Source organism: Odocoileus virginianus, chromosome 15 (assembly GCF_023699985.2).
Source record: "Odocoileus virginianus isolate 20LAN1187 ecotype Illinois chromosome 15, Ovbor_1.2, whole genome shotgun sequence".
Taxonomy (NCBI): Eukaryota; Metazoa; Chordata; class Mammalia; order Artiodactyla; family Cervidae; genus Odocoileus; species Odocoileus virginianus.
In genome coordinates, this window is record NC_069688.1 from 58,367,907 (window position 1) to 58,439,995 (window position 72,089).

A 72,089-nucleotide genomic window follows, 5' to 3' on the forward strand; every position below is an offset into this window, starting at 1 on the left:
TTGTTAGTCCAGGTGTTTCTTGACTTCCTACTTTTGCATTCCAGTCCCCTCTAATGAAAAGGACATCTTTTTTGAGTGTTAGTTCTAGAAGGTCTTGTAGGTCTTCATAGTACCATTCAACTTCAGCCTCTTCAGCATTACTGGTCAGGGCATAGACTTGAATTACTGTGATGTTAAATGGTTTGCCTTGGAAATGAACAGAGATCATTCTGTCGTTTTTGAGATTGCATCCACATACTGCATTTTGGATTCTTTTGTTGACTATGATGGCTACTCCATTTCTTCTATGGAATTCTTGCCCACAGTAGTAGATATAATGGTCATCTGAGTTAAATTCACTCATTCCAGTCCATTTTAGTTTGCTGATTCCTAAAATGTCAATGTTCACTCTTGCCATCTCATTTGACCACTTGCAATTTGCCTTCATTCATGGACTTATGAATCAGTATTGCAGATTCCTATGCAATATTGCTCTTTACAGCATCGGACCTTACTTCCATCACCAGTCACATCCACAACTGGGTGTTGTTTTTGCTTTGGCCCTGTCTCTTCACTCTTCCTGGAGTTAGTTCTCCACTGATCTAACAGTGGAGAACAGCGGAGAACACTGATGTCCGCCATAATAAAGTGTCTAATCAAAGGAGTATTACAAGGGATGATGAAGCATCAGGAAACCATTACCAGAGTCAGTAAAAAGCTAGAAACTTAACGGCCACTCAACAAGAACTTTGGGCATGGAAGAATTCAGTTACTAACAAAACATAGTGAAGCTGGGTTGGGCAGAGATAAATACCTTGACCACCTCTCACTCTACTATCTTCCAGTCTCCTGGTGCCTCTCATTGGTCAAACCTAACTGGAAACCCAGAGCAAATGAAGATTGAGTGATGGCAAACTCCAGAAGTCAACCTCCCGAGATGCACATCAAGGCAGGAAAGAGTAGAGAATGAATCCAGATGGAGGATCAGTGAAAAATAACCAGCAGACAAGCACAGTACCTACTATCTCCTTCATTTACTTAAACAGTATTTTACATGCCAGGAACTATTCACCAGATACAGGGGATCATAAGACAGGAAAAGATGCTCATTTTCATGGTATTTTCATTCTCTTTGGGAAGGCAGATGGTAACACAATATCCACCCAAGACTATTTCAAATGGTAGATGCAATGAAGGAAAGGAGTATTATAACTCTAACATATATGAGGCAATGGCAGAAGACCTTAAAGGGAATAAGAAGAAAGGAATAACAAGAAAGCTTTTTAAGAGGAAGGGGAAGAGTACTGAAACAAGAGATCAGCCGAGAAAGACTGTAAGCTTCTGAAGTTGAAACCAGTTTGGTTTATTCAAGAGATAGGAGGCCATTGTGACTGAAGGAAGAGTCATAGGAGAGGAAGTAGGAATGTAGGCAAAGGCTAGATCATAATGGTCTTTGTAGGCCAGGCAAGGAGTTGGGTGTTTTTGCTAAAGCAACAGAAAGGTTTTAGGCAGAGGGTGGGAAGTTAGGGTGTTTGCAGGTTAAGACATATCTAATTTCCATTTGTAAAATATAACTTTCATAATTTCACAATTTTCACAGTTTTTTGAAAAATAAATTTTAGTGGGACAAGAATGGAAATGTCCCATTATAGTTTACACTGCCCTGACCAGAGTTCCCATCTTCAGAAGTGGTATTTCCAAAGTGGTGGCACTGTCTGGATCACGATGGGCACTTGATACAAGACCGGCTCAACCACAGGCTTGTTGGCAGCCTATGACATGGCTTAGAGCTATGAGCTCTTGCAACTGAATTGTGCTCCTCTGAAATGCAGATTATAGGATAAGAAGAGGGTTAATTAGCACTCAGTACTGTGAGAACTGATCAAAGAGGCAGAGAAAAACAGATACAATGGGAAGAAAACAACTTTTCTTTAGAGGTGCCTCAGTTCCTAATAGCTGCTCATATATGTATATAAATACTCCTGCTTCCAACCCTTTTAATTAAAGTGGCTTTTTGATCTCTCTTTCTTGCATGCAAAATAATTTAATGAGTATAGTAGTGTCCCCAAGGTGTTACTCTTCTTCTCATTCACTAAGAAGTGACAAAGATTTACTCTGAGACAAACAACAAAACCCCTCAAATTTCAGTTACTTAAAACAACCAAAGTTGCCTTCTCACTCACTTTAAATAGCCCATCACAAGGTAGATGCAACACTATTCTGCATTATCCTTCCAAGACCAAGATTAGTAGAGCAAATACTCTGGAGCATTGTTGATTGCCATGGCAAAGAGGAAAAGAGTTCTGGAAGGTCTTGCATAAACAATTAAATGCTGTGTTCATAATTCAAGGCCAGAATGAGTCATGTATCTCATCCCAACCGCAAGGAGGCTGGGAAATGCAATTTTACCATGAACCTGAAAGACAACAGAAGATATTTGGCACATCCACCACCATTCACTCATCCAAACCATGGCTTAACTGCTGCCTATATACCAATGTCAAAATTTCTAGGAGAGATGCCCCATTTTCTCTTTATCCACATTGTCAACCAACTACCAATATGCCACAACTGGATGATATCATAGACATTTCCAGTTTCACCTTTCTCACAAACTTTCTGTACATTTTCTCTTGGTCATTGGCTCCATTATCTATCCACTACCTCAAATAGAAAACCCAGGTATCAGCTTTGACTCTTTCTCTCTCCTAACACCCAATCGGTGGCCAAGCCTATAGCTTCTAATTTATCCCCATCCTACTATCTCCATGACCATTACCTTACTTTAGTCCTTAATGGATTCTTGCCCAAACAATTCTGTTAGCCTCCTGTCTGGCTTTCTTATCCTCCCCTGTAAACTGTAACTTATTCATTCAGAAAAACTTATAAAGAGTGCTTACTGTTTCTTTCCTTATTAAGATTAAATAAGTAGTGGGCCCACGTTAAAGAAATTCAGTCTAGAGGGAAACAGTGATGCAAACAAAAAATATCAACATAATGGACAAATACGATAATAACTAAGTAGAAAGAAGAGTGAGAATGGGAACGAAACAACAAACTGGGTGTGACTGGGTGATGGGAAGTTAGTGTTGGAAGTTTCTAGAGAAGAAGTAAAACTTTAGCTAAACAAGGGATCTGCTCCTCCACGTGAACTACAGGAATTAAAAAAGGTGAAGCAGCTTGTGCCTGATACCTTTGAAAAACTTAGATCTGACTCTAGCCAAACCCACATGGCTTGAGAGGAATGACATGAAAGAGAAAGCAGGTATCTAATCAGTAGGATCTCAAAGTGTCCTGGTGGCTATTTGGCTGGTAATTGGGTGGAAGATCATCCACTGAGACAAGAAACTCAAAAGAAAGAGAAAATCTATGGGGAACAACACTTCTAAACTATGAGATACCTTCTCATGGCTGAATACTGATTCCAAGCATAGTGCCAAGTATCTTCATTATTTTATTTAACCCTCACAACAGTTTTATGAGGTAAAATTGTACTATCATCTTCATTCTGCAGTTTGTAAAAACAAATACTGCGATTCAAGGGTTAATGACGTGACCAGTTACTAAGTCCTTTTTGCACCAGAGCTATGCTGAGTTTGAGGTACCTACAGAAATTCCATCTGGGTGTGTCCACAGGCTGGAGTACAAGGGAGGGACAGGAAGAGATAGACTTGGGGGTTATCAGCGTATAACCCCCAAGTGGGATCAAATCTATGAGCTCAGATGAGAGGGCTCGGCGAGCTCTTAAATAGGGAGAAGGAAAGAGCACCTGAGGAACACTAACCTTAGAGTCTAGGCAAAAAGAAGAAAGGAAAGCAGCATGAGGAGGAGTCATCCGGTACGGTTAATCCTTAAGAATGTTCTTCGGTGTATCTTTTCGAGAAGTCTATAGCCCAGGTGTCTGGCGGTTAATAAAAGACTTCTGGGGTCAGAAGTGGCATTCTGTCGAGGTTGGGCTTTTATACCTAATTCCTTAAGTACCTAACGACGACCTGAAACCCGCACGGAGATTTCACTACCTAGGGAGGTAAAAATGAGCAAATCCTCCTTAAAGCAGATGAAGAACTCTTTTTCCTCCAATATCACAATAGCTGTGTATATAAACGATCAGAGGTTACTGCAGAAACAGCCAACAGGTATTGGGCAAGAATCCAAGCGGCTGGCTGACTGGGACCGGGCCCAAGGGAGAGAGCGCGCCCTGACAGGCAGGCACGCATGCGCCTCCTAGGAAGGCCGGGAAGGGCACTGAAGGGTTCCTCGCGCGTCACCCAACTCTCCACCTCACTGAAGCCCCTCTCCTTCTCTGGCGCCCCCATAGTCTCTACTGTTTCTCTCCTCCCAGCGGCCCCCTCAGCGACTCAGCCCTCCGGACGCCGCCGCTACCCAGCCTCCTCATTACCCTGGCGGGGGCGGAGTGCTGTCCGTCACGGGGGCGGGGCCAACTATAGCTCGCGTCAGGTCCCGCCCCCGCGCGCTGACGCCCCGCCCCGCGCTCCCGACGCCCCGCCCCCTCGGCCCCGGGAGAGGAGGGCTCCGCCTGTGTGGCGTCGGGAGTTTTGTCCCGCTTCACGGCGTCATCCTTCCGTCAACGAGTCCTCAGGCTTTTTCCCCTGAGGCCCTCTCCTGCCCCTCGAGAGAACGCGGCGAGTCAGGCCACGCGCGCGGGGCGCCATGAAGGCCCGCGGCTTGACGAGCGTGGCCGCTGCGGCGGCGGAAGCGCAGGCCGGTTGAGGAGGGCCAGGCGCTGGGCCGAGGCATGTGGAGCGCCGGCGGCAGCCTGCTCCAGTCTCTGCCCCGGCTTCTGCAGTACACCGCCGCCCTCCCGGGCCACGCCGAGCCGCCGCCGCCGGCCGGCTGGGCCCTGCCGCGGGCGGCAGGCGGGGACGGCACGGCTGAGCGCCTGCCCCCGCGCGGGGGCGGGGCGAGCGCCGCGGCGGCGGCAGCGGCGCCGGGAGTCCTGCTCAGCGCCTGTCTGGAGCGCCACGCTCCGCTCGACGCCTCAGATCTGCCGGGGCCGGGCGGGGCGTTAGCGGGCGGCCCGGGGGGCGGCGCCGTGGTGGTCGACGTGGCCGAGGTGAGAAGCTGGCGCTGCTGCTGCCTCGGCAGCACCTGTTGGTGCCGGAGCCTGGTGCTGGTCTGCGTGCTGGCGGCCGTGTGCTTCGCTTCCCTGGCCCTGGTCCGCCGCTACCTGCAGCACCTCCTGCTCTGGGCCGAGAGCCTCGACTCGCTGCTGGGGGTCCTGCTCTTCGTCGTGGGCTTCATCGTGGTCTCGTTCCCCTGCGGCTGGGGCTACATCGTGCTCAACGTGGCGGCCGGCTACCTGTACGGCTTCGTGCTGGGCATGGGGCTGATGGTGGTGGGCGTCCTCATTGGCACCTTCATCGCCCACGTGGTCTGCAAACGGCTGCTCACCGCCTGGGTGGCCGCCAGGATCCAGAGCAGCGAGAAGCTCAGCGCAGTCATCCGCGTCGTGGAGGGGGGCAGCGGCCTCAAAGTGGTGGCGCTGGCCAGGCTCACCCCCATACCTTTCGGGCTGCAGAACGCAGTGTTCTCGGTAAGTGGCGTGCCGCCGGGCCGTTCTCTCTCCCGAGATTTTGGTGTTTTTTTTGTTTTTTTTTTTTTTTTTTTGAGCGATCTTGGGGCGGCCCTGGGAGGGCGCTCCGTCCTGTGAAATGCGGGCAGAGGAGTGACATTAACAGCAGAAGTGGAAATTACTTTCTGACGTACCCTGAGAAATTTCAAACAGATAAAGCCAATCTGTGTCGGGCCCCCTCAGTAGGAGATTTGGTAGAGAAAGAACTACTCCTTTTTTGGCATATGAGTTTGGTTAAAAATGAGCCCTCTTAACTATGAGAAGATAGGAGTAGAATCTATTTTAAACATTTGTCATCTTATTCTGTAGCAGCTGTCGCACCAGTCAGGGAGTAAATAAAGGCTGGCTTTCCCTCTAACCTGCCAAAATGCATCCAGTATTTTAGCTCAAGTTTTTAACAGTGTGGAGCTAAAGGAAGAGTTTGGGTAAATAGAGGAGAAAGTAGACTCTATTTTGGAGTTTCCTAAAATTTTTAATAGGATTTTTTTTTCATCAAGTAATTTGCTTTTTTAATACAGTGTAATAAGGGGGGAAGCCTCCTTTTTACCTTTCTTTGGAGGAACTTCATTTTAAAATAACTTGGTAGTGGGTAAAACAAAATTGGACAGGTAATCTTTTTCCCAATTGAGAATATACTTTTTTTTATACACCTTGTACACTCTTTTTTTGGTCTTGTATTCGTATGCTTTGCTTACTCAGTTAAGGTGTTTCTAACTAACGTACATCGCTTTGTAAATGATTGAGTAATGGAAACACTGCTAGTAAATGATTGAAAAATGGAACTCTGCTACTGAGGACCATCCCATGGGGAAAAAAGGGATCCAGTATTTACAGACTTAGTGTCTTCAGCGCATGCTGTATGCTAAGTCACTTCTGTCGTGTCAGTGGACTGTAACCTACCAGGTTCCTCTGTCCATGGGATTCTCCAGGCAAAAATGCTAGAGTGGGTCGCCATTCCCTTCTCCAGGGTATCTTCCTGACCCAGGGATCGAACCTGTGTCTCTTATGTCTCCTGCATTGGCGGGCAGGTTCTTTACCACTGGCTGTGTGCCCTTGCTTTCCTCTTTTTTAAGGTGAAGGGGTTAAACTACTTACTGTGTTCTTCAAATTCAGTGATTCTGAAGTTCAAAGAATTTTCATATAGATGCCCAGAAACTCAACCCTTCCACTAGACCTAAAAAAAACCTGTGTGAAGAAAGAGTTTTAGCACTCAAATCCACAGGAATCTATATATATTAGTGAACCTGACAAATTTGTTTCAGAAATTGTTATCTCTAGAAACTTTCTCATTTTGTTTTATGTTAAGAATATTTCTAACCAACCTACCCTTTTCTTTTTAAATGCCTTTTGCAAATCTCATGTTGATTCTAGCCAACTGCAGCAATGACTAGAGTGAGGCTTGTGGCGACGTGGAAATAGATAAGGAGTTTTCTCCTTATCAACAGAAAGTTTGATGTTTACAGGTGGTTTAGTATGTTCTGTTCCTTAAATTCTTACCTTTTCACAGCTTCCTATAAGCTTGAATTTTGACCCAGCCTTGGCTCAAATATCCTTAAACTTTGAAAGAGGGTTGGAACTAAGGAACCTGAATTTCTCTTAGTTTGCATCCTCTCCAGTATAGCTTATTTCCTTGTGCATTTTCTTGTCTACCAACTGTGTGCCTACTGTCCTGGACTGCTTCCACATATTATTTCTAATCTTTAAACTAGCTCTATGGAAAGTGATTATACATATATTATAGATTATTATCTAATAGTCCAGAACACAGGGCTGATGATCTGAAATTCTGCTGTCATAGAATTCGCCATAGCATCTGAATCTGTTGACCCTTGGTCAAGTTGCTTATCCTCTTTATGGTTCACTTTCTTAATATGCAAAATGGGAAAGTAATGTTACCTACTTCATAGGATTATTGAGACGATTGCATAAATAAATACTACTAAGCCTAGAATAACAACACTCTGGCTTTTGACATCATTCAGTTCAGTTCAGTTCAGTCGCTCAGTCGTGTCCAACTCTTTACGACCCCATAAATCGCAGCACGCCAGGCTTCCGTATCCATCACCAACTCCCGGAGTCCACCCAAACTCATGTCCATTGAGTTGGTGATGCCATCCAACCATCTCATCCTCTGTCATCCCCTTCTCCTGCCCTCAGTCTTTCCCAGCATCAGGGTCTTTTCAAATGAGTCAGCTCTTCGCATCAGGTGGCCAAAGTATTGGAGTTTCAGCTTCAACATCAGTCCTTCCAATGAACACCCAGGACTGATCTCCTTTAGGATGAACTGGTGGAATCTCCTTGAAGTCCAAGGGACTCTCAAGAGTCTTCTCCAACACCACAGTTCAAAAGCATCAATTTTTCGGTGCTCAGCTTTCTTTATAGTCCCACTATCAACATCCATACATGACTACTGGAAAAACCATAGCCTTGACTAGACAGACCTTTGTTGACAAAGTAATGTCTCTGCTTTTTAATATGCTGTCTAGGTTGGTCATAACTTTCCTTCGAAGGAGTAAGTGTCTTTTAATTTCATGGATCATTACTGTTGTTGTTATCCAGGATCACCTAGGTACTAAATAATGGTTTGCAGATAGAGTCTTAACCCTTGACTCCATTTCTTCACTTTATATTTTGTCCTGGGTATATAATGTGGGCTCATTATAATTTGTTAATTAAATAAGTTTTTAAAAATAATCAAATATATTAAACATGTAATTTATACTTTGTACTTGGAAATAATTTAAGGTAATTAATTGAAAACGAACTTGACAAGAGGCAGCTCTCAGTTTGGCCTTGTAGGGTCAAGAGGAAGGAAGGAAAAAGAAAACTGACATCTTGAAATAGGTATTATTAGCATAGTTTAACTGAGGAAGACATGGAGGCATCCAGAAGCTTGTTCATGATCACCCAGCTACCAAGTGGTGGTGGTGGTGGTGGTTCAGTAGCTAAGTCATGTCCGACTCTTTGTGACTCCATGGACTGCAGCGCACCAGGCTCCTCTGTCCTTCTCTGTCTCCTGGAGTTTGCTCACATTCCTGTCCCTTGAGTCAGTGATGCTCTCTAACCATATCATCTTCTCCCATCCCGTTCTCCTTTTGCCTTCGATCTTTCCCAGCATCAAGGTCTTTTCCAGTGAGTTGGCTTTTCACATCAGGTGGCCAAAGTATGGAAGTTTCAGCTTCAGCATGAGTCCTGCCAGTGGATGTTCAAGGTTGATTTCCCTTAAGACTGACAGTTTGATCTCCTTGCAGTCCAGAGGACTCTCAGCAGTCTTCTCCAACACCACAATCCAGATTCCTATGTAATGCTGTTCTTTACAGCATTGGTCTTTACTTTCACCACCAGACACACCCACAGCTGAGCATCGTTTCCACTTCAACGCTTTATTCTTTCTGGAGTTAGGAGTAATTGCCCTCGTCTCTTCCCAGTAGCTTACTGGACCCCTTCCATGGCAACCCACTCCGCTACTCTTGCCTGGAAGGTCCCATGGGTGGATGGGGCTGGCAGGCTGCAGTGGATGGGGTCGCAAAGAGCTGCGCACAGCTGACTGACTTCACTTTCTTTCTTCGCTTTCCGGCCTCGGGCACCTATCTTCCGTTACCCTATCTTTTTGCGTTTTCATACTGTTTAAGGGGTTCCTGCAGCGAAAATACTGGAGTGGTTTGCTGTTTCCTCCTTCGGTGGGCCACGTTTTGTCAGAGCTCTTCACTCCAACCCGTCCAGCTTGGGCGGCCCTGCACAGCACGGCTCACGGCTTCGTTGAGTTACACAGGCCCCTTTGCCTTGACAAGAGTGTGATCCGTGAAGGCTCTCGAAGGACCGAGTGGTGGAGCTGAGTTATAAACCCCAGATGATCTGAAAAAGTTCATGGTACTGTGCCAAACTCTCACTCTTGGCCTTAAGCAGTGTGGCTTGTGGAGCCATTGGATATAGTCTATTACATCTTGTTCATTTCTCTTAACTATCTACATAATAGCTCCTGCAACTGAAACTGTTTACTGAATTCACCCAGGGTTGTGAGTGAAAAGAAAGCTTAGTTAATGCTGATTTTTGTTTTAGCTTGGCTTTCCCTCCTGCCTTCTAGAACTTCTTTCTGATTTTATCCTCTCTGCCCTCATACCCTTCTGGCTACCCAAAGCTGCCCCCTTTCCAGGCATATTTCTTTTTCTTCTTCCCTACCTATTTTTTAAAATTATCTTTCCTCCTCTCCATTCCTGTTAAAACTCATCTTCAGTGTCCATGATTGATTGAGCTTTAATCAATGCTCATGATTTGGGCCTACTTCAAAGAGGAAAGGTAGTGGTCATGAGAGGCACAGGCTTTGGAAATAGTTGTTGATTAGTCTATGCTGAGTTATGAGGCTCAAATAAGCTAATGCAGTGAAGACAGTGAGCATTTGCCTGGCACATACTCGCTTCTCAAAAATTAATAGCAATTATTATTATGGTGGAGCTAGTTTTTATATTTTAGAGGCAGGAGCTGATTGTACAAGATGAATATATAGAAGGAAAAAGGCTCTCCCTTGCTTGCTATCTGTTCTTAACTTTCTTTCTTTCCTTCTCCCATGTGTGCTTAAAAAGGGATGAACAAATTGACACTTCACTTTTGCAGTGGAAACTAAGTACATAACACTTTATAGTATGAATACTTAGATCATAAGAAATACAATTTCCCAGGTACATTTTAGAATTATTTCTACTTTTAAAAATGTACTCATTTTCCCTGTGGGAAATAAAGGCCCCACCTACCAACGTTTTTGATGTAGTCTTGCGTCTGTAGGTATTATTGTACATTAAAACAGATTTCTAGATCTGTTGTCTCTGTGTGTTTCTAAGTACTGTTCTTATCTGGACACATATCTAGAATGACTGTTTCTTATTGCTTCACTCAGGATAGGCTAAATTGTGCTACAACAACAACCCCCAAACCTCATTGGGTTGAACAGCAAAGATTTGTAGAAACTGCAGCTTGTATTATTATTTATAGTGAAGGGAGATATAATTTGTATTTTGAATTCCACTTTTATGATTTGGGGGACTATAATATATGCTCCTAGCACTTATATATCCTTTTAAAAATGTTTTACTTAAATAAGTAGACTCTATATTGCATATATGCCATATTTTTCCTCATGATTTCTCATAAATATATGTTCCTTAGGTATTAGAAAAAAAAAGCAGAGGTGTGTTTCCTCACTTGACGCAGACACAGGTTCAGCTCTGTCAGGGAAGGAGTCGGGAGTCTGCTTTATGTTCTTTTTACTTCGGGATCCAGGTTTACAGAGCCACCATCTTTCACTTGGTTCATGTGACATAGTCAATTCTACTGATTGTTAATGCTTTCACCTGTAAGTAGTCTCACTTTTTACTAGCCTGAACAAGTGACATGGCCACAGCTGACTTCACAGGGGCAAAGTGTGTGCCAGGAAGGAGCGAGAACTTGAGTGTTCGGCAGTAGTCTTGGACTCTGGCCCTTGACTTCTGGATCCGGCCTCCCAGACCCTTCAGTCCAGTCCACTGCCACTACCCTGGCAGCGTTTCAGCCTCCTATCTAGTCTCCTTGCCTCACAGGAAAGGATTTTCAGTTTTTTCTCCCTCCAAAATGATCTTTCTAGAATGCACATCTAATCTTGGTACTCCCTGTAAGGGAAACCCTCAAGTGGGTTTTCTTTTCCCCTCAGGGCATTTTCCCAACCCTCAGCTCACCTCTAGCCTCTCTCTTACCATTCCACAATTAGTAAGTACCCCTTAATATGTTAACATATTTCATCCTCAACATTCTAAGAGGTAAACATGATCATTTCTGACTTAAACATAGCAGATCTTGTTTGTAGCCTCAAAACTCCAGGATTTCCTTTTTGTTGATAAAGTTGAAAATTGTAAGCATTCATAAAAATAACTGTATTTAGAAAGCATTAACGCATTCTTGTAAGGTCTCTTGTAAGATACTCCCATGGAGATATCTGGACTTCAATGGTTTAAAGCTACCACCTGTGAAATAACAACTTTAATCCAAATATGATGGTTTGGTGGTGGTTTAGTTGCTAAGTCTTGTCCGACTCTTGCAACCCCATGAACTGTAGCCTGCCAGGCTCCTCTATCCATGGGATTCTTGAGGCAGGAATACTGGAGTGGGTTGCCATTTCCTTCTCCAGGTAATCTTCCTGACCCAGGAATTGAACCTGGGTCTCTTGTATTGCAGGCAGATTCTTCACTGACTAAGCTTGGAGAGAAGCCTCTGTTAATCCAAATGTATCACATAATAATTGGTTCTTATGAGTAACAGTATTCATATTGGTGCTTGCAGCTTCCAAAGGGGTTTGATGTTGTTACAGCTGTTCCACAGGAGAGCCTAAAAATTATTCTCTCTTTTCACTTTGGTCATAGAAAAACTTAATTCCACATGAGAAATGTTTTCATGGTTGAATCTTTGAAACCTCAAATAAAAGCATAAAACATAGCATGTAAGATCTCTTGATCATATGTTGTATACCACTTTACAGTATGGAGAGAAAATTTACATGTATACTATCCCTTAATCATCACAACAGTCCTTTGAGGAGTTATCAGTGACTTATAGGCAGTTACATAGAGGACAAAATATCACACACTTGAAGTCAGACTTAGTTCTAACATTTACTCTGACATCTTGAGCTATTCTTTGAGCCATGCTTTCTGTTGTGAAATGTGTTTATCATTACCTACCACATAGCTGTGATAAAATGTATAGCTTGCTCATTACTTACTATTTCCTTCTCTCCATCCTCTGCATTCCAAAATAGGACATAATGAAACTTGGAGACTATTTTTTTTCTTTTTAATGTAACCATTTTTTTATGTTGTACTTAGTAACTGCTGGGCACTGTTCTTCTAACATGTACACATTACTTACTTAATGTTCATTTGAACCCTAATTCTCATATTAAGCTAAGGCAATTGAGGCAGAGTGGTGAAATAACTAGCCTAGGAACATACAGTTGGTAAATGGTAGAGCCATGAACTTACCCGAGGTTCTGCTGTTGATCTGAGAAGATCAGCGGAGAACTTCCCGGTTTCCCAGAGACCTCCTGGTTCTAATTGCAGAGCAGTAGCCCTGGGACCACCCATGTGTCAGGCACCAGGCCAGGTTCTCCACAGTTGAATCAGGCATCATGCTAGGGAGATGACTGGAAAAAAATATCAAAAGGATAATGTTTTTTTTGTGTGTGGGAATTACATGAAATTCAAATTTCAGCATCTGTAAATAATGTTATTGGAATACAGCCATGCTTATTTGTGGATGTACCATTTGTAGCTCTTTTTAAGCTAAAACATCAAGGTTGAGTAGTTGTGACAAAAACCCTATGGCCTGCAAAGCCTAAAATGTTTCCTAGCCTGGGACTTTACTGGTTTGCATTAGAGCTATAACAGTCACTGTAGTAAAATAAGCACCAAGTCCAAGCCCCTGAAACTGTAGTAAGAGGCCCATAAGCTCCCGTATATATATCTTTTTACCTTTGTATTTAACAAGAGCCTTTAAAATATATATATATAGGTATTGTGGGTAAAATGAAAAAATAAATAAAAGGGGGAAAAAGATGAATAAATTTAAAAGTGGAAGGCCTGACCCATCAGCCTGACTCACTTCTCAGTAGAACCATTTTAAAGAATTTTATGTTACCAAACTGTTAGTTACTTTGGCTATTTTTATTAACCCTGAGTAGGTTAGAAGCAGCAACAGAGGGTGTTTTTGCTTGTTTAGGGGGAGGGGCAGGGAGCTGTTAAACTGCTGTACTGACTAAAATAATAATGGCAAAATAAGATTAAAGACAAAATTGAAGCAAATATAACTAAACTGTATTGTATTTTCCTAGAATTTGCCTTGAGTAATAAAGAAAAAGATAAATTGCTTCTAATAATTTAATTCACAATTGAACTGAAATTTACTGCAGTTAAATAAAAATATTTTATTGGCTAGTGACTATGAGACCAGAAAAATGGTAAAATCTTGGTCTCATGGACTGTTTGGGGACGTTTAGTTCTGTCACAGCTCCTGTGTGACCTTGGTGAAGTCATTTAATGATCTGGCCTCCAATTATCATTATTTGTAAAATTAGAGAGGTTAGGCAGGGTTCAGAGTTTACTCTTAAAAAGACAAATGTTCTGAGTAACTAGCATTACTTTGTATGTAACATTTGGTGATGGTATGGTTTATAAAAACTTTTTTCATCTTTTTAAATTCTTATTCTGTGTTATAGATATTCATTCATATACCAGTTATGAGTCATAATACACACTGTGCCAGCTTAACTTATGATTAGTTCTTCTTTCTATTAAAGTATACTGATTCATTGCCATTGGTCCGGTTCAGATGGAATAGATGGCAGAGCACAGCCTGTTTTGAAGGCGCTTGGAGTCTCTAAGTCTGAAGGTTGAGATACAGTGACCACTTTGAGCAATGCTGTGCCACCTCATCCGTAGACCTCTCAGAACCGCTGAGTGTCGCTGGCTGTTCCTTCCTTAAAACTGTTCCCTCTGTGCCTCTTCAGTCATCGCACCAGCTTCTGTGGTTTTCATGTGTCATACATGGGGTTAGAGTTTACAAACCTGTGTATCTAGCCTATTGTATCATAGTAACAAATAGAGCATGTCTTATTACCCCTACCTAGATTAAAATGTCTTTAGAGGCAGAGAGTCTTATTAAAACTTATTTTACAAGTGTTTTTTCTGCCTATGAATAAGTATTCATTATAAAAAGTTTGAGAAGTATATTAAGTACAAGGAGGAAAACATTCAACATCTTAGTGTTTTCTAGTCTTTTCATTTATTAGTGCATGTGCTTTCTTTATATAACATTGTGAGTGACTGTTGTGAATGATTTCTGAGACTTTTTACTGCATGTAATGAACATTTTGGCCATTAAGTATAGTACAGAATGACTTTCATGACCACACAGTCATTTTGTTCTTTGCATGTTGATGAATCTGAACCTCATTCTGATGGCAGTAGGAAAAAGTTTAAGTGGGATTGGATTTGCCATTTTTTTTAAAGATTTCTGCAAAATTTCACATAGGTTGTGAGTGGTGGGTAGATCTAACGTATCAGGACTAGAGAGGAGGAGACTGAATGGGAATAGGAACAGATGACGGGGAGATTTCTTATAGACGTAGAAGGTAGACTCTGTACAAAAGAGTAGATGATTGGATGTGGGGATAAGAGAAGAGTGCTGTTTGTCTAGATAGGGCAACTGAGATTGGAAACAAGAAAAGAAGTATTTTGAGGAGGGAAGATAATGGTAGTTAACTGTTTTTCCTTAAGGCAGTTTTTAAAATTTCATGTTTCTGGAAGTGAAAGCTGGTTGCCATTTGTTAACTTTCTCCCTCCTTTTTGTTTCTGAAATACTGATAGTATTTTGAGGATATATATTATAAAATATAATTTATCAATAATAAGTAGATGAAAAGGTCGAACTGTAGTCACTTAAACTTCTTTTGACCATTCCTTAAAAATTATTATGGGGATTCGTGATTTTTTCTGTATAATATTTCTAGATATATGTTTTAATTGAAATTTATACTATAACTTTGTCAGTAAACAACATTGCTTTTATATAAACTAGGAAACACACCTCTACAGAAAGGTGTGATTTGCCGAAACTAATGTCGTTTCACAAAATTATGGATAATATTTGAGGTCATCCATACATAGATCACCTTTATATTCTTCCTTTGATCTATGTCAAGATATTCTGTGTAGAAATGATAAAGTTTCTTAGTTTGTTAAGGCCTGTAAAGCCGTTGTGCAAACAGCTGTAAGTGGAGAAGGTAGAGGGACTGTGGGCAGTGCTGCCAGAGGAGCGGCGCTTTGTACCGTGTCTGCGGCTCAGCGCGCATTCACGTGACCGTCTGTCCACGGAGTTCTCTTGCTATCAGCTTCAAAAATGTGTGTTCGGTGAAGAACCAGTTCTTACTCTTTAAGGGTTTTTTGTTTTTTTTTTTTTCTTCCCTTCAGATGGGCACTTTGTTTTCAGGACGTATCTGGTATATGGTAATATTCTAAAGTAACCCTTACCCACCCAGGCAAGTGAATTACATCTCCAAGTAAATCGCAGTACTTTCATGGTGCTTCTGGAGTTCTGAAAGCATGGGAGGATGGCAGTCACGTAGCATTCACCATCCTGAAGCCCACACTGAGGTATTTCTGATCATAGAACCTAACCAGCAGGATAACACTGACATCCTAGATTGAGATTCCTGAGTCTTTGGAGTAGGAACACAGTCTTGAGTCAAGATCCCAGGGTATTATAGGCAAGAGTTCCTAGTAGGATTATTCTGGATTCACATTTAATGTCTTTTGGGGAAGTAGGATAAGGAGACATATTTTTTTAAAGTCAGTGGGTAGGACTTCCCTGCTGGACCAGTGGTTAAGAATCTGCCTGCCAGTGCAGGGGACGCAGGTTCGCTCCCTGGTCCTGGAAGACCCCACATGCTGTGGGGCAGCTGAGCCCATGTGCCACCCCTGCCGAGCCTGTGCTCAGAGCCCGTGGGCAGCGACTGCGGCAGCCCCCACACTCGAGAGCCCCCACCTCACGACAAAGACTGCTCCCACTCACCACAGCTAGAGAGAGCCAGTGCACGGCCGCGAAGATCCAGTGCCGACAGAAAATAATAAATGATTTTACAAAGCGTCCATGGGTAAAGGCTTTCTAGGGAAAGAAGTTTGAATGGATCTCTTTGTGAGATCAAGTATTGTACATTAACTATGTTTGTCCAAGATTGGATGCAGATTCTGAGTAGGATCTTGGCTTATAGGAAGTGCCATATTAGAATAATTTAGAATCTGTTTATCTTTAATACACTTAGTTGAAAAACTGTGTGTGCCTGTGTACATTTTATTTTGATATATTGGCTAAATTATTTGACATGCTAGCAAAACAGTTTTACTGTGATTAGCTGAAATTAGTTTCTTTGCTTTATTTAGCTACACAGCTTTTCAAAAAGGAACTATGTATAAATCATAACACTTCCTTTTTCTGTAGGATGAGATTTGGTAATGAAAGATTTGGTAAACTTTCATGTATGCTTTGGACAAAGGTCTCGCTAAGAGTCAATTGGCAGAGTTGTTTCAGATTTATGATACCTGTTCTTAAAATAGCCATTTAGATATTATTGCTGTCATCCATAAATATCAAATATATATTCTCTTTAGGGAAACTTTAATTACATTTAAAGATTATGAACTGAAGCTTTACATTCTGACATTTTAAGTACTTACTTAGAAAATAAATAACTTGCATAGCATATAATATTACTATGACTGTAATATTTTTTGACATTCATTTTTGTCATATTTACTTATTTTATACATTTGACATGTTTAATTCTAAAGAAAGTTTTTCCGTTACTCTAAGTGCTCCAGACTGATAGAGGAACCTTCCTAAAACTTAGCCCCGTTCATGTCATTCTTTGGTTAGATTCCTCAGAGCTTTTCTGCCGAGTACAAACTCATCCCCTTTCGCCCAGAGCCCTCACACGTATCCTCTCAGACACTTGCCCTGTCTTTAGTTTGCAGGAGTCCCTTGCACTTTAAACAGTCCAGACTGCACTGCTGACGTTACTGATACACCCTGCATGTTCTCATTGCCCCTACCTGTGCGCCACGGGGACCTCGCTCATTCCCTCCTTGGGACCGCTTCCCTTCTCCTGCCCACCGTCTTCCCCGTGAAGCCCTGGGCTTGTGGAGCTCCTTTCAAATCCCTCTCGTCCCACAGTGCTGCCCTTTGGCCCCCATGCCTACAGAGATTTTAATCCCTGTTAACTCTTGAATACTTTTCGTGCAGTTCTTCTCAAGGCTCCCCTTCTGCATGTGTGTGCTTGTCAGCGCGTGAATTCTTCAAGGTAAAAGTTGTGTCATTATGTCTATCTCTGGCAGACACCTTCCAAAGCATCTTGCAGTCACTGGGACAGTCATTGTTTAGGGGAATCTTGACAACCAGTTACAGTGCAGTATTCTTTCTAAATCAGCAGTGGTGCATCTCCTATTAATCACTTGAGAGTAGAGATGAATGTAGCTTTACATAATTTTAGGTTAGACTGTAGTGTAGAATAACCTATAACTCATTAAAACACCAGATTTTAATATTAATAAAAATAAAATTCAATAAAGTAGCCACTAGCTTATATAACAGCAATACCCAGATAAGGATATGGAAGTTATTCTCAAAATTAATGGCTGTAGTAACAACTATGGGCTTCTCAGTTGGTGCTAATGATAAAGAACCTACCTGCCAATGCAGGAGACATAAGAGATGCAGGTTCGATCCCTGGGTCAGGAAGATCCCCTGGAGGAGGGCATGGCAACCCATTCCAGTATTCTTTCCTGCCTGGAGAATCTCATGGACAGAGGAGCCTGGCAGGCTACAGTCCATATGGTCACAAAGAGTCAGACACGACTGAAGCAACTGAGTACACACACACAATATCTGTAACATAAAATGTTTAGAAATAAACTAATAAAATAAAACCACCAAATGTTAGTAATAAATATGGAAGATTTTAAAGTAATTATAAAAACATTTCTTGATTAAAAATACTGAATATTCTGGAGGTTGCATGTCTATCCAGATTAATTTATAAATTTATCTTAATCTTAGTGTAATATTTACTAGTTTTTTGAATGACAGAGTGATCCTAAAAAGTATTTGCAAAAATGAATAGGTAAGAATGGTTATGGAAGTTTAAAAAGAAGAGTAGGAATTTGAAGGTTAGAAATTCCTTATGAGATATTAAACTGATAGTCTTTACAATAATTTGGTTTCACCACAAGATTTAAGATATCAGTAGACATGTTGATATATGGCAGAACCATCACAATATTGTAATTATCCTCTAATTTAAAAGAAGCATATATATAAAAGATTATCAGTGGACAGTATTAGAGCCCCAAATAGGCTCCTTTATATACAGTAACTTCATTTATAATAAACATCACAAGTTGCTGAAGAAGTTACTGATTATTCAATAAATGATACTAGGAAAATTGGCTACTGGGGAAAGGGAGGAGTAGGGATATATCATCAACCTTTAATTCTAATAAATTGCAGAAGGAATTGGTGTTAAATATTAAAGAGGAAAATATAATGAGAAAAGAAATATAGGCAGAAGTTTAATAATGGTCTTCAGAAAAGACTTTCTAAAGCTAAAAGCAATGGAAGATCAGAGGAAACGATTAATAATATTTGGTTATGTATAAATTTAGAAACACTTGTATGTCTAAACAAAAAATAAGAGATAGTTCAGAGGAAAATATTTGCTACATATTATGGACAAAAGTTGGTGACACTAGTGGTAAAGAACCTGCCTGCCTATGCAGGAGACGTAAGAGATGCGGGTTTGATCTGTGGATCAGGAAGATCCCCTGGAGAAGAAAATGGCAGCCCACTCCACTATTCTTACCTGGAGAATCCCATGGACAGAGGATCCTGGCAGGCTGCAGTCCATAAGGGTTGCAAAGAGTCTAACATGAGAGAAGTGACTTAGCACACAGCATGGACAAAGGTTGCCCTTACTATACAAAGAATAAATATCATGAATAAATAAGAAAAACACAACATTTCAATAAAAATTAACAAATGTGAACAAATAAAGCCATGAAAGAAATGTAAATAGGAAAGTGTATATTTAAAACTAATGTAAATTAAAATTACAGTAAGTAAGTGTTAGTCGCTCAGTCGTGCCTGACTCTTTGTGACCCTGTGGACCGTAGCCCACCAGGCTCCTCTGTCCATGAGATTTTCCAGGCAAGGATACTGGAGGAGGTTGCCATTTCTTTCTCCAGGGGATCTTCCCAACCCAGGGACTGAACCCGAGTCTCCTGCACTGCAGGCAGATTCTTTACCTAGTGAGCTACAAGGGAAACCAGATTAAACAATAATTGAACATAATTTTTACCCCTCTCAAACTAATGCATGTATGCGTGCTCAGTCATGTCTGACTCTTTGGAGGGTTGAAATTTAAAACTTAAAATTGACAAGAGTATGATGAAATGGACACACATACATTACTCACTGATAAGGATGTAAATCAGTGTGAACTTTTTGGGAAAGCAGTTTTTACTGTTTGATCTAGTTATTCCATTCCTAATATATCCTAAAATAATAAGAGTTGCATATTCTACTGTTTCTTGCTGTGTAACGATGACTCCAAAATTGAATAGCTTAATAAACATATAGTATCTCACAGCTTCTGTCAGTTGAGAATTCCTGTACAGAAAAGCTGTGCTGTGCTTAGTCCAGCTGTTCGCGACCCCATGGACTGTAGGCCGCCAGGCTCCTCCGTCCATGGGATTCTCCAGGCAGGAATACTGGAGTGGGTTGCCATGCCCTCCTCCAGAAGATCTTCCCAACCCAGGGATGGAACCCAGGTCTCCTGCATTGCAGGCAGATTCTTTGCTAACTGAGCCACCAGGGGAACCCACAGAGTGGCCTCTAATTCAGGTTGCCTCACAGTACTCAAGGTGTTGACCAGAGCGGCAGCCACCTGATGACACAGCTGAGGAGGAATCTGCTTCCAGGCTCTCAGGCATTACTCGCTTTTGGCTGAAGACAACAGCTCCTTGCTAGAGCAGGGACCTCTCCAGAGAGCTGCTTACAGCAGGGTAACTTACCTTCCTGACGGAGAGATGGAAGTCTTGTTGTTTTTGTAACCTAATCTTGGAACTATCATCTCATCCCTTATGCTATAGTCTATTTGCCAGAAGAAAGCGCTAGGTCTGGCCCACACTCTAGGGGAGAGGATCACACAAGGGCATGAATACCATGAGATGGATTTACTGGAAATATTTTAGATACTGTCTCCCATACAGGTTAATACACAAAGGTTTTCATACAGGTTTTAAAAAATTTGTAATAGCTAAAAAATACATAGTCACATGTACACAAAGAAACAATTAAGGAAGCTACTTAAATGTTCCTCAGCAAAAGAATGGTTAAATTGTGCTATGTAGTATAAATGTATAATAATTTGTACCTTTTTGAGTGCTGATCACATGCTACACATTTGTTAAGATTTACACATATCTCTGTAAAATATTATATGTAAGGTAGTGGTTATTATCCTCATTTTACAGATGAAAAAACTGATATTCAAAGACTTTGTACTTAAATGTCATTTTACAGTTTTTCAGGAGTTACCTGGCTTCAAAACCCAGTGAGCACATTGCTATTTAGGTATGCTTATGAAGAATACTTGACTTCCCTGAGGGCTCAGACGGTGAAGCATCTGTCTACAATGCGGGAGACCTGGGTTCGATCCCTGGTTGGGAAGATTCCCTGGAGAGGGAAATGGCAACCCACTCCAGTACTCTTGCCTAGGAAATCCCATGGACAGAGGAGCCTGGTGCAAGCTGCTGTCCATGGGGTCGCAAAGAGTCTGACACAACTGAGCGACTTCACTCACTCACTCGTGAAGAATATTTAGGGGCTTTCCTGGTAACTCAGCTTGTAAAGCATCTGCCTGCAGTGCAGGAGACCCAAGTTTGATTCCTGGGTCAGTAACATCCCCTGGAGAAGGGTTAGGGTACCCACTCCAGTGTTCTTGGGCTTTCCTGGTGGCTCAGATGGTAAAGAGTCTGCCTGCAGTGCGGGAGACCTGCATTCGATCCCTGGGTTGGGGAGATCCCCTGGAGGAGGGCATGGCAACCCACTCCGGTATTCTGGCCTGGAGAAATCCTTGTGGACAAAGGAGCCTGGTGGGCTAGAGTCCATGGGGTCACAAAGAGTCTGAAATGACTGAGCGACTAAGCACAAAAACAAGCATGAGGAATATTTAATGACATGAGGAAGACTTTAAAAACTGTTTTTTACAAAGTGATATGTGTGTGTCTGCACCTTTTATTTATGTGTAAGAAAAAAACAATAGTCACAAATGTCAGCTTTCATCGACAGAGCAATAGAATACTAAAATTTTTCTTTAAACTTTTATTTCATTGTAGATCTTTTCATTCTGTATATATTCCATGTATAATCATGTTTAAAAATCAGAATGCTTTGAAAAGTAGTTCAGCTCTCTCCCGAGGTAAAACTGCTAGCAAGACTTGTATACACCGTTCTATGTGAAACTGAAATTTTACTTGGTAATGAATAATTGCATTTAATGTCCTCTAGATTACTGATCTTTCCTTACCCAACTATCTGGTGGCGTCTTCAGTTGGACTGCTTCCTACCCAGCTCCTGAATTCTTACCTGGGCACCACCCTGAGGACCATGGAGGATGTCATTGCAGAGCAGAGCGTTAGTGGATATTTTGTTTTTTGTTTACAGGTGAGTTTAAGGACAAGGCTTGTCTTTTTTGTTGTTGTTTCTTGATTTAAATCTAAGAAATTTCACTGAAAATAATTTGATTTTTGCCTTTTTCACATCTTGTTCTTTCAATACTACTTCATATTTTGACAATATTTACATTTTTAATCTTGTGAATATATGGAAATACATATAACTGAATTGACACTTATTGAAAATTTTCTAAGCACAAAACAGGGAATGACAGAAATAGGGTTCTTTTTGCAGTGATTATTTTTAAAATCATGACTAAATCAAATATTCTGAATTTATATGAACTATTGTTAATACAAATAAGAAAAGGAATACATCAAGGCTGTATATTGTCACCCTGCTTATTTAACTTATATGCAGAGTACATCATTAGAAACACTGGGCTGGGAGAAGCACAAGCTGGAATGAAGATTGCCAGGAGATATATCAATAAACTCAGATATGCAGACGACACCTCCTTTATGGCAGAAAGTGAAGAGGAACTAAAAAGACTCTTGATAAAAGTGAAGGAGGAGAGTGAAAAAGTTGGCTTAAAGCTCAACATTCAGAAAACTAAGATCATGGCATCTGGTCCCACCACTTCATGGGAAATCGATGGGGAAACAGTGGCTGACTTTATTTTTTGGGCTCCAAAATCACTGCAGATGGTGGCTGCAGCCATGAAATTAAAAGACACTTACTCCTTGGAAGGAAAGTTATGGCCAACCTAGACAGCATATTAAAAAGCAGAGACATTACTTTGCCAAAAAGGTCCGTCTAGTCAAGGCTATGGTTTTTTCAGTGGTCATGTATGGATGTGAGAGTTGGACTGTGAAGAAAGCTGAGTGCCGAAGAATTGATGCTTTTGAACTGTGGTATTGGAGAAGCTCTTGAGAGTCCCTTGGACTGCAAGGAGATCCAACCAGTCCATCCTGAAGGAGATCAGTCCTGGGTGTTCATTGGAAGGACTGATATTGAAGCTGAAACTCCAATCCTTTGGCCACCTCATGTGAAGGGTTGACTCATTGGAAAGACCCTGATGCTGGGAGGGATTGGGGGCAGGAGACGAAGGGAACGACAGAGGATGAGATGGCTGGATGGCATCACTGACTCGATGGGCTTGAGTTTGAGTAGACTCTGGGAGTTGGTGATGGACAGGGAGGCCTAGTGTGCGTCGGTTCATGGGGTCGCAGAGTCGGACACGACTGAGCGGCTGAACTGACTGACTGACTGTTAATACTGTGTTTCTAAAGGTAATTTTAATGAGATTTGATGAAGTTGGGTTTTTAATCTTAGTTACTTTATATCTTTAAATTTTGAAGATACTGAACTTTTCTATTGAAATTTTTTAGATTATTATACTGGCAATGTAAATTTCTTTCTAGTACAATTTGCTATGAACAGATTTTTTTAGAAACTACTTCTTTATATAAAGTAAAAATATTATTCTATTGAGAGTTTAAATATTTGTAAGTAGATTAGTACTACTATGCAAATTATAATATAGTTTGAGGTACATATAATTTCATATAAGAGATTGATAAAAGAGGAAAGTCCTGCTAGGTAGGCAGATTTATTCAGTGCCTTAAATTACATGCTGGAAGAGTTAAAACTTCATTTGCTTGTAATACATTTCATTCCTAGGATTTACCAAAACATAAAATTACAATTTTTGATCATTTAGTAAGATGGTGATGATGATGATAGCTAATATTTATTGAATGCTTTATATGCCACATGTTTAAGCTCATTTAATGCCTACCAAAAGCTTAGTAGGTATATACTTTTATTATCTATTATCACAAGCCAATTTTGTATTCAGTAATGTTACATTGGTAGATTGAAATTGGTCATGACAGAGGGTATTTACAATTATGGAAATTGCAAGTGTTCTAAATGAAGCCTGCCATCTCTGATCCCTAAGATCAGAGGTGTGTGTTTACCAGCACACCATTAGATAGTAATTTGTTCAGGGGGTAGAATCAGGATTTGAACAAAGGCAGTTGGTTCTAGAGACCAACCTCATACGTCTACTGAGCAGATAATACCAGGTAGATAGCAGACATAGTGATCTCCTGAACTGTGAGTTTTAACTTATACTGTTTTTGAATATATGGTATCACATTACGAATTTACTGTTAATGCTATTATTCTCAAGTTTTTGAGGCACTATATTGTTTCAAAAATACTATGATAAAGTTAGAGTTAATTTTCTTTGTGCTTATGCAGTACAAATTTAGTAAACAAAATGAGCCCAGGAATATTTAATTAAACTATAAATAAGCTTATCAGAGAAGACTTGCTTTAACATAAATTTTGTAATATTTATGATATTCAGGAAATCAGTTTTTATTTTCCTTTACTGTTTTTTTCTTCACAGCTACATTTTCTAAAAGATGACCTGCTCTAGGTTTAGAGTGTTTGTTACAGTTGGTTTATTTTTATTAATGTAGCATGCTAATTGCATATTAAACTTTCTATGTGTTACGTCAGTCAGTCAGTTCAGTTGCTCAGTCGTGTCTGACTCTTTGCTACTCCATGGACTGCAGCACGCCGGGCCTCCCTGTCCATCACCAACTCCTGGAGCTTGCTCAAACTCACATCCATTGAATCCAACCATCTCATCCTCTGTCATCCTCTTCTCCTCCTGCCTTCAATCTTTCGCAGCATCAGGGTCTTTTCCAATGAGTCAGTCCTTCACATCAGGTGGTCCAAGTATTGGAGTTTCAGCTGCAGCATCAGTCCTTCCAATGAATATTCAGGACTGATTTCCTTTAGGATTGACTGGATCTCCTTGCAGTCCAAGGGACTCTCAAGAGTCTTCTCCAACACCACAGTTCAAAAGCATCAATTCTTCGGTGCTTAGCTTTCTTTATAGTCCAACTATCAACATCCATACATGACTACTGGAAAAGCTGTAGCTTTGACTAGATGGACTTTTGTCGGCAAAGTAATGTCTCTGCTTTTTAATATGCTGTCTAGGCTGGTCAGAGCTTTTCTTCCAAGGAGCAAGCATCTTTTCATTTTATGGCTGCAATCACCATCTGCAGTGCTTTTGGAGCCCAAAAAAATAGTCTGCCACTGTTTCCACTGTTTCCCCATCTATTTGCCATGAAGTGACCGGACCGGATGCCATGATCTTAGTTTTTTTAATGTTGAGTTTTAAGCCAACATTTTCACTCTCCTCTTTGACTTTTATCAAGAGACTTTTTAGTTCTTCTTCGCTTTGTGCCACAAGGGTGGTGTCATCTGCATATCTGAGGTTATTGGCATTTCTCCTGGCAGTCTTGATTCCAGCTTGTGCTTCATTCAGCCCAGCATTTCATATGATGTACTCAGCATGTGAGTTAAATAAGCAGGGTGACAATATACAGCCTTGATCTACTCCTTTCCTAATTTGGAACCAGTCTGTTGTTTCATGTCTGGTTCTAACTGTTGCTTTTTTACCTGCATAGAGATTTCTCAGGAGGCAGGTAAGGTGGTCTGGTATTCTGATCTCTTGAAGAATTTTCCACAGTTTGTTGTGATCTACACAGTCAAAGGCTTCGGTGTAATCAATAAAGCAGAAGTAGATGTATTTCTGGAATTCTCTTGCTTTTTTGATGATGCAGTGGATGTTGGCAATTTGATCTCTGGTTCCTCTGCTTGAACATCTGGAAGTTCACAGTTCATGTACTGTTGAAGCCTGGCTTGGAGAACTTTGAGCATTGCTTTGCTAGCATGTGAAATGAGTGCATTTGTGCAGTAGTTTGAACATTCTTTGACATTGTCCTTCTTTGGGGTTGGAATGAAAACTTACTTTTCCTGTCCTGTGGCCACTGCTGAGTTTTCCAGGTTTGCTGGCATATTGAGTGCAGCACTTTCACAGCCTCATCTTTTAGGATGTGAAATAGCTCAACTGGAATTCCATCATCTCCACTAGCTTTTTTCATAGTGATGCATCCTAAGACCCACTTGACTTCGCATTCCAGGATGTCTGCCTCTAGGTGAGGATCACACCATCATGGTTAAATGGGTCATGAAGATCTTTTCTGTATAGTTCTTCTGTGTATTCTTGCCACCTCTTCTTAATATCTTCTGCTTCTGTTAGGTCCATACCATTTCTGTACTTTATTGTGCCCATCTGTGCATGAAATGTTCCCTGGGTTTCTCTTAATTTTCTTGAAGAGATCTCTAATCTTTCTGATACTATTTTTTTCCTCTGTTTCTTTGCACTCTTCATTTAAGGGGGTCTTATCTCTCCCTGCTATTATCTGGAACTCTGCATTCACTGGGATATCTTTCCCTTTCTCCTGTTGCTTTTCCTTCCCTTATTTCCTCAGCAATTTGTAAAGCCTCCCCAGACAACCACTTTGCCTTCTTGCGTTTCTTTTCTTTGGGATGGTTTTGGATACTGCCTCCTATACAGTATTACCAACCTCTGTCTATAGTGCTTCAGGCACTCTGTCTACCAAATCTAATGCCTTGAATCTATTCACTACCACCACTGTATAATCATGAGGGATTTGATTTAGGTCATACTTGAATGGCCTAGTGGTTTTCCCTACTTTTCTTCAGTTCAGGCCTGAATTTTGCAATAAGGAACTCATGATCTGAGCCACAGTCAGCCCCCTGTTTTTGCTGACTGTGTAGAGTCTCTGTATCTTTGGCTGCGAAAAACATACTTAGTCTGATTCTGATATTGACCTTCTCATGATGTCCAAACGTAGAATGTAAAGTGTGTGTGCTGTGACCAGCAAGTTCTCTTCACAAGACTGGTCGCCATTGTCCTACTTCATTTTGTACTCCACGGCCAACCTTAACCTTGCCTGTTTCTCCAGATATGCCTCAACTTCATACTTTTGCATTCTAATCCCTTATGGTGAAAAGGACATCTTTTTTAGTGTTAATTCTAGGTGTTGTAGGTATTCATAGAACTGGTCAGCTTCAGCTTCTTCCGCCTCAGTGATTGGGGCAGAGACTTTGATTGCTGTGATGTTGAATGGCTTGCCTTGGGAACAAACTGAGATCACTCTGTTTTTGAAACTGTACCCCAGTACTGCATTTTGGACTATTTTGTTGACTATGAGGGCCACTCCATTTCTTCTAAGGAATTCCTGCTCACAGTAGTAGATATAATGGTCATCTGAATTAAATTTGCCCATGCCCCTCCATTTTAGTTCACTGATTCCGAAGTTGTGATGTTCACTCTTGCCATCTCCTACTTGACCATGTCCAGTTTACCTTAATTCATTGGCCTAATGGGCTTCCCTGGTGGCTCAGATGCTAGAAAATCTGAGCACGTGACCCAGGCTTAATCCTTGGGTCAAGTAGGTCACCTGCAGAAGGGAATGTCTGCCTACTCCAGGATTCTTGCCTGAAGACTTCCATGGACAGAGGAGCTTGATGGGCTACAGTTCATGGGGTCATAAAGCATTCCAGGTTCCTGTGCAATATTGTTCTTTGTAGTGTTGGACTTTACTTTCACCACCAGACACATTCACAGCTGAGCATCGTTTCTGCTTTGGCCAGACTCTTCAGTCTCTCTGGAGCTATTTCATTGCCCTTTACTCTTCCCTGGTAGCATACTGGACACCTTCAAACCTGGGGAGCTCACCTTTCATCTCATATCTTTCTGTCTTTTCATACTGTTTATGGGGTTCTCCTGGCAAGAATACTGGAGTGGTTTGCTGTTTCCTGCTCCAGTGGACCATCAGGTAGACCTCTTCACTGTCATCCGTCCATCTTGAGAGACCCCGCATGGCATGGCTCATAGCTTTATTGAGTTAAACAAGCCCCTTTGACATGACAGAGCTATGATCCATGAAGGGGTAAGTATCATAAAGTTCCTCATACTTGGTAGAAGTAAGCCACAAATTTGCCTCCCAGTATAGCCACCTAAGGCACCCAAAGAGAATCCAAAATGTCCATATTAGAGCAGTACCACGTAGATATTCAGAGGAGGGCCCAACTCTTGTTGTGCTGAAATCCAACACAGATTCCATGGTTTGTCAACTTAGTCTTTTCCGTATATTTTTGTATGTATTCATCAACCAAAACCCAGTCCTGGGTAAATCCATGTTTTGATCTGACTGCACCTGCTCTTTTGGGGAAGTAATGCATCCCAGCAGACTGGTGATATTTAATTCATGGTTGCAAGCCTTCAGCTGGTTTCTCAACACTGCTATATGCTCTGTTCCCTTTGTCTTCCCATTTTCCCATTTTCCTTGATGACTATTTCAAACTTATCCACACTCCCCTCACAATTTTTCCTCCTGCCCCAGCTTCCTTCTTCATTCACAACAGATTACCTTTCTTGCTTAACAGAAAAATCAAAAGCCTTCAAATGGGAAACCCCTCAATTTACAGCTACGAAATCTCCTAACCTTCTTATGTTCTGCTCATACTCCAAGCCTGCTTTTCAGTTAACAGTGGAAGAAATCACTTTCTGTGTGCCTTCTTGTGTAAGGCTGTCTTTCTACTTCTGTTTGATTCTTTTGTTTTAGTAGGGAAACTTTGTAAAAAATTTTTGGTTTGTATTATTTTAACACTTCTCTGGGCTATTGGGAAGAGTCAGTACAAATTTCCAAGCCCTGGGCTCCAGAAAGGCATCTGGAGAAAATCCCATGTAAAGATGTAGCCAACTCACCTTTGCGGGGAACCTGGAAAACTTTTTCACTAGTTCTAAAATTACTTTCTATGGCCTTGCCAAATCCTTCCCTCAAGCTGTCGTCACTAACCTTCTCTAAATCAGATACACTTTCCAGGTCTCATCTTAGCAAGCTAAGACTCTTGACTATGCTTTTTAAAAGCATTTTCTTCTCTTAGCTTCTTTGATACCACTAGCTTGAGCTTTTTCACTGTTTTCCTGGCTTATTTATCAGTACCTCCTCCTTTCACTCCTAACTTGGTCTTCTTCAAGACTCTAGCCAAAGCGTTTCAGTCTCACTCTGAAAACTTTTCTTCTTGGAAAATGCAGTTACTGTGGTGGCTACTATTATTAAGGACATTGTGCGGGCTTCCTAATATGCATCTTCAGCTTAGTCTTCTTTCCATACCTTTAGACCCATTCACTAAATTGCTTTGTATATCTAATTGGCACCTCAAATTCAGCATATCCAGAGCAGAACTTAGCATCTCATACACACCCTTCTCCAACTAGGTAACTAACATTATTCCATCTCTTTTTGTGGTATTACCATCCACATAGTATCAGACTTAGGGTGTTCAATAAGTAAAACTTATATTTTTCATAAAGATAACATGTTAGAGACAAAGACAAGGTTTAAAGGCCTACGTTTAAAATAATTGATTTGAAGAGAACCCTTCTCCAGTGTTGCTGGCAGTGTAAGTTGCTACAACCACTGTGGAGAACAACATGCGTGCTAAGTCACTTCCATCATGTCTGACTGTTTGTGACCCTATGGCCCATGGCCCGCCAGGCTCCTCTGTCCGCGGGGTCCTCCAGCAGGAGCACTGGAGTGGGTTGCCATGCCCTCCTCCAGGGGATCTTCCTGACACAGAGGTTGAACTCAAATCTCTTAACATCTCCTGCATTGGCAGGCAAGTTCTTTACCACTAGTGCCATCTGGAAAGCCCAGAAACAGTAGAGAGGTTTCTCAAAAACCTTAAAACTACCATATGCTCTAGCAATCCCATTCCTGGGCATATGTACAGAGAAAACCATAATCCAAAAGTATGCATGCACCCCATTCATTGCAGCACTCTTTACAATAGCCAAGACGTGGAAGCAACCCAGATGTCCATTGACAGAGGGTTGGATAAAGAAAATGTGGTACATATATACCTTGAAGTATTATTCAGCCATACAAAGAATGAAATAATACTGTGTGCCAACAACGTAAGTGGACCTAGAGATGATCATACCAAGTGAAGTAAGTCAGACAAATATATATTACTCATATGTGGAATTTAATTTTTTTAAAAAGATAGAATTAAACTTATTTACAAAATGGAAACAGACTTACAGACATTGAAAACAAGCTTACAGTTACAAAAGAGGAAATGAGTAGGGGATAAATCAAGAGCTTGGGATGAATACACAACACTACTATGCATAAGGTAGATAACCAACAGGACCTACAGTGCTGCACAGGAATTCAGTACTCTGTGATAACCTGTGTGAGAAAAGAACCTAAGAAAGAATGAATATACACCTGAAACTAATGCAACACTGTGAATCAACTATAACCAAAATATTTTAAAAAATTTTAAATAAGGGTGAAAAATTAATTATCTTTGTCTCCTATAGCATAAAAAATAAGATAAAACAACTACTTTGCTTAGAATTGTATTAATGGGTACTCACTTAATGTACATCCCTTGTACAAGTTCCAGGTTCCCTCATCTCCTTAACCTACCTCACCATCAGTGTGAGGTAGGTCACCACCTTCCCCCTCCACCCTCAACATTTGTACCTGGAGTATTTTGCCCATAAAAATATAGGTAGGCTTAATTGAAGCAGTATTGTATTTCAGGATCACTATGCTTAGAGCAGCTTTTAAAAGCATGCTGAAACATTAAACAACATCTACTGGGAATATTTTGCTCCAAACCCTGAAGAACTGCTTTACAAATGAACTGTGGAATAAATACTGTGTAGAAGATGTAGACTGCTTAAACAGTCATTGTGCTGAATTGTGTGCAGAATGTTTAAGTACAGAGGGAGCGCAGCTTCTGGACAGCAGGAGAAGCCCACATGGTTTAAAGGCACTTACTTGAAATCAGATCACTAAGTCAGCGGCTGAACTGAGGCTAGAGCCTGTGATGCTTTTTCTATTCCTTTTACTGGAATTTTCCCCCTTAACCATGTTCCTGTGTTTTTATTTTGAAAAGTGTAGACAATTTCATGTTCACAGTCTCTTGTTAATTTCTTTTAAAGCTTATTGGCATTTCATTTTTCAAGTGTTTTAATATTTTTAATTTCAGCTGCATCAGGTAGGTCATTTGCAAATGGTAGTGTTTCTAAGTCAACTTAAAAATACCTACAGACATTTATAGTTTTGCATAGAAGTAATACTACATTAATTACATTAACAAAGTTTAGCCAACTTTATCTCTATTGTAGAAATATTTTTTTTTATTCCTTGAAGGAAACTTTTGGATACAAAAAAAGAAGCTTGACATGTATCAAACAAACATCATTTAATATGGACTAAAAGGGATATATGCTTGCTTTGTGTTAACCTGACACTTGTGTTTATAACTACCCTGTAGATTTTGGCCCTCCACACCCAGCAGACAAAAGAAGGAATAAATGACACCTTTGTGTAAACTATTTAAAAATATTACCTGACTGCATTTGAAAACTGTCCTGTTTGAAACATTTCTGACAATATTTATTGGCTTAGAAATAAATGTTCTGCCTTTTTACTATGTAAAACATTATTAACTTAATGTTTTATTTTTATTCACAGATTATTATAAATATCCTGTTTGAAACATTTCTGAGACTATTTATTGGCTTAGAAAGTTCTCCCCTTTTACTGTGTAAAACATTGTTAACTGTAATTTTTATTTTCATCCACAGATTATTATAAGTATAGGCCTCATGTTTTATGTAGTTCATCGAGCCCAAGTGGAATTGAATGCAGCTATCGTAGCTTGCGAAATGGAACTGAAAAGCTCTCTGGTTAAAGGCAATCAACCGAATATCAGCGGCTCTCCATTCTACAAGAGGACCCTAACATTTTCTGGAGATGGAGTCAATATTGTATGATTCTAATGAAATGTGTGATTGTCAAGAGCCTAGTGTGCTGTCCGAGATCTAGCAGTTCCCTTACTTGTGGGCAGAGATGCAAGTTTTAATTGTATTATGGCACACACACAATACAGACACGCACACACACAAATGACTAGTTTTTAAATTGCACATTTTTTAAAAACAGGAATCATTTTCTGGATATGTAAGTGTAAATGTAGATGCAATTTCGGCTGCAGTTCTTTATCATTTATTATGCCCTTAGTGGCCTATAAGTCTGCACTTTAGGTTTTTTTTTTCCTTCATTATTTTCTTTATGAGTACTTATGAACAGAAAAATAATCCAAATATTTTTCTGCTTAGTGTCTTTATTTATAAAGACTATGAATACTTGTATGTGTCTTTCCTGCTTATAAAAATGAGTAAAAGTATGCAGTTTTAAATGTATAATATTATTGGATGTTCTTTGCTTTTGTAGTGTTTCCAGAAAGGATAAATGATGTCTTGTTTTGTTTTGTTTAATGTTTTAGTTGGAACCACTTTGCTTTCCTTTTCCTTGCTAGTTAGAAAATAGACATGAACTTTTGTTTAAATGTATTTTTGCAAGGATCAAATTGTTACACCTATACACACAAGTTTAAATCCTACATTGTGGGACTGAAGTGCTCTTAAGATACCTTTTTTATTTTTGCTGTGTAATATGCAAAGCAAAAGGGAAATTATTTAATGAGTAGTGGCTCAAATTAGAACTTGTGTTCTAATTTCACGTCATTGGTTTTTAGCCTCCTTAGGTCTTCCATCAAAGGGCTGTCCTATTACAGTCTTACTGAAAATTTTATTAAAATAAACTTCTTTTCTTTTTGTATTCATTATTAGGCTTTGAAATAAAGATGTTATTCCTTTAAAGTGGTGGGCTTGCAGTCACTGAAGATGTCACTCTGGTGGCCTTGTTTGATCAAAATGCCTATCTAAAAAAATTAAGCTTTAAAATCAGATTTATAATTCTGTTGAAGTACACATATATTTGTCCCCATAGTCTTCAGCTTTAAAACTGTAAGTAATGTTAACTTGATGCCCAGATTTGTATTACATATTTGCCCTACTGTAGAGTAGGCTTATTATGTTTGTTTTTTGCTACTTGTTTTCCTCTGATAAGACTCAGGAATTCTGAAATGTGAAATTAAGTCTCAGTTCTTTTTCCTGTAGAATGAATTGAGTGTATTTATTAATAGTACTTATGTGTATAGAATATAATAATTTGGTATATGATTCATATGACGTTCATTTATCACCTTATATTTTTAAAGTAGCTTAATTGTGATCTTAATGATTAGTTTATTTTACAGTGGAGATTATCGATATGAATGCAGATTTTCTGGTAGGTATCTGTTTTTTAGCTATGAAGGTGCCACCTTATCAGAGACCTCCCATTTGCCTTTTCATTAGGGTAAATTCTTTGCCCTGATTTACTGAAGTGCAAAAGAATTATTTAGAAGCGATTATTTTAATTTTATGCTAAGGATGCATTTAATCATTTTAGTGTATAAATTTTTGCCTTGTTGCAGGTATAATTATTTCCCTTTCCTTCATAATGTATAAGTTTTCTCACCTTTGAATAACAGTGAAGTTTGTTGTTATGTCGATACCAAGTTCTTCTTGGTATAGTCCAGATGATTTTACAGGGACCTGGGTCTATTGCAGTCAACTGACCTACAAATCTTTCCTTCTTTTATTGATAGAAAAATACCATTGAAATGTTATTACTCTTTTTTAAATCCTAATTACTTGTTTAGCTTCTTTAATAATTATTTTAGTTTAATTATCCTAATAAACAATGATTTGATTTATTCTTGTCTAACTTGAAAATATTTATCTTATGCTGTTTGTTTAGTTTTTTTATAAAGAAATTAATTAAGGTCACTACTTTCATATACTTGTATTACACTTCATGTATTTTGAAGTGCATTTATTTACTTTGGCATTTTGTAACTTGAATAATTTTGCCAAATGAAAAACTTTTGGTAGTTTGTCAGGAGTTTTTCCAACTGTTGCATTTTGCTTAGTACTTAAATATGTAAAGGTAAAAGAGAAGTAATTTTTCTATATTCTGCCAACATGACTTTATATAATAAAATCATCCATTTTTACTTAAAATAGTATGGATTTACTATTTTTAAAACATTAATCTAAAACTGCAGTTTTCCTTTTGTTCATCATTTCCAGCCTCCACATAAACTGCCACCCCTTATAGTCATGCTGTTTGATAGCTGCATTTGGTTGCTGGTTTTTTACTAATATATGTGCTGTCTATAAATTGTACAAAACATGCTGTGTTGTACAGAACATGTGCAATGTTATATTCATTCCATCTTTAACTCCACATGCCAGGTTTCTGGCAGCAATGAATTTCTATAGGATCCGTTTTATGTTGCTCTAATATTGCCTCCAGTCATAGAGTGTATATTAATATATATATTATATATGTATTTACATATATATATAAATTATATATATATTGGATTTTTTTATTTCTCAAATCATTTAAGTACAGTTAAAGTTGCTTTTCACATATTTTTAAAAGCATGCAATACAGTTGTTTCAAACCTTTTGAAAAATATGTGCTGTTTTTAATTCTTTGGACCATTTTCTTAGTTTTCCACATTTTATGATTTATTATTAATGATTTTGTTACTCTTTGCCAAGTTTTGTCTCATGAATTATTTTTAAACAGCAACACACCCCCTTTTAAAAACATGTACATAATAATTTACTAAATGTTTTCATGTCCATTTTCATTTGATCATATGATTTGTGAAATACCTTGAAATCTATACTTTGGTTTGTGAAAATAATAGAACCAGATCTCTGTCATTAGAATGTATATTTTGAGTTTATGTTCAGAAGTGAGTTTGTGGATTTGTTCAGAGCCAGCCATACTCTCCTTGTATGTACTTTGTAACCAGTTGCAAACCTTTCTAAGAAGACTTTCCCATGGTAGGATCAGGCTTATGACTATAAAGCATTTCCTTCCTTGAGAAGCTATATAATTCAGTATCTACTCTTACTTACCATTGCTGTAACTGAGCTAAGTGGTGGGGGCTATTAGAGTATACCAGTATGCATATGTTAACGTGCAATACTGATTGGAACTATTCTTAGGTGATATGGCTTATTTACATCTACATTTGTAGAACTGTCTTTAGAATGCTGAAAGTTGCTAAGAATATGCTAGGTTGATACAGGTAAATTCTGAGGTACATGGTAAAACCTTGCTGTTCAAAACCAGTCACCCTGTGCAGAGAAAATGAGAGGTTTAATGAGGACCTCAGGAATAATGATACTAAGTTGATGACTTCATTGGTGGAGTTTTGTTTCAAACACAAGCCACTTAGTGTACCAGAATGGTGGTCAGAATAACGCTAGTTGGCTTTTAAATTTTACATTGCTGATTCTGTTAATAATAAACTGCTTAGGATATACTTTTTTTAATGGTCACGTCTTTAACCTGAAAAACTTAAAAGAAGTAAAATACTTCTTCCACAGGATCTTTAAAACTAAGGAATTCCAATAACCTTGCATATGTTGAACATAAACTGTTAACTGATTCAGCGACTGAATTATAACTTGGTACTTCTGAATGGCAAAGTGATCCCTGCAAACTATTTTCTAAGGTAGCTGAAGGTTTAAAATAGGTAATTCTAAAGGTAAATCAGCAAAATCTCTTGATAGTTGGTATCTTAAATCACATGTGTGCCTGAGAAAATAAAAGGTTATGTTTTATTTCCTTTTCTCTTCTCTTTCTTCCCCTCTATAATTGAATGAATTTAGGGTCATTTACAAGGGGAGGGAGCAATTCGGGACATGGGACATGTCCTGTGGGACATGTTTCTAAAAATGATAATGCTCATAAATGACCCTAGATGAGGGTGGTTATGGTTATGGCAGAGGCCCTGTGGAGAAATGATTTTGGTGTCTTACGTTGGCACTCAATCTTCAGTGTGTTTTTTTCCTAACATCCCCAAATCATGAAATGCTACCTGCCAGTCAAATAACAGTTAGTCATTTGCCCAGGCTATAGAAATGTTTATGTTGCCTTTCATAATGTTAAATGACTTTTACCAATCTTAATTTCCTATTGATGTCTACCCTGTTTCTATGACTATTTCCTAAGGGCCTGTTCCAGCCACCATAAAGCTTTTTTCTTAGTACTTGGAATGACATTGTCCTTGTTGGTTTGTAGCTGATCCCATACTGTTGGATGTACACTTTTCCTAGACATTTTAGACCAGAATTGCTTGCTAGAGCACAAATAGGCTACCATATGTTGCAGGCTGCCTTTGGCTGGGGGTGGTGCAGTGGCACAGTAATTGAATAAATACGTGGGCAGTGTGTGTGTATTCGTTACCCAAGACTGAACAGTACTTTCTGCCATGCTCACCTTTCTTGGTCTAGGGTGCCTTATCCATACTCAGAGTGAAGGGAAAACATATCTTAATACTAACTGTATTATGAGTTAAATATTGAACATTTTTAGGGAAAGCATTATAGGTGTGGTAGTGTTAAAATGGTGTATATATGGTAAATTTGTATTTAGTAATTCTGTCATGTTTCAATGAAGTTGATTATCCAAATTAAGTAATTACTGATATTACTGCCTTAAAAGTGACTAATATTCTGTGGGTTAACCTGCTATTTGAAAGGCTTAAATATTACAAAATATGCATGAAGTGGGATAGAAAACAGTGAGTAGAATATATATTGAACCAAAAAAAGAACAGTTTGAGAATTACATTGTTCTAAAAGTAGGTATGCATTTAGAGTGGTCTGTTTTAATAAAAGTATGTTTTATCCTAGGATGGCATAAAACTCATAACCACCATAAAGTAGAAACCTTGAGTGGATTTGTTTATTCTGCCTTTCATAGTTATAAAGCCATTTTCAGTAGAAATGTTTTGAGACATGGTCTGTTTCATACTCATTATTTCTTATAATCCTGTTCCCGAGTTGACCAAAGCTGGGAGGACAGGGAACATGAGTAGTTTTCCACTGTTTTTTCAGTTCATTTGTTCAATCATTAAGCTGTGTCCAGCTCTTTCTGGTTGCACGAACTGCAGCACACCAGACTTCTCTGTCCTTCACTGTCTCCCAGAGTTTGCACAAACTGATGTCCATTGACTCGGTGGTGCCATCCAACCATCTCATCCTCTGCCTCCCTCTTCTCCCTCCTTCAATCTTTCCTAATATTAGGGCCTTTTCCAATGAATCGCTGTTGGCATCAAGTGGCCAAAGTATTGGAGCTTCAGTTTCAGCATCAGTCCTTCCAATGAATATTCAGGGTTGATTTCCTTTAGGATTAACTCATTTGATCTCCTTGCTGTCCAAGGGACTATGAGAGTCTTCTCAAGCACCACAGTTTGAAAGCATCAGTTCTTCAGTGCTCAACATTCGTTATAGTCCAACTTTCACATCCATACATGGGCTACTGAAAAACCATAGCTTTGACTAAACAGACCTTTGTTGGCCAAGTGATGTCTCTATTTTTAATATGCTATCTAGGTTTGTCATAACTTTTTTCCAAGGAGCAAGTGTCTTTTAATTTCATGGCTGCAGTCACCATCCGTGGTGATTTTGGAGCCCAAGAAAAAAGAAATTTGTCACTGTTTCCACTTTCTTCCCATCTATTTGCATGAAGTAATTGCACCATAAGCCATGATCTTGGTTTTTTGAATGTTGAGTTTTAAGCCAGGTTTTTCAGTCTCCTCTTTTACCCTCATCAAGAAGCTCTCGAGTTCATCTTCACTTTCTGCCATTAGAGTGGTATCATTTGCATATCTGAGCTTGTTGGTATTTCTCTGAATAGTCTTGATTCCAGCTTGTCATTCATCCAGCCCAGCATTTTGCATGGTGTAATCTGCATATAATCAGCCATAAAATTAAAAGATGTTTGCTCATTGGAAGAAAAGCTATAACTAACCTAGACAGCATATTAAAAAGCAGAGACATTACCTTGCCAACAAAGGTCCGTCTAGTCAAAGCTATGGTTTTTCCAGTAGTCATGTATGGATGTGAGATTTGGACTATAAAGAAAGCTGAGTGCTGAAGAATTGATGCTTTTGAACTGTGGTGTTGGAGAAGACTTTTTTTTTTAGTTATTTTTTTTAGGTTATTATTTTCATTTGCTTTTTTTGTTTGTTTTTTCCATTTATTTTTATTAGTTGGAGGCTAATTACTTTACAATATTATAGTGGTTTTTGCCATACATTGACATGAATCAGCCATGGGTTTACATGTGTTCCCCATCCCGATCCCCCCTCCCGCCTCCCTCTCCATCCCATCCCTCTGGGTCTTCCCAGTGCACCAGCCCTGAGCACTTGTCTCATGCATTCAGCCTGGGCTGGTGATCTGTTTCACCCCTGATAGTATACTTGTTTCAATGCTATTCTCTCAGAACATCCCACCCTCGCCTTCTCCCACAGAGTCCAAAAGTCTGTTCTGTACATCTGTGTCTCTTTTTCTGTTTTGCATATAGGGTTATCATCACCATCTTTTTAAATTCCATATATATGCATTAGTATACTGTATTGGTCTTTATCTTTCTGGCTTACTTCACTCTGTATAATGGGCTCCAGTTTCATCCATCTCATTAGAACTGATTAAATGGAGAAGACTCTTGAGAGTCCCTAGGACTCCAAGGAGATCCAACCAGTCCCTCCTAAAGGAAGTGAGTCCTGAATATTCATTGAAATGACTGATGCTGAAGCGGAAACTCCAATACTTTGACCACCTGATGCGAGGTGCTGACTCATCAGGAAGAGACCCTGATGCTGGGGAAGATTGAAGGCGGGAAAAGAAGGGGCTGACAGAGGGTGAGATGGTTAGATGGCATCGCCGACATGAATTTGAGTAAGCTATGGGAGTTGGTGAAGGACGGGGAAGCCGGGTGTGTTGCAGTTCATGGGGTCACAAAGAGTTGGACACGACTGAGCGAATGAACTGAATCTGCATATAATTTAAATAAACAAGGTGACAGTAAACTGCCTTGACATATTCCTTTCCCAGTTTGGAACCTGTCTGTCGTTTCATGTCTGATTCTAACTATTGTTTCTTGTCCTGCATACAGGTTTCTCAGGGGGCAGGTATGGTGGTCTGGTATTCCCACCTCTTTAAGAATTTTCCTCAGTTTATTTGCTTCACAGAGTCAAAGGTTTTTGCATAGTCAGTGAAGCAGAAGTCCAGTGTTTTTCTGGAATTCCCTTGCTTTCTCTATGGTCCAATGGATATTGGCAATTTGAGCTCTGGTTCCTCTGCCTTTTCTAAATTCAGCTTGTACATCTGGAAGTTCTCAGTTCACGTACTGTTCTAGCCTAGCTTGAAGGATTTGGGGCATTACCTTGCTAGAATGTGAAATGAGTGTAATTGTGTGGTAGTTTGAACAGTCTTTTGCATTGACTCTTTGGGATTGGAATGAAAACTGGTTTCATTGGAATGAAAAAGAATAGATAGATGTGTTAGTCTTCAGTCATGTCCAACTCTTTGCGACCCCATTGACTGTAGCCCACCAGGCTTCTCTGTCTATGGGGATTCTCCAGGCAAGAATACTGGAGAGGATTGCCATGCCTTCCTCCAGGGGATCTTCCCAACACAGGGATTGAACCTGGGTCTCCCATATTTCAGGAGGATTTTTTACCATCTGAGCCACCAAGGAAGCCCAGATACATGTATATGTATAGTTAAACCACTTTGCTGTATAGTTGAAACTTATCACCACACATCAACTATGCTCTAATATAAAATAAAAAGTTTAAAAATATGGAGAGAATAAGAATGCTGTCTTAATAAGGAAAAACTTAGGCTGTTTAGAAGCCTTTGCACAGAACTGAAGTGAATTTTGGGATTTCACATCACTTCAATGCCAGGATAAAATGTTCTAATCTGAATAGTTTAGAATCCCCGGGCCCCTTAGAAACAGCACAGAGGAACACAACTGGCAGTCCTAACTGGTTTAAATCAGTGTAGTGATGCATAAACACTTCCACACAAGTGTTTTCACTGTGTTTAAAATTATTTGCTCACAATGCATTAAGCATGGAAGCTCATCTGAAAGTGTGGTTTGGGTTTTCCAGATTTTACCTCAGTACAACTTTTCAGGTAAAGATAAATGTGGCAAGTGAGACAAAAAGGAAAATAAAATTTCCCCTTGGTTGCAATGGCCAGAGAATGATTGCCCAATTACACATGTTACTCTGCTTTAGAACTTTGGTGGGTGCCATCCTGGGAACTTCATAACTGTTGCTGCAGGAACTGTGAATTCAGTGCTGAGGGTATTGTATTCTTTGCTGGGCTTCCCCAAAACTCAGCAGTAAAAGAATCCACCTGTGATGCAGGAGACGCAGGTTCAATCCTTGGGTCTGGAAAATCCCCTGGAGAAGAAAATGGCAACCCACTCCGGTTATCTTGCCCATAAAATCCCATGGACAGAGGAACCTGGCAGGCTATAGTCCATGGGGTCACAAAAGAGCTGGACACAATTGAGCGACCGAACAGCTGGGTATGTGATTCACATGAGATGCCAGGGAAAGCAATTGAAAATGCTTGCCTGGGGTTGTGTGGAAAGATTCGGATGGAAGATTTGCGTTAAGGGCCATCTATTTTTAGCCTTAGGCATGAAAGAGACCTCTCCAAGGAATAAAGGGAAAAAGGTAAGCTAAAGGACACGTTGCCTGCATAACCAACCTTCACAGGAGAAAGGCAGGCGAAAAACAAGACAGTCCACACTGGTCTCCATGATGCCCTTGAACCCACCCAGCATAACCCCCTGAGAGCTTGTGCCTTCCATCCTTACCTGGAATTCTCTTCCCACAGAAGTAGAGTTGATTCCTTTGTGGCCTATGATATACTGTGAATGTTTCTGATGCCACATTCACCATAGATTATGACATCTGATCATGTCTCACCTACTACATAATAAATATTTAGTGATTGAATGAATGGGAGAAGTGGGTTAAAAAGAGACTGTGTTCAGTGCCACATTTCAGAAATCAAGATCTTGGAGTTCTCATATGTCGGTCAGAAAATGTTACTACAAGGAGAATATAACCCGGTACTCATTGTGTGCCAGGCATTCCTGGAACAAAAGCCAGACATTTTAAAAACAGTGTCAAGAAAACTAACTCAATTTCTCGGTTCTGGTTTTCTAAGTCCTGGCCTCATCTTCAGGCAGGTTTTTCTTAAGTAGCAGCAAAGTCAGCATGCCTTCAAAATGATTCTGTCTGCTGCAGTCATTTGCCCCCCTCTAGGTGGAGGTTGGGCCCCGATTGATTATCCAGGGAGAGATAGGAATGGTTTTGAGAGCAGAGTATGGTATGAGGGCAAAATCAAAAAGTAAGAAGTCCATTCTTGAAATCATAAAAGAGGCCATCAGTTGGCACTATAATCAGAAACAACAGTAGGAAACAGAAATGGAAAGAAGAAATGCATTCTGCCCCTCCTCCATCTTACTGTCAAAATTCCATGCTATACTGTCAGAAAGTTGGATGCTGGCCCCCGAGTTTGCTTTTGTTGTATGTGTGAGGTTCTGTAAATGAAGGAGAGTTGAAAAAGCATCACCTGAGAATAAAGCCACTTGAAAGAGTTAGAACACTGAGCTCCAGTGTTTTTATTTATGTAAACCTTGCCTTTGTATATGGAAATATACATCTTTGTATATTGTGTACAATATATTTTTATACAAATTGTATATTGTATACACGTTTGTATATGGAACTATACATCTAATATAAAAGTTTTATAAAAACTTTTAAAAGTTCTCTAAAATCTCAATTATATAATGCTGTAGGTAATAGCATGAGTTTTGTAAACAGGCCCAGGTTCAAAGCCTCCTATACCATTTACTATCTGTGTGAAGTCCAGATAGATGACTTAAGTTTTTATGTTTCATTCTCTGGTACTTAAAGAGTTAGCTAAGAGACTGTGTGAAAAGCATTTAGCACATTGTCCAGTGCAGTTGTCAACACTATACATTGTTATGTTGACTTCAAAAAATAGTCGCAATCTAAAAGTTGAGAGGTTTTATTTGGTGGTGATTTTTAGGACGTCAAACCCAAGAGACAGCATCTCAAGTAACCTTGAGAGAACTGCTCCAAGGAGGTGAGGGGAGGAGCCAGGTTATATGGAAGTTTTGCAACAAAGGGCAGGTAGTCTGAACATCAAAATTATTGTTAATTAAAATCAGATATCTCAAGAAATTGAGTGCTTTTCTGTCTGCAGGAAGATGCAAGAGTCTGGGTTCACTGAAGCCTTTCCTATTATATGCACTTCAGCTATCCTGGGCCAGTATCCTGTGTGTTTTTTCACATTTTGGCCCCGTTGGAGCTCATGGTGAGGAGTGGCTGCCGTCCTGATGGCTGCTGGATCGCAGGCACTTCTTCCTGAGAGACTTAGGACTCACAGCTCACATTGGAGGACTGCAACCACTGATGAGGTGACATCCTTGTTTACTGACACAGCAAGAAAAAAATCTCACAAGTTTTAACTTTTCCAGAATAATTTATCACACAGAGAAGCCCTCAAAGCTTAAACTCCTTCCTAATGGCTGTTAGATCACAGGTGTCCCCCTTCCTGAGTGCCCGTAGGGCTCAGGAACTCAAATCAGAGGGCTGGAATTGCTGATGACTGTGACATCCGTGTTTACTGACATGGCAGGAAATATTTCATTTCTCAGGTATTGCATTACTGTTGTGGCTTAAGACTTTGATTGTGGTAAATATACATGATACATACCATTTTAACCATTTGTAAGTATGCAACAAAGAGGCAAAAATGTACATTCACATTGTTGTACAACCATTACCAATATCCACCTTCAGATTTTTTTCATCCTTCCAACTGGAACTCTGTATCTATTAAACAATAATTCCCCATCTCTCCTCTCCCCCCAGACTCTGATAGGTACCATACTTTCTGTCTCCCTGAGTTTTCCTATTCTGGGTTCCTCATGTAAGTAGAATCAGACAACATTTGTCCTACTGTGTCTGGTTTAATTAAGATTTTTTTTTTAATAAATAAAGCTAAATCCTGACTTTTTAGTCATTGATTCCTGGAGTTCCTTTACTACATAGGCCCCAATGTGCATGTGCTTGCTCAGTTGCTAAGTCATGTCTGACTCTTTGCAAACCCACGGACTGTAGCCCACCAAGATCCCCTGTCATAGGATTTCCCAGGCAAGAATAGTGGAGTGGGTTGACATTTCCTTCTCCAGGGGATCTTCCTGACCCAGAGATCAAACTCATGTCTCCTGCATTGCAGGTGTGTTCTTTACCATTGTGCCACCAGGTAAATTCAAAGGTCCCAATGTGAAAGTGAAAGTCACTCAGTCATATCCTACTCTTTGTGACCCCATGGACTGTACAGTCCATGGGATTCTCCAGGCCAGAATACTGGAGTGGGTAGCCATTCCCTTCTCCAGGGTATCTTCCCAATCCAGGGATTGAGCCCAGGTCTTCCACATTGCAGGTGGATTCTTTACTGTCTGAGACATCAGGGAAACCCAAGAAAACTGGAGTGGGTGGCCTATCCCTTCCCCAGCAGATGGATCTTCCCAACCCAGGATCAGACCAGGGTCTCCTGCATTACAGAAGGATTCCTTACCAGCTAAGCTACCAGGGAAGCCCAAAGGGCCTAAATTCCACCATCTTGTTGATAGTATCTACTAATTCTAGGCACAATCTTAGTAGAAAAGAAATAGTTTCACAGTTACGGACTTTAGATGCCCAATCTATTTCGGTTTCTTTGGTGACCATAGAATCCAAAAATGGTTCTTAAATTTAGCTCAAATTCTTGAGTGCTTTAATTATGGATGAGAATAAAAGATTTCATAGCATTTTAGTAGTCAGCCTCAGGGTGCCAGTAAGCAAAATAGATGACAACAAGGTATAAACATTTATCATTAAACCAGATGTAGGCCTAAAGAAAATTGCTCAGGAAAAAAAAAAAAAAAAATAAAAAGTTTCTCTCACAATTGGTTTCATTTTTTCATTTTATGAGCTTAATGTGTTGTTCCCTGCCTGGCAAATTTGCACTCCTTCAGTATTGCATTTCCTGGACAAAAAGCAAGATCTGTTCAGCCTGTAACCATCAAGTATCAAGCAAGTTGTTTCTGTAGCAATAAATCATCTACATGAAATCGCTTGGCTTTTTACTTCCTTACTTCAATGATTTTTCAATGCAAATTTGGCTATTATCAGTCGAGTGGAACATCCTAAAATTGCTGCTTAAAAACCTGGGGGCAAAAAAAAATGTAGGGGCAGACTCTTTCTCCATAGCTCTGATCCTCTGAGCCTGGTCTTTCTAATGTCGATAATCATCACTACACACTACAGGAGCCATCTCATTGTAATTTCTATTTTCATTGAATAATCGGGCTATTTCTCATTTCTCTCCTTACAACCCTCTCAGAGCTTCTTGCTCTAGTTTTTAGGAACTGAAATTTTTCACTTGATTTGTCCTTCCACTAGCAAGGCTTGTCCTAACATAAGCTAAGACTGCAGGCTGAAATCATTGCCTTTCTGACTTAATTCTGTTTATCTCATCCATACCCTGGGCACTCAGGATTCTACCTTCTGCTTTCCTGAGAGCAAGTCTGACAGTCTGCTATTTCTAGTTTTTAATCTAAACGAAATGGCTGAGAAATGAAGTTTTTTCTGCCATGTCAGTAAACAAGAATGTCACAGTCATGAGCAATTTGCAGCCCTCCAGCATGCGTGCGTCCTAAGAGCCCTCAGCAAGTGGCTGCAGCCACTCTCTAAGTGAGCCCCAAGGGAGCTCAGGATGTGAAAAACAAACAAACAAAAACCAACAGGGCCCTGGCCCAGGATAGCTGAGATGCATAGAAAAGAAATGATTTCAGTGAGCCCGACTCCTGCAACTTTTCATACATAGAAAAGCACTAAACTCCTTAGCTTGAGGTATCTGATTTTCTTTCATCATAATCTTTTGGTGTTCAGCCTAGGTGGGTCCTCCCTGCCCTTCCTCAGAGCAGTTCTCTCAGGGTTACTTGAGATGCCGTCTTCTAGTCTTGAAATCCTAAAAGATCCCACCAAATAAGACCTACTCCAACTTTTAGGTTGTGACTATTTCTTAAGTCAACCGTTAACGGTGACTGATGAAGGGACCAGGGCAGATTCCTCACCTCTGAGGACCCAGAGCCTTCATACTAGCAGAAGCCCCTTGTGCCCACCCACCTCCTCAGAAAGTCCAGACAAATTTGAGTGAGTCTCTCCTGCCTCTAGGCTTTCCCATTATTGATTGATAATGCCAAGTTTTATTTGGTGGGGGGAAGAGGTTCAAGGAGAGCTGGGTTGCTCCGTTTAGACAGAGGGTGGAACATCCTCAGTGGAAGGATTGGGGAGATTTTGCTCAGTTTAGGCACTGACTGGCTTCTTCTCATTGTAAAAGGCTCTGGGAAGCCTTGGTTTGGATACTGAGTGGTTGGCCATGCTCAGTTTAGAGACGGAAAACTTTGTTCGGTTAAACACTGAGTAAGTTGGGACTGAGACAGGAGGGAAGACTGCCCTGTCGTTTTCCCTTGAATTGGCTGTTTTAATCGAGTTTGTCAAAAAAGAAAAAGCCAAAATCTTAGGAGAGCTTCCGAGCTCCAAAGAAGGAACTCTCTCCTCCTGACCAGCAGCGGCTTTCTCAGGCGACGGAAACCCGCAGGAGTGGTGGAGGATGCGCTGCAGCCTGTCAGCACAGGGAAACGCACGCATGTAATTAACACACCGCTCAACCGGGGACACACGTCCGAACTGGCCCTTCTTCCCTCCGAGCACCCATGGGAGTCTTATACTCCACAGGCATTACCCAAGACACCTAAGAGGGGGCTGAAACAACTCTGGGGGGAAATCTGTGAAATGAAAGTATCTCCTGCCATATTAATAAGCGTGAAATGTCGCAGCCATCAGCGATTGCTGGCCTCCAAATATGAACGAGCACTCCCCAAACTGCGATCCAGCAGATGCTGCCACCCCTCACGGGGATTGCTGAGGAGCTGGGGAATTGCAAGAAGCAAGGTGAATAAGGAAGCAGGATTGGCCCCAGACACCTGAGGTGCATATGAAAGAAGTGAATTCAGTGAGCCCAAAGGCTTGTGTCTTCCAGTACACAAAATACTAAATTCCTTAACTTGATGCCCGATCTTTGATGTTCAGACTGCCTGCTCACTTTGCTGGAAACTTGAATATAGTCTGACTTCACCTCCTGCCTCCTTGGAGCAGTTTTCTCAGAGCTACTGAGATGCCGTTTCTCAGGCTCTCAGTCCAAAACATTCTCACCACATAAAATAACCCTCTACTTTCAAGTTGTGACTTTACTTTTTTAATAGACAAAAAGTTAAGCTCTCAAGCAGCACACATTGGCCCACTACACAATCATCACTAGCAATTTTATCTCCTCAAACTGACTTCAAAATGAGAAAGGTTTCAAAATAAAAAGGAACAACAGATTGCCAAAACCCCAGCTGTGAAAATGTATGTACAAAACTTCACATGCTTCATCGGAAATTAAAGGAAAACATGCCCTAAAAATTGAGGGAGCTCTTTCATTGCATGTGCAGTTAAGTTGTACTAAGGTTAAAAGTTACCTTAATAAAGATGTCTTTTCAGACTTTAAACAAAGGCTTTTAGGGAGAAACTAGCATTTCTGTCTGTCTTTCAGATGTAAATGTTCCATCTGGTCTTCCGAGGTTCTGTTTTCGTGTATTTTGTTTGTTCATGTTTTTGAAAACTTGGCCTTTGCCATACTATTTCCCAAAGTAAACTCTCCAGATTTAGGTTACATCCAACCCCACTATCTTATGGGGAGGCCACTTGAGTCCTAGTGAATCATTGTTAATACATATCTTTTATTAATGGCCAAATGATGGATCCTTTTTAAATTGGAGAAACTAACATACTGGTGAATCTAAAGCACTCATTATAAACAACTGTTTTACCAGTACATATAAAATAAAAGTACTGGGCTTTGCAGGTGGCACAGTGGTAAAGAAACTGCCTGCCAATGCAGGAGACACAGAGATGTGGGGTTGATCCCTGGGTCTGGAAGATCTCCTAGAGTAGGAAATGGTGACCCACTCCAGTATTCTTGCTTTGAAAATCCCATGAACAGAGAAGCCTCGTGGTCTACAGTCCATGGATTGCAAAAGAGTCAGACATGACTGAGCACACACATACACATAAAAGAAAAATCAAACAAGAAAAATATAATAATTAACTTAAGAACTTCTGTTGTTTAAAACAAGAGAAACTAGTTTGGGAAGTTTTATCTGTGGTCTTTGCTTCCCTCAATGGGTCTTATGGATGCTAACAGTATTAGAATAATTAATGTTAACAGAAAAACTTGTAAGGGAAGTCTATCTACTGTTTCTAACAACTAGAAATGTAAAGAATTATCTCAAATGAATAAATAAATCTTTATGATCATTTTAAATGGGATAAATAAAAGATTTTATTTGATTAAAACAAGATTTAAATTTCATATACTGTATTGTTATAGTTCAGTTGCTCAGTCATATCTGACTCTTTGCAACCCCTTGGACTGGAGCACGCCAGGATTCCCTGTCTGTCATAATGTCCCAGAGTTTGCTCAAATGCACTTCCATTGAGTCGATGATGCGATCCAACCATTTCATCCTCTGTTCTCCCTTCAATCTTGCCCAGCATCCAATGATTCCGTTTTTCTCATCAAGTGGCCAAAGTATTGGACCTTCAGCTTCAAAATCAGTCCTTCCAATGGATAGGTTGGTTATCGTTAGGGCTGACAGGTTTGATCTCCATGCAGTCCGAGGGACTCTCCAGAGTCTTCAAAACCCCAGCTCGAAAGCATCAGTTCTTTCACACTCAGCCTTCCTTGTGGTCCAACTCTCACATCCGTACAGGACTGTTACCGAGTCCAAGCTTGCTCTGCTCACTACACAACAGGCCAGTGAATCCGAGAGACAAGGTGCCGAGGCAAGGAAGAGACTTTAAGTGAGGAGTCAGCCAACCGAGAAGATGGCAGGCTAGCGCCTCAAAATAACCATCTTATGGGAGTCTGGATGCCAAATTCTTTTATAGATCAGAGAGAAAGAAGCAGTGAGGAACTAAGAAGAAAGGCAGAATAGAGAGGGAGATGCACTGGGGAAGTAAAGTGAGAGGGTCTTCGTCCTGCAAAACGTCTCCAAGGGAATGGCCAGCCTTCAGAAGGCCGGTGTTAATCTCTTCTATTCACACGTGGGCAGGGACAAACTATCCATCAGCTGAACAAAGGGACTTTAGTTATACACAAGCAGAAGGGGCAGGGTCCTCCAGGCAGGCCATTGAGTATGATTATAATAAAGCAAGTCAAAGAAACAGTTTCCAACATGGGGTCAGAATTGGCTTCCTCTTTGCAGTATGTCTACTGGAAAAACCATAGCATTGACTATACAGACCTTTGTCAGCAAAGTGACACCTTTGCTTTTGAATATGCTGTCTAGGTTTGTCATAGTTTCCTTCCAAGGAGCAAACATCTTTTAATTTCGTGGCTGCAGTCACCATCTGCAGTGACTTTGGAGCCCAAGGAAATAAAGGCTGTCACTATTTCTGTTGTTTCCCCCATCTATTTGCCACGAAGTGATGGAACCAGATGCCATAATCTTAGTTGTTTGAATGTTGAGTTTTATGCCAGCTGTTTTCACTCTCCTCTTTCACTTCATCAAGAGGCTCTTTAGTTCTTCACTTTCTGCCATAGGGTGGTGTCATCTGCATATCTGAGGTTATTGATATTTCTCCCGGCAATCTTGATTCCAGCTTGTGCTTCATCCAGTCCAGCATTTCTCAGGATGTACTCTGCATATACGTTAAATAAGCAGGGTGACAATATACAGCCTTGACGTACTCCTTTCCCAATTTGGAACCAGTCTGTTGTTCCATGTCTGGTTCTAACTCTTGCCTCTTGACCTACATACAGATTTCTCAAGAGGAAAATAAGGTGGTCTGGTGTTCCCATCTCTTTAAGAATTTTTCACAGTTTGTCGTGATCTGCAGTCAAAGGCTTCAGCGTAGTCAGTGAAACAGAAGTAAATATTTTCATGGAATTCTCTTGCGTTTTCTATGATCCATGGCAATTTGATTTCTGGTTCCTCTGCCTTTTCTAAATCCAGCTTGAGCATCTGGAAGTTCTCAGCTCACAAACGATTGAAGCCTAGCATGGGGAATTTTGAGTATTACTTTGCTAGTGTGTGAAATGAGTGCAATTGTGTGTAGCTTGAATATTCTTTGGCTTTGCCTTTATTTGGGATTGGAATGAAAACTGACCTTTTCCAGTCCTGTGACCACTGCTGCGTTTTCCAAGTTTGCTGGCATATTGAGTGCAGCACGTTCACAGCATCATCTTTTACGATTTGTAATAGCTCGGCTGGAATTCCATCATCTCCATTAGCTTTGTTTGTAGGGACCCTTCCTAAGGCCCACTTGACTTCACACTTCAGAATGTCTAGCTCTAGTTGAGTGATCATGCCATCGTGATTATCCGGGTCATAAAGATCTCTTTTGTATAGTTCTGTGTATTCTTCCCACCTTTTCTTAATACCTTCTGCTTCTGTTAGGTTCCTACCATTTCTGCCCTTTATTGAGCCCATCTTTGCATGACATCTTCCTTTGGTATCTCTAATTTTCTTGAAGAGATCTCTAGTCTTTCCCATTCTATTGTTTTCCTCTATTTCTTTGCATTGATCACTGAGGAAGGCTTTCTTATCTCTTCTTGCTCTTCTTTGGAATTCTGCATTCAAATAGTTATATCTTTCCTTTTCTCCTTTTCTTTCTGCTTCTCTTCTTTTCTCAACTATTTTTAAGGCCTCCTCAGACAACCATTTTGCCTTTTTGCATTTCTTTTTCTTTGGGATAGTTTTGATCGCAGCCTCCTGCACACTGTTACAATCTTCTGTCCATAGTTCTTCAGGCACTCTGTCTATAAGATCTATACCCTCGAATCTATTTGTCACTTGTACTGTATGATCATAAGGGATTTTATTTAGGTCATACCTGAATGGCCTAGTGGTTTTCCCTGCTTTCTTCTATTTAGATCTGGATTTTGCAATAAAGAGTTCATGATCTGAGCCACAGTCAGCTCCCGGTCTTGTTGTTGCTGACTGTATAGAACTTCTCCATCTTTGGCTGAAAAGAATTGAATCAATCTGATTTCAGTATTGACCATCTGGTGATGTCTATATATAGAGTCCTCTCTTGTGTTGTTGGAAGAGGGTGTTTGCTATGATCAGTGTATTCCCTTGACAAAATTCTGTTAACTGCCGGGGTCCAGCCTTGGCAGGATCCAGGGGGTACCCTCAGGATGAACGGCGTTGGCGAGAGAAGACACATGAGATCAGCCTTGATAGGGCCAAGTCTGCGAGGGAGAGAGAGAGAAAGAGAGAGAGAGAGAGTGACCAGACGGGGGGTGCAGAGTCTGGCAGAGTCTGGCAATGCTTTATTTTTTACCGTGGCTTTTATACCCTAAGTTAGTACATTTCTAAGGGGAAGATAGTTTAACATTACATCTGCTTGTTCTTCACAAAACCAGGATGTTTTCTGCATACTTCTTTGTTTATGAGGGTCTTGTACATTATCTTCTGGCCTTGGGGCCTATTAACATTTTATGCAGGTCAGGTGAATGTAAAACTATATTCTGTTTCTATGGTGACCGTAACCGAAAGGTAGCAGTCTTATAGGGCAACAGTACAGAGTAGAAGTATAACCTTGTTAACACAAAAATTAATCCTTCTGCAGAAGTTGTCAGTTGCGTTTATCTAAGAAGTTTACCCCACACTGACTCTGCGACTTTGGTGGAGCAGCCTCTGCCTAGCACTCCTGGCTGACAATCAACAACCATCTCATTGTTACCACACTAGGGCTAAGCTCTTATTTTTCTAGATCTTTAACTATATTAACAATGGTTTCCATAACACAACGTTAGCACATTAAGAGTAAAAACACAGCAAGCAAAACACAGCAAGCAAACATCAACCCACACCTTTGGAATAATTTTTCTTATGTTTTCTAATAGGACTCCTTCACCCCTCAAAAAGGCTCTATGTCTATTAGGGCTTTTATATAATCAGGTTCTTTATGCTGTTTTATGATTAGGGCATTATAAGCAATCATAAATATTAGTACCAAGGGCAAAAATGCGTTTGGCTAACAAACTACCAGCAAAGGAGTTTAAATTAAAACACTCCTTTCACCCTGGATAATCTCATAAAATACCACCACCTGGGAAACTTATTGATTAAAGTTCTAAATTGATTCTCATTTGGAAAGAGATCGGGAGAGGCCTTCTGCCTGTGTCAGAGAAATTAGGGAGTAGTCTAATATAGCAAGCATCAGAAAGACAGAGATCATCTTTAAGGTGAGCACCGGGGGCAGCTTTTCGGAATCCCTGAAAACCTGATCTGCCTTTGCCTGTCAGGCTTTCTCCTCGTGACCTTGTCATGGGTGGGATCTCATGAGCTGACCTTTTCGAAACCCCTGAAAACCTGATCCGCCTTGCCTGTGAGGTTTTCTCCCTCGTGGCCTTGTCATGGGTGGGATCTCGTGTGCCGGCTCCCGGCAGTTAACCTTTGTTCTGCTTCATTTTCCAGTCCAAAGCCAAGCTTTCCTGTTACTCCAAGTATCTCTTGGCTCCTACTTCTGCATTCAAGTCCCCTATGATGAAAAAGCAATAGAAAGGCCTAAAAACACTATATGAAAAATGGCTAAAAATATAGAAGTATTTTCTTCTGGATAAGTAGACATATTTGCATTTTCAAGCATTTTTTTTAAAAGTTCCTTAATCCATCTTAAAATGGACTTTTGTTTATACATCTGAAAAGAAATAATTTAGGAGGGAGATTTGGATTCAGCACAGAGATAAAAATTTTAGCAATGGAAAGAACTGAGGGAGTGGGAAGAGTGCTTTGTAGTGAAATTCGAAATGCCTGTCAGATTAGAAGCAGATTAGAAGATAGGTTTCCTTTAGTGGGACAAACCGCCTTATATATTACCAAGTATACTCCAGTATGTCACTCTGTAAGACTATTCCGTTGTGCAGATTATTCTTCATGATTTCTCAAGATTCTCAGATATGCCAGAAAAATGCCACACCAGCTCAATTGAATATGCTGCTGTACTGTGCAAATAGAATGAGTGGGCCATCATATTCATATTGTCTATGTCATGAATATAAATATAGAAATATAGATATATTCTGAAGTCTTCATGACCCACTTTATTTGTGGTACCATAGTAGCTACTGCCCCAATTTTATACAAATTTGCTTTGTGCCCCATCTTCATAGGAGTTTATAAGCTAGAAATTAAGCACACAAAAACACTAATCTTATTAAGGTTTATTCACTTGCCTATTTCATGTCTTAGATGTTATTGAAACGTGCATCATTTTAAACAGGAAGTATATTTCCTATTAACATTATTTTGCATGATGGAGTATCTGTTCTTTGCTAAAATGAGGTAAATGCATTTTTTAAACCCAAGAAAGGCCAGTGATCTAAAAAAGGGGAGGGTTCCTATGAGACTAAATTTCAGTGCTCTTAGAACTACATCAAAGCAATTAAAAAAGAGTTAGTTAATTATAGCTTTCCCCTGGTGAAGAAGCTGTCCTTAGTAGGACACACTGCTATATTCTGTAACTAAATACAGTGCCCCAATTTACTTCAATTCTGGCTAAATCTGTATACCCTCCAGAGTGGTCTCCTTGAGAAGCAAGCATCATGGTTATTTAAATCAATGATAAAGTGAATTGCAATACCAGGGCTTACCAGAAGCAAGTGGTAGATTTGCATACCAGATTCAAAGGGACAATGAATACACATTGACTATAGGTCACAGGAAAAGTAGGCCACACCCACTGGGAAATAATGAGATATGAAATATTCTAGAAGGTGTCTTGAAACAGAGACCAATTCTAAGAATTTACCATGCCAGCGCCCTGCATGCCCCCAAATCTAGGCAATAGCATTAAAATCATGGTGAAGTAATTTTTCTTATTAGAACCAGACTTTATCTTACTCATTTGTTTAGACCCCAGGACTTGGCAAACACTGAATGCTTAGTTCATTATTAACATATAAATAAATGAGTTAATTTGTGGAAGTTAATAGCTTCAGATGATTACATTTTACCTTTGATGTGTGCTTATCATATGGACTCTCTGTACTTACAAATAACCACTAGAGGTTGCTATTTTATATTTTTTAACTTCCCAAGTCTGTATTATGATGCTTTTAAAAACTGGCACACTACTGAAAATTGTCCTTTCCAAAGAGAGCCAGAATAATATATTTTATCTCACATATTCTTCTTACAAGTGACATTTACATTCCTCCCATTGAGCAAAGGTGCCTGTGCCCCTTCTCTTAGATCAGAATTGACTTCTGTAATTCCCCTATTGAAATATGGTAAAAGTAACGTTGCATCAGGAGGTCATTAAAATCATAGGCTTATCTGCTCTGTTCAATTAGTATGCTTCCTCTCACAACCCAGTCACCATGCTATGAGAAAGCCAAGAAGCTTTATGGAAAGGCCACTTACAGATGTCCCAGTCTAGAGCCCTACATGAGGCTCAAACCAATATCCAGCATTAACTGCTAGACAGATGATTGAGACAACTCTGATAATTCCAAGTCATCCTCACTCTTCAACCCAGCCTACAGCAAGGAACAGAGGCACATTGACCCTGCTAAACCTTGCCTAAATTGCACCTTCACGGAAAAAATAAATGATTTTTCTTCTTCATGCAACTACGTTGTAATTTCTCTCTCAATATGTTTTGTGCAGTTAATCCATATTGTTGCACGTAGCTGTGATTCATTCATTCTTATTGCTATTCTGTTGTATGAAGACAATACTCTTTCTCTTCTACCACTGGTGAATGTTTAGGATTGTGACAAATGATACTGCTATTAATACTCTTGTGCATGTCTTTTAGTATACATATTCATCATTTCTTTGGGATTTATACCTAGGAGTGAAAACTCTGAATCATAGAATATACAGATATTCACCTTTATTTACAATATAAAATTATCTTTAAGTATGATTGTACCAATTTGCATTTCCATCACCAGTACATAGATGTTCTACCCCAAAACTTTTTAATTTGAATCATTCTGCTGGATGATCTTCATGTACATTTTCCTGATGCCTAGGGAACGTGAGCCCTTTTTCTGTTAGTTAGCTATTTGCATATTTTCTCATAAATTGTTCAAGCTTCTGCCAATTTTTTATTTAGTGGTCTTATCTTTTTCTTATATTTTTAGGAGATTATTTATATTATATAAGTGACTTGTCAACTGCTAACTCTTCTAAGAGGCTGCTAGAACAATTTGATGATCAAGCAAAACCAAGTTTACTAAACTTCAGCAGTAATGGAGAGCACCACTTTGATAGTTTGAAGGTTTTGAAAGGAGAAGGCAGGAGTGACTGCCCCTGGGAATTTATATCTGGGATCAAGTAATTTAAGGAAAATCTTTCAATACAAGTATATGATTGGGACTGGGAAAGCCTTATGATGTAAGAGTTTAGGATTGGTGGACACAAAAAGCAACAATCTTGAGGCAACCCTTCTTCACTTGTTTCATGTGAGATTTTTGACCAGGTGAGCAACCTATTATCCTGAAAAGGAGCTTGCTTTCCCAGACAGTCTATTGTTTGACCTTATTTAGTTTTTATTAATTTCCTGACGCAAACTGTGAAGTTATTTTTTGGTTTAAAATATTTTTCTTTCTTGGCAAATGTTTTCCCGAAGAAATTGTAAACAGTTTGTTTTCAGTCCTGAGACTTAAAGCAAGTGGAGGTAAATGGCCTCAGTTTTCAAGCCCCTTGTCCGAGAGGTGTTACGAGTAGTGTTACAGCTTTTATTGCTTTTGCCTTTGGAGTCACCATTCTAATCTGCCCGGACTCTCCTAGTTTTAGCTCTGAAAATCTCACATTTTGGGAAATACCTTCAGTTCTGAGCAAATGACTGTGGTTGGTCACTCTACTTGCCTTATTGCTCTTAAAGGTGGCTTGTCACAGATGCTTTTAAAATTAATGTTGTCTATTCAATGATTTTTTCTGAGAGTTAGTGCTCTTTTGATTCCTGTTAAGAACTCTTTCTCTTGACAAGTTTTTATACATAGTCTAGTTTTAATAAGTCCTTCCCAGGTGGCTCAGTGATAAAAAAATCTGCCTGCAATGCAGGAGACTCAGGTTCTATCTGTGGGTTGGGAAGATCCCCTGGAGGAGGAAATGGCAACCTACCCCAGTATTTTTGCCTGGAGAACTCCATGGACAGAGGAGCCTGGCAGGCTACAGTCCAGAGGGTCACAAAGAGTCAGACATGACTGAGCACACACACACACACACACACACAGAGTTGTAATAAATATATAAGAAAAATTTTCTTTTATGAAAATGATTATGCAAATGGATTTTCTGTACTTAAAATTTCTTTTATATGTTAACATAAAATAATTCTTCAGTATCAAAAGTTAACAAATTCATTAAGATGTTTCTTGTTATTTAATGCAATGAAACAATGAGCAAAACTTGATAACTGGAAATGGCAGTTCCTGAAAACACCCCACTAATCATTCTCAAATTTTATTTATTCTCGTTCAACAAAACAGTTCTGTTGTTGTTGTTCTATCATTGTTCCTCGGTAGTTTCCTTCATTCTCTCTCTTCTTTTTCAAAATTAACACCCTCAAAAAGATGTGTCCATTTTGTGTTCATCTATTCCAGTTAGTTAGTTAGTTAGTTCAGTCACTCAGTCGTGTCCTGACTCTTTGCGACCCCATGAATCACAGCACTCTAGGCTTCCCTGTCCATCACTAACTCCCGGAGTTTACTCAAACTCATGCCCATCGAGTCGGTGATGCCATCCAGCCATCTCACCCTCTGTCGTCCCCTTCGTCTCCTGCCCCCAATCCCTCCCAGCATCAGGGTCTTTTCCAATGAGTCAACTCTTCACATGAGGTGGCCAAAGTATTGGAGTCTCAGCTTCATCATCAGTCCTTCCAATGAACACCCAGGACTGATCTCCTTTAGGATGGACTGGTTGGATCTCCTTGCAGTCCAAGGGACTCTCGAGAGTCTTGTCCAACACCGCAGTTCAAAAAGCATCAATTCTTTAGTGCTCAGCTTTCTTCACAGTCCAACTCTCACATCCATACATGACCACTGGAAAAACCATAGCCTTGACTAGATGGAGCTTTGTTGGCAAAGTAACGTTTCTGCTTTTTTTTTTTTATTATTATTTTTTTGTTTCTGCTTTTTAATATGTTATCTAGGTTGGTCATAACTTTCCTTCCAAGGAGTGTCTTTTAATTGCATGGCTGCAGTCACCACCTGCAGTGATTTTGGAGCCCAAACAAGTAAAGTCTGACACGACTTCCACTGTTTCCCCATCTGCAAAATGCTTATCATCTGACTAAAGGAGCTTATGACAGGATTCACTCTTGATTTTTTTCATACCATACTAATCATCTCAGCTACCATCAGTTGAACCTTTGAGCATTTACAGCATTTGTACTATGCCTGAGACACTATAGTAAACACTCTTTAGGAGGCAAATATATTTGACTGCAACATTTGTATGACAACTCTTTTCCTTAACACTTTAAAATCTAAAAGTCAGAATCCTACATCTTTTTGCATCTTCTCAAGCCCCTGTCCCTTTTGTGGTCTCTGCCTTATCCTAAATGTTAAGGTTAATATCTCTTCAATCATATTCTTTTATAGGCATACCATATTTAATTTCTTTTCACTTTACTGTGCTTCACAGATACTGCATTTTTTAAAAATTGAAGTTTGTGGCAACCCTGCATTGAGAAAATCTATGGGCACCATTTTGCCAAAATTTTCTCACTTTGTATCTCTCTATCACATTTTGGTGATTCTGGCAATATTTCAAATATTTTTATTGTTATTATATGTTTTGTGGAGATCTGTGATCAATGAACTTTGATATTACTACTGTGATTATTTTGGAGAGCCATGAACCACACCTATATACGATGATGAACTTAGTGTTGTTTGAGTTCTGACTGACCTACACACTGGCCTTTCTCCATCTCTCTCCCTCTCCTCGGGCATTCCTATTCCTTGAGTCACACCAATGCTGAAATTAGACCAATTCTACAACCCTACAGTGGCCTCTTAATCTTTAAGTGAAAGGAAGAGTTGCAGGTCTCTCACTTTAAATAAAAAGTTGGAAATGATTAAGCTTTGTGTGAGGAAGGCATGAGACAGGCTGAAAGCTGAGCCTTTTTGCACCACATGGCTAACCACGCTGTGAATGTCATGGAAAAGCTCTTGGGGGAAATTGAAAGTGCCACTCCAGTGAACACACAAATGATAAGGAAGGGAAACAGCCTTATTGCGCAGATGGAGAAAGTTGTATTGGTTATGGTAGGAGATCAAGTCAGTCACAACATTCTCTTAAGTCAAAGCTTAATCCAGAGCAAGGTCCTAACTCTCTTCACTTTTGTGAAGGCTAAGAGAGGAGAGGAAGCCAAGAATAAAAGCTTGAAGACTGATTCATGGAGGTTAAGGAAGAAAACATCTTCAAATTATGCAAGTGCCAGGTGGAGCAGCAAGTGCTGATGCAGGCGCTGCAGCAAGTTATGCAGAAGATCCAGCCAAGATCACTAATGAAGGTGGCTACACCAAACAGCATGTTTTCAAAGTAGATAAAATAGCCTTATATTGGAAGACGATGCCATCTCAGATTTTCATAGCTGGAGAGGAGAAGTCAATGCCTGGCTCCAAAGCTTCAAAGGACAGTCTGACTTTCATGTGAGGGGCTAATGCGGTGGTACCTTTCATTAAAGCCAGTGTTCATTTACCATTCCAAAAGTGTGACGGTCCTTCAGAATTATGCTGAATTTACTCTACTTGTGCCCTTTAAGTGGAAAAACACACCTCTTACAACATGGTCTGCTTTATTTCAAGCCTGCTGCTGAGACCAATGGCCCAGAAAAAAAATTTCCTTTAAAATTACTACTGCCCACTGACAATGTACCTGGTCACCGAGTTCTCATGGGGATGTACTATACCTCAAGGTTAATGTTGTCTTCATGCCTCCTAACTCAACATCCATTCTAAGCCCATGGGCCAAGGAGAAATTTCAGCTTTCATGTCTTATTATTTAAGAAGTGCAGTTTGTAAGGCTATAGTTGCCATAGATAGTGACTCCTCAAATGGGGCAGGACAGAGTAAATCGAAAACCTTCTGGAAAGGATTCACCTTTCTAGACATGATTAAGAACAATTGTGATTCATGGAATGAGGTCAAAATATCAATATTAACAGGAGTTTTGAAGAAACTATTTCCAACCTTTGTGGATGACATAAAGGGTTTCAAGACTTCAGTGGGGGAAGTAACTGCAGATATGGTAGAAATAGCAAGAGAATTAGAAGTGGAACCTGAGGGTGTGACTGAATGGCGGTAATCCCATAATAAAACTTGAATGGATGAGGAGTTGCTTCTTATGGATGTGCAAAAAAAGTGGTTTCTTGAGATGGAAACTACTCCTGGTTGTAAATGCTGTGAAGATTGGTGAAACAACAGCAAAGGAATTAGAATGTTATATAAACTTAGTTGATAATGCAGCAGCAGGGTTTAAAAATATTGACTACAATTCTGAAAGAAGTTCTATTGTGGGCAAAATGCTATCAAGCAGCATTATATTTACAGAGAAATCTTCCATGAAAGGGAGAATCAACCAATGCAACAACCTTCATTGTTGTTTTAAGAAACTGGGACACAGCCACCCTACTCCTTGGCAAGCATCATCCTGATCAATCCCCAATCGTAAACATCTAGTGAAGACCCTCTACCGGCAAAAAGATTACAGCTTGCTAAAGACTCAGATGGTGGCTAGCATTTTTTAACAATAAAGTATTTTTACATTAAGGTAGGTACATTGTTTTTTTAGACACAATGTTATTGTATACTTAATAGACTATAGTATAAACTTAGTATATAGTTTATATATAGTTTATACATATAAACTATATATAAACTATATATATATATAAACTATATAGTTTATATAGTATAAACTTTTTTTAGACACAATGTTATTTGTCTCCCTCATTACAGGTAGATGCTTTACCCTCTGAGCCACCAGGGAATCCCTGGTGCAAAGCAGGAGACCAGGGTTCAATCCCCGGGTTGGGAAGATCCCCTGGATAAGGGAATGCAATCCACTCCAATATTTTGGCCTAGAGAATTCCATGCACAGAGGAGCCTGGTGGACCACAGTCCATGGGGTCACAAAGAGTTGGACACAGCTGAGCCAATACGCCTTCACTTTCATTGCTCTGTATGTGCATTTGTTACTCCCCAAAGTAAGGATCATATCCACAGATGATGTGGAACCTAAATCATTGTTGAATCAATTAGTTTATTAACCTTCTATACCTAATTGTATAGCATTTTCTCTAGTCTCATATTTCTTATATTCTGCTGGACTTTTCCTCTTATACTTAAGTTATACACCAAAATCTGGTTTAGACTTTCATAGCTCAGTTGGTAACGAATCCACCTGCAATGCAGGAGATCTGGGTTCGATCCCTGGGTTGGGAAGATCCCCTGGAGAAGGGAAAGGTTACCCACTCCAGTACTCTTGCCTAGAAAATCCCATGGCTTCTGGCCTGGAGAATTCCATGGACCATATAGTCCATGGGGTCGCAGAGTCAGACATGACTGAGCAACTTTCACTTTCACTTTCTTTTCAGTCAGCCCACTACTGTTTATCTATCCCATTGATCATCTATCTCCCGGCTTTAGCCCAAGGGTAGTTTTAGTGCAGAACTATGTAGCAGGTGAAAGTGAAAGAGGAGAGTGAAAAAGTTGGCTTAAAGCTCAACATTCAGAAAACTAAGATCATGGCATCTGGTCCCATCACTTCATGGCAAATAGATGGGGAAACAGTGGCTGACTTTATTTTTTGGGGCTCCAAAATCACTGCAGATGGTGATTGCAGCCATGAAATTAAAAGACACTTACTCCTTGGAAGGAAAGTTATGACCAACCAAGATAGCATATTAAAAAGCAGAGACATTACTTTGCCAACAAAGGTCCATCTAGTCAAGGCTATGGTTTTTCCAGTGGTCATGTATGAATGTGAGAGTTGGACTGTGAAGAAAGCTGAGCGCCAAAGAATTGATGCTTTAGAACTGTGGGGTTGAAGAAGACTCTTGAGAGTCCCTTGGACTGCAAAGAGCTCCCACTAGTCCATCATAAAGGAGATCAGTCCTGGGTGTTCATTGGAAGGACTGATGCTGAAGCTGAAACGCCAATCCTTTGGCCACCTCATGCGAAGAGTTGACTCATTGGAAAAGACCCTGATGCTGGGAGGGATTGGGGGCAGGAGACGAAGGGGACGACAGAGGATGAGATGGCTGGATGGTATTACCGACTCGATGGACATGAGTTTGAGTAAACTCCGGGAGTTGGTGATGGACAGGGAGGCCTGGCGTGCTGCGATTCATGGGGTCGCAAAGAGTCAGACGCGACTGAGCGACTGAACTGAACTGAATGTAGTAGGTGTTTAAAGCAAAAATGCAGAGATAAATCTTGTCCTTCTCAATTTGTGAAACCAGCATCTGTGTTCCAGAGAGTACGTATGTTTGTTTGTTGGCTTTTCCTTTTCTTTTTTCATTACTGCTCTCTCCAAGTCCCACCTCGAGAGGATCCTCAGTTACAGAGCTTCGCTACAGCAGTGAGAGCAATTGTGCAGATGCTTAAAACTAGTGTTCTGGCCAAAGGAGCTAGGAGGGGTGGGCCCTGCGGTCCCATGGGTATGACGCAAACCCCATCATTGTATTCTCTCCTTTTTCTCACCACTTTACCCCAAAAGCAGTCCTCGTCATGCTGAACTGCATGGCAACATGGGCATACACATCTCTAAGAGAAATTCTTTCTACCTAAGTGAGTGGGGAAAAGGGTAAATTATATGCCTATATTTATCCTTTCACTCTGGAGACCTGTATCATTCGTGAAACTTTTAAAAGCAGTCTGTTTTATTTCTTTCAAAATTTCCTCTGTTCTGTTCTCACTTTCTCAAACTTTTTAACTGGATTTTGAGTTTCTTGTCTTGGTCTTATATATATATGTAATATTTTCTCATAAATTTTCCAATGATATGTGTTTTCTCAACTTTCTGGGAGATTCTATTTTATTTTATTATTTTTTTTTCATTTATTTTTATTAGTTGGAGGCTAATTACTTTACAATATTGTAGTGGTTTTTGTCATACAGTGACATGAATCAGCCATGGATTTACATGTATTCCCCATCCTGATCCCCCCTCCCACCTGCCTCTCCGCCCGATCCCTCTGGTTCTTCCCAGTGCGCCAGGCCCGAGCACTTATCTCATGCATTCTGGGAGATTTTATTAATTTTCTCCCCAAGTGTCCATTTTTTTTTCTTTTGACTATCATATTTTGCTTTCCTGAGGATTTAAAAAATATTTTCTAATTTCATTTTTCGTTTTCATTGCATTTAGTATCCGAGTCTTGCATCATTAATGCAATCTTCTAAAATAGCTCCAGAATACAAATTATTATTCTATTATTGGTTGTTGTTGCTGTTCAGTCTCCAAGTCAAGTCTGACTCTTTGAAATCCCGTGGACAGCAGCGTGCCAGGCCTCTCTGTCCCTTACCATCTCCCAGAGATTCCCCAAGTTTATGTCCATTGAATTGGTGACACCATTCAACCATCTCATCCTCTGTCACCCTCTTCTTCTACATTCAGTCTTTCCCAGCATCAAGATCTTTTCCAATGTGTTGGCTCGAAGCATCAGGTAGCCAAAGTATTGGACCTTCAGCTTAAGTGACAGTCTTTCCAATGAATATTCAGGGTTGATTTCCTTTAAGACTGAATGGTTTGATCTCATTGCTGGCCAAATGACTCTCAAGAGTCTTCTCCAACACCACAGTTCAGAATCATCAATTCTTCAACACTCTGCCTTCTTTATGGACCAACTCTCACATCCATGTATGACTAACGGAAAGACCATAGTCTTGGCTATATGGACCTTTGTCAGCAAATTGATGTCTTTGCTTTTTAATACACTATCTAGGTTTATCTTAGCTTATTATTAGTTATTTCCATTTAATTTTCTTTAAAAGTTCCTTTCTTTTTACTAAATTTCCCATTTTATCTGCATTCATCTGTGTTTAATTCTGTGTCATAATAAGTATATATTTAATCTCTCTGTTTATATATTAGTTTATATATAAACAGTATAATATGTACTGTATAAGCAGCATAGCTGTTTATATATTATATATATTTATAAATGTATATATTTAATCTTCCTGTCCCTTGTCCTAACACAGAACTTCTAAAATTCTTGGAATCTCCTAAGTGTTAGGGGTAATAGCATCTTATTCATTTCAATTACACTTAATTTTGTGTCAATGAGGAGGTGAGTCTTAATTGTTCCTAGTCAGTTTCAGGATGGGGTTGTTTGCCAGAGGAAATGAGGTAGAAGATAGACTGCCCCCAGGCTAAACAGCTGAAGTTGCAAAATATTAGGAAAGAGGAAAAGCCAAGCTTTGCCCAGGTAGATAAAAGACCACATGGTCCTCATTCTTGAAGTCAAGGAGACCTCCCTGACTACATATGCACAGAAAGGCTCCTTGGAGGTCAAGAGGGAGACGACATCACCTCTGAGTAAGTGATGCCAACCTACCCATAGCCCTCTTCACTAGAATCGCTCTTGGCTAAGAAATGCATGCACACACATGGGAGAACTCTGAGATACGCCAAATACAGATTCTGAACCAGGCAAAGCAAGATGACTGGCCAAAAGAAACCCAGAAGAAATGCCCCATAAAAGTGATTCAAACTACCCTGAGGGTGCGACTCTCTCCCTGAGCCTGCACATGCATCTATCCACATGGACTCTTTTTCTTCCTACTAAACACCTCACTTGTTTCACTACTTTCTGTCTCTATGTGGAAATTCCTTTCTGTACAACTGATAGATCAGTCTTGTCACTGGCCACTGGTCCTTGGTGGTCTAGTGGCTAGGATTCAGCACTTTCACTGACTTCATGTGTCTGGCCAGAAAGCAAAACCCTGTTCCAAGCCACTGCAGGCTGAAGCCAGCCAAGATCAGAACCACCCATATACTATTCATATGAAACTTCCAGCCAACAGTGGACCAAGAATTTAATCAATTATTATGGCTATGTAATAGAAGCTTTATAAAAACATCTGAACAATAGGATTCAGAGAGCTTTCAAGTTGGCCAATGCATCCATGTGTCAGGAAAGCAGTGCACCCAAACTCCACAGGGACAGAAGCTCCTGCATGAGGGACCCTTCCAGACTTTGCCCTACATACCCTTCCAGCTGGCTATTCAAATTTATTCTTTATAATCAGCCAGTAACAGTAAAGCATTTCATGGAGTTTATGAGCTGCCCTAACAAAGTATCAAACATTAGTGGGAGTGAGGTGGGAACCCCTCAGTTTGTAACCAAGTGGATAACCTGGGGACTTGATATTTGTGGCTGGCAACTGAAATGTGGGCCTTCTTGTGAAATTAAGACCTTAAACCTATGGAGTCTAATACTAACTCTTTTAGTTAGTGCCAGAATGAAAATGTATTGTAGGATAGCCAGTTGGTGTCTGGAGAGTTGGAGAAGTGATGGTGGAAGACATCACATATTTGGTGTCAGGAGAAGTATCAGAAGTGCTGTGAGTGAGAACAGCCTGTCTTTTTCCCACTAGATTTTATTTAACAACAACAAAAAAAGACCATTTTTATTCGTTGGGATTTGTTGATTGGAAGATTTCACTTTAGGACATCAGAGTAGAAAAATGTCTGGAGGGTCCCTAAACCACCAATATAGAAGTCTGAAACATGAAAGCTCCTAATCTGCCTTAACTTTTAGCAGTGCAGATGGTTATATTTCTTCAGAGAAATACTTGCATATATGTATATATATTTTTGGCTTGAGCTGGGAAGTAACCCTGCTGACAGATATTAATCTGTCAAGTAGAGAGTTGGATAAAAGGATAGGTTGATTTTTTTATACTGATTTCATTCAATGACCTTCTCTATTAGCTCTCTATTGCTGCTGTAGCAAGTCACCAAAAACGTGGTCTGTGCTGTGCTTAGTCATTCAGTCATATCTGACTCTTTGAGACCCCATGGACTGTAGCCTGCGGGCACCTCTGTCCATAGGGATTCTCCAGCCCAGAATACTGGAGTGGGTTGCCATGCCCTCCTCCAGGGGATCTTCCAACCCAGGGATCAAACCCAGGCCTCCTACGTTGCGGGCAGATTCTTTACCAGCTGAGCTACCAGGGAAACCCCCAAAATGTAGTCACTTAACACAAATTTATGATCTCACAGCTTCTGTAGATTGGAAGTCAAGGTGGGCTCAGCTGGGTCCTCTTGCTTAGGAACTCACAAGGCTGAAGTCAGCCTTGAATACATATTATGGGTGCTGCATTCTTTATTGGATACTTTGGAGAAAATATTCTTCCAGCCTATTTGAGTGTGTTGGCTAAATTCAATTTCATGTGATTATAAGAATGAAGTCTCCATTTCCTTGCTGTCTATCAGCTAGGGAAAGGTCTTCAGTCCTAGAAGCTGCCTGCATTTTCATTCTTCCCATGTGGACCCCTTCAGTCTCAACAGATTGTGTCTCTTTCCTCTTTTGCATTTCTCCATCTTTTCCTTGTGCTGTATCTCTCTAACTCTAGTCAGAGAACATTCTCTGCTTTTAAAGGACTCCTGTGATTATATGGGATCCAGATAATCAATGATAATTTTCTTATCTTAAGGAGCACAAACTTAATTACATCTACAGAGTTCCCTTGCCACATAATGTAACATATAGATTCCTGGAATTCTGGTATGGACATTTTTAACAGAGCCTTTCTTCTTACCAAGCATTCTTTTTAGCCCCATCACTTATTCTCACACTCCATTATAATAAAACTGTGATAGTCCCAGACATCTACAGGATTTTTCAAAGCAAATCAGCTGGCCTCAAGTTCAACTCACTCCACATATATTCTAGGTAATACAAAAGAACAAGACTGGAATTAGACAGTAAATCTTGGTGCTGAAAATTATTGGAAAACTACCTTCAGAATTCTGGGGGCAAGTCATTTTCAATCTATAATTCTGTATCACACACAAAAAATGAATCATGTGGTCATAGAATAAAATATTTTTAAATAGTCAAGGAGTGAAAACTGTCTCACGTATCCTCTTTTTGGATAATACTTGAAAATGTGCCTCAGAAAATTAAACAAATAAATGAAAAAAAAAAATAAGATGAGATTCAGGAACCATTTTAGTCAATACCATATTTTAATAAAAATAATTCCAAAGAATTGGCTTTGCAAAAATCCCTAGACATAAGAGAGTTGAAAGCACATAGAGAATCATTACTTCTCTTACAAGATTTTCTCAGTATTTGATTTTTTAAAACTGTATGTATATATTGCTTTGACTTATAAAAAAAGACACTTCAAAATACTACCAGTCTAAACTGAACCACCAGATTGAAGATTTCTTTGAGAAATAAAATGCAACAGAAGAGATTCTACATGACTTTCAAATCTGGGCATTGAGAAATCTTCAGCTTCTACTTAAAACTTAATATTCAAGACCAGCTACAGTATTTTAAGAAGGTAAAAACATACGGAAAGACTACATGGAGGAAAAAAGAGACACTTTGGTCAATAGTCCCAGTCAGCTTCCAGCCAACACAGCTCCAATTGTCAGCCAAGTAAATGATTTGATCTAGCTATTTCAGTCCAGTTGAGAGTTCAGTTGACTTCAGCCTTTACCAATATTCAGGAAGCAAAAGAACTACACAGTGGACCCCAGTCTATCCACAGAATCATGAAAGGTAAAAATAACTGTTGTAGTTGTAAGCAACTATGTTTTGGAGTAGCTTATTATACACAATTAGATAACCCAAACAATATTCATTTTATAAATCAATCCATTTAATGGATTACAGGTAGCTGGATTAATATATAAGCCCTGAGATTGTCCATTTGTTCAAATATCTTATTTCTAATCTTTTGAATATTTATTGGTTATGCAGAAATAATTTTTCCTTACTAGTAATCATTAACCAGACATATGTCTTGTCTCTTTTTAAAAAATTTATTGATGTTCTGGAAATAGATCTATCACATATGTAACACTACTGGAAAATTTCCTTTTGAGAGAAAAAAATATCTACTTACACTTTATACTGATGTGCTTTATTAGAATTTTTTTCACTATCATCTTTCTAAGAAACTTCATTTTCATCCTAATTATTTCATTCATTTTTGGAAACATAGACATAAACACACACAATTTTTTTTAACTTCTTTTCAGGGAATATGTGTTTAATTAAACAAATGCTTACGACGATCTCTGATATACTCCATGTTAATCAGTGATCTTTAAACTTATGCTTTGGATAGTCCCATTCATATGAAATATTCTAAATTCATGAGGTAAAACCTTGTGCTTTTTTGCTATCGTGGCTCCAAGTCTTTCACCTCTGAATAACTATACTTCTTCCTTGCCTGCTCTTTACTCTCATTGCTTTTGCAGCCTCATTTCTTATTCTCCCAGTCCATGAACCCCTTCTGATGTCATTTACATGACTTTGACTTTATGTATCTTCCATGATCAACCATTTCAGTGGATCTACACAAGCATTCCAGTATCATCAGGACTTTCTGCTCTCTACTGTAACAAAACTTATGGCATCTGAGCATGAATGAAGAAAACCACTGTGCAATCCATTGTATTATGGTCCATTCTGGTCTTAGCTGAGATATCACTGTGATTGAGCAACAGTTTCTCAACTTTTCTCAGTTCATTTATATGTTCTGATATATAAATATCAGATAATATATATATATATATATATATATATATATATATCCCTCAATAGCTGTTTTAAGTATTCTCCACTCTTGTAAAGTCCTTAGATTATCTGTTTAGTTCAGTTCAGTTCAGTTCAGTTGCTCAGTCATGTCCTACTCTTTGCAATCCCATGGACTGGAGCACGCCAGGCTTCCCTGTCCATCACCAACTCCCGGATCTTGTTAAACTCATGTTCATTGAGTCGGTGATGCCATCTATTCATCTCATCCTCTGTCGTCTGCTTCTCCTCCTGCCTTCAATCTTTCCCATCATCAAGGTCTTTTCAAATGAATCAGTTCTTCGCATCAGGTGGCCAAAATATTGGAACTTCCCAGCTTCAGCATCAGTCCTTCCAATTAATATTCAGGACTGATTTCCTTTAAGATGGACTGGTTGGATCTCCTTGCAGTGCAAGGGACTCTCAAGAGTCTTCTCCAACACCACAGTTCAAAAGCATAAATTCTTTGGCGCTCAGTTTTCTTTATGGTCCAACTCTCACATCCATAATGACTACTGGGAAAACCTTAGCTCCGACTAAATGAACTTTTGTTAGCAAAGTAATGTCTCTGCTTTTTAATATACTGTCTAGGTTGGTCATAGCTTTTCTTCCGAGGAGCAAGCATCTCTTAACTTCATGCCTGCAATCACCATCTGCAGTGATTTCGGAGCCCAAGAAAATAAAATCTGTCATTGTTTCCATTGTTTCCACATCTATTTGCCATGAAGTGATGGAACCGGATGCCATGATCTTTGTATTTTGAATGTTGAGTTTTAAGCCAGCTTTTCCCACTCTCTTCTTTCACCTTCATCAAGAGGCTCTATAGTTCCTCTTCACTTTCTGCCATAAGGGTGGTGTCATCTGCATATCTGAGGTTACTGATACTTCTCCTGGGAATCTTGATTCCAACTTATGCTTCATCCAGCCTGGCATTTCGCATGATGTGGTCTGCATATAAGTTAAATAAGCAGGGTGACAACAATATACAGCCTTGATGTACTCCTTTCCCAATTTGGAACTGGTCCATTGTGCCATGTCCATTCTATCTAGAGAGCCAAATTAGTACTACAGTCCACGGGTCGCAAAGAGCTGGACACGACTGAGCAAGGGAGCACACACATGTTAAGTACATTTCAGTTTTTCCCAAATGGCTCAGTTGGAAAAGAATCTGCCTGCAATGTAGGAGACCCAGTTTGATTACTGGCTTGGGAAGATCCACTGGAGAAGGGATAGGCTACCCCCTCCAGTATTCTTGGGCTTCCCTTGTGGCTCAGCTGGTAAAGAATCCACCTGCAATGTGGGAGACCTGGGTTCGATCCCTGGGTTGGGAAGATCCCCTGAAGAAGGGAAAGGCTACCCTCTCCAGTATTCTGGCCTGGAGAATTCCATGGGCTGTATAGTCCATGGCATTGCAAAGAGTCAGACACTACTGAGCAACTTTCACACTTAAAAAAGAAAAAAATAGCAATTTGAAAAACTGCTCATTTCAGTTAATGATTTTTAAAATTCAAATAAAAATAATAAGACTATATTGTCTTTTAACCTAATCGATTGGCAAAGTTTAATACTATAAGCAGTATAGTGCTAACAAGGATGTGAGACAATAGACATGGTTTTGATGGAAATGTATTTTGAAAGTATCTTCCAGGAGAACCATGTCAGTACTTTTCAAATTTAAATACTATTTGATTCAGCAATTTATTTTCTGTGAATATACTCAAAGAAATAATAGGATAAAGGCATATGTACAAAGATATTTATTGAAACATTACAATAGGAAAGAACAAATGGAATGTTTTAAGTGTAAATTATATTAAATAAGTTCTCATAAAGATCACTTTTGTATTAACTTGGAAAGAAGTCCATGAAATTCATGTAAGTCAAACATCTTATATTCTCAAATATATGTTATGTGTATATGTATAATTATGATTATATATACACATACACATATATGTGTACAATGTTAAAGGATGGAAGTACACTGAAACATTAATAGTAAATAGGTTTACAAGGTGAGATTAGAAGGGAACTTTGAATTTTCTGTTTCCTAATTTTTACCATGATTTGTATTACCAGGAAAGTATCTTCCATTTTGAAACAAAAATGAATAAGAAATATTAAATTTTAGTATTTGGAAAAGAGTCATTTTGACTCACATTTTTATCCCTAAATGTTTTTTCAATGAATTCATTGGTCTAAATAAATATTTACATTATCCATGAGCTGTAGTAAAATAGGTGGTTTATTTTTTAGAGTTTGTGAATAAAGTTGTGATTTAAAGCAAAGCAAACTTTTGATATTGAATTGAAAATAAAACTAAGTTTTAATAATTTTGAGAAAAGGCTACTACTAACAAGGAAACATCTAGAACTCCAAAATATTTGAAATTCTTACCAAAGAGACTCTGCATAAAAGAAGGAAAAAATAATCATTATTGCTTTCCTTTCTAAAGGTTAATGTTGAACAAAAATCAGTGGAAGATAAAATATAATTGGTAACTAACTATATTTATAAGTAACAGAATGACTGATTTTAATGTTAGGCTTCTCAAGTAGTTTAGGCATAGCAATTTATTTGTTCATTTACATTTTCTAGCTACTCAAGGAAGTCATTTATAAGATTAAAGGAAAATGAATTTTCATTAGATTGATCTTTCTTTCAAAGATACCCATTAGCTTTAGTGGAAAGAACGTATCTATGCCAAGTGAATATTTTTTTTTTGTTAGTCTACTCAAACAAACAAACATTACGAAAGTACTGGAACATTTTCACTTATACTGAAATTTTACTAAAACACCAAAAAGATATGCACTTTTTTTTTTCTTACACAAAGGAGTACATCTGACAGTGTATATTAGCCTAAATACAGTATAATAATATGAAATGATATCAACTGGCCAAGTGAATCTTTCAAATAAATTTTCTAAGTCTAGTAGGGTAAAAGCCTTTCACATTCTAAACATACATTTACTCCTTCAAACGCAAGACTATCTGCTGTGGAAATAAAGTGTACAGTCTTTGAAGTTCATAGTTATATGATTATCCTTGAAATCAATCTCAAGTTTCATCTTAGTAGGCTAACAGAAGCAATTTGTATGAAAAATATATTGATTATCTAAAGCTGTATATTTATAACAGTTTCTCCAACAGCAGAAATATTGAGATATTATTATCCAGAAGATATGGAACTGTGTATGAATTCACTTTGTATAAACAATTCCATAAATAAACATTTGGTTGATGATTTCTATTTAGTAAACAAATTTCTAGATGTAACCCAAAGTTACAGTTTAATTTTCAAAAGCAGTATTCCCAACACTTCAGTCTACCCAATAACCAAACTGCGCATCTTTCATTTTAATTAAATAAAGGAAATAGCAGGAAAGGAAAGGAAAATTTTAAAATTTTATTTTAAAAACATAGCCAAACACTTACTTGATTTTAAAAGCCATATAATAGTCTTCTTAAATTTCCACTGTTAGATTTGTATAATTGTCCTAGAATAAAGTTATTAGTTAGACTGGGTTATTGAGAGACTGTGGAGCAATGGAAGCACAGTAAATGTTCGTTTAGTTGAGTGTGATAAGGAAGATAGGAGGAGAAGCAAGATAACAACAACAGAAACTCTTGTACTGTCTCATTGAAATGTTTCAACAGCTTAGGCAAACCTTATTATCCCTGTATTACGAAAAAGGAAACAGGCATAAGAGAAGTGCAATAAATTTTCCAAAGTCACAAAGGTGATAAATGTTGAATTCAAATTTTAAACCCAAATATCTGACCCCAAACTAGGGTTTTTTCCTCTTTATTATGTTACTTCCATCAGCCTCAAACCAGTCTGCACAGAGCAGACATTTTCAGCAGTATGGATTTATTTTATCTCTGGATCTATTTTAATGTTACACATGAATCACTCTAAGCAACTAGTGGAGCTATTTATTAAGTGGAGCACTTAAGCTCATAGGTGGAGCATTGGTTAACAAGAAGCAGAGTTCAGACTGAAATCTAAGGATTGAATCTGGAAACAATGACCCACCTCTTCCATACACTTACTTGACTAATGAATGATTCAAATTATCTATAGTGACAATAAAGTTTTTTTTTAAGAGAATGAAACTTCCTATCCCCGGTATAAGATTTAACCTCAGGGTAGCTTGGGAGAAATTGCTTTGTCTGTCTCAGACTCAATTTCCTCAGCAAGAAATGATGCTAGATATTGGGTATTTTATTGCTATCTCTATTTTTTGCTAAGGAGATAGGAGATCTCCTTAGAAACTGGGAGAAATTACGACATCCTAAATAAAATCTCTCCCTCTCAAGAGTATTTTTAAAAATAAAAATAACTTATGTTTTGCCCCAAAGTCACTATAATTTGATAAAAAGAAAGGAGAGAAGGTAATTTTAAGTTATCTGATTCTCTCCTGGGCTCAACGACTCTTCTGGGATCCCAGTCAGTTACTTCTTTCCGGGCATGATAGTGCACAAAGGAGTTATTGCACCTTGTTAGAGGAAACAATTTTTCTATCACTGTGATTCAGTTCAGTTCAGTTACTCAGTCGTGTCCAACTCTTGGCGACCCCAAGGACTGCAGCACGCCAGGCCTCCCTGTCCATCACCAACTCCCGGAGCTTGCTCAAACTCATGTCCATCTAGTCGGTGATGGCATCCAACCATCTCATCCTCTGTCATCCCCTTCTCCTCCCGCCTTCAATCTTTCCCAGCATCAGGGTCTTTTCCAATTAGTCAGCTCTTCGCATCAGGTGACCAAAGTATTGGAGCTTCACCTTCAGCATCAGTCCTTCCAATGAACACCTGGGACTGATCTCCTTTAGGATGGACTGGTTGGATCTCCTTGCAGTCCAAGGGACTCTCAAGAGTCTTCTCTAAACCACAGTTCAAAAGCATCAATTCTTCGCGCTCAGCTTTCTTTATAGTCCAACTCTCACATCCATACATGACCACTGGAAAAACCATAGCCTTGACTAGACGGACCTTTGTTGGCAAAGTAATGTCCCAGTGATTACTCCCGGTACATTGGTTTGTTTTGAACTCCTTGAATAGAAGTGTTATATCCTATATTATTCCAGGTTTACATCTGTTGCAGTGCTCTGCCAATTTTCAAATAAGCAAAGTAATCTCAACATTTTCCTACCAATAAGAGATCACAGGGTGGAGAAACTCACTTCTTAATTTGCACTAGTGGTGTTAGGGTCTATTGAAAATTGCCTTTTAAAGATTAGAAGATATGCGCAAAACCCACTAAATATATTTTTTTCTGAGCAATTTCTTACTTCGAAGTATTTACATAAACATCCTTTGCTCTAACTGTACCATGAGAGTGAAATATCACCAAGTTTTAATAGTACTTTGAGTCATTAAGTCTTTTCTAAGCAATGGAATGAGACACTCATTTCTCTTTTTAGCAATGGAATGAGACATTGTGTATTTATTTTCTCCAATAAAGCAAGAGCAGGAAAAAAGATTTAAATTCTGCTTATAAGAAAAAAACTCATTTTAAATGAAGGTCATTAAACACTGAAATAAGGATTGGGAAAGCTCAAAATAGGAAAAGATG

General features: G+C 39.5%; 1 protein-coding gene across 1 annotated transcript; it reads left to right on the forward strand.

The window, feature by feature from the left end:
• The first annotated feature begins 4,463 nt into the window (after positions 1-4,463).
• On the forward strand, positions 4,464-35,339 carry TMEM64 (transmembrane protein 64). Its single transcript, XM_020870024.2, has 3 exons — positions 4,464-5,533; positions 21,713-21,868; positions 31,389-35,339. Exons 1-3 carry the CDS (start codon positions 4,736-4,738, stop codon positions 31,575-31,577), a joined length of 1,143 nt encoding a protein of 380 aa, XP_020725683.2. The 5' UTR covers positions 4,464-4,735; the 3' UTR covers positions 31,578-35,339.
• The last annotated feature ends 36,750 nt before the right edge of the window (positions 35,340-72,089 follow it).

What these genes read in the sequence shown, in the direction of transcription:
- TMEM64 (XM_020870024.2), top strand. Translation starts at nt 4,736, where the DNA reads ATGTGGAGCGCCGGCGGCAGCCTGCTCCAGTCTCTGCCCCGGCTTCTG. An exon ending in TGCAGAACGCAGTGTTCTCG is followed by an intron (nt 5,534 to 21,712) that starts GTAAGTGGCGTG and finishes AATGTCCTCTAG; the next exon opens with ATTACTGATCTTTCCTTACC. An exon ending in ATTTTGTTTTTTGTTTACAG is followed by an intron (nt 21,869 to 31,388) that starts GTGAGTTTAAGG and finishes TTTCATCCACAG; the next exon opens with ATTATTATAAGTATAGGCCT.